The 72,089-nt window shown below is 40.7% G+C and overlaps 1 pseudogene; it reads right to left on the reverse strand.

Moving 5' to 3' along the window:
* Positions 1-10,466: 10,466 nt before the first annotated feature.
* LOC134349891 (organic cation/carnitine transporter 2-like) lies at positions 10,467-40,342 on the reverse strand (annotated as a pseudogene).
* Between the last annotated feature and the right edge of the window lie 31,747 nt (positions 40,343-72,089).

Consider the following 72,089-nt stretch of genomic DNA (forward strand, 5'->3'; position numbering starts at 1 on the left):
TCCTTTCACAAATCCATGCTGACTTTGTCCGATCATTTCACCGCTTTCCAAATGTGCTGTTATCACATCCTTGATAACTGACTCCAGCAGTTTCCCCACCACCGATGTTAGGCTAACCGGTCTATAATTCCCCGGTTTCTCTCTCCCTCCTTTTTTAAAAAGTGGAGTTACATTAGCCACCCTCCAATCCTCAGGAACTAGTCCAGAATCTAACGAGTTTTGAAAAATTATCACTAATGCATCCACTATTTCGTGGGCTACTTCCTTAAGCACTCTAGGATGCAGACCATCTGGCCCTGGGGATTTATCTGCCTTCAATCCCTTCAATTTACCTAACACTACTTCCCTACTAACATGTATTTCGCTCAGTTCCTCCATCTCACTGGACCCTCTGTCCCCTACCATTTCTGGAAGATTATTTATGTCCTCCTTAGTGAAGACAGAACCAAAGTAATTATTCAATTGGTCTGCCATGTCCTTGCTCCCCATAATCAATTCACCTGTTTCTGTCTGCAGGGGACCTACATTTGTCTTTACCAGTCTTTTCCTTTTTACATATCTATAAAAGCTTTTACAGTCCGTTTTTATGTTCCCTGCCAGTTTTCTCTCATAATCTTTTTTCTCCTTCCTAATTAAGCCCTTTGTCCTCCTCTGCTGAACTCTGAATTTCTCCCAGTCCTCAGGTGAGCCACTTTCTCTGGCTAATTTGTATGCTTCTTCTTTGGAATTGACACTATCCCTAATTTCTCTTGTCAGCCACGGGTGCACTACCTTCCTTGATTTATTCTTTTGCCAAACTGGGATGAACAATTGTTGTAGTTCATCCATGCAACCTATAAATGCTTGCCATTGCATGTCCACCATCAATCCTTTAAGTGTCATTTGCCAGTCTATCTTAGCTAATTCACGTCTCATACCTTCAAAGTTACCCCTCTTTAAGTTCAGAACCTTTGTTTCTGAATTAACTATGTCACTCTCCATCTTAATGAAGAATTCCACCATATTATGGTCACTCTTACCCAAGAGGCCTCTCATGACAAGATTGCTAATTAACCCTTCCTCATTGCTCAAAACCCAGTCCAGAATAGCCTGCTCTCTAGTTGGTTCCTCGACATGTTGTTCAAAAAACCATCCCGCATACATTCCAAGAAATCCTCTTCCTCAGCACCTTTACCAATTTGGTTCACCCAATCTACATGTAGATTGAAGTCACCCATTATAACTGCTGTTCCTTTATTGCACACATTTCTAATTTCCTGTTTAATACCATCTCCGACCTCACTACTACTGTTAGGTGACCTGTACACAACTCCCACCAGCGTCTTCTGCCCCTTAGTGTTATGCAGCTCTACCCATATCGATTCCACATCTTCCCGGCTTATGTCCTTCCTTTCTATTGCGTTAATCTCTTCTTTAACCAGCAATGCCACCCCACCTCCCCTTCCTTCATGTCTATCCCTCCTGAATATTGAATATCCCTGAACGTTGAGCTCCCATCCCTGGTCACCCTGGAGCCATGTCTCTGTGATCCCAACTATATCATAATCATTAATAACAATCTGCACTTTCAATTCATCCACCTTATTACGAATGCTCCTTGCTTTGACACATAAAGCCTTCAGGCGCTCTTTTACAACTCTCTTAGCCCTTATACAATTATGTTGAAAAGTGACCCTTTTTAATGCTTGCCCTAGATTTGTCGGCCTGCCACTTTTACTTTTCTCCTTAGTACTTTTTGGTTAACCCTCACTTTACACCCCTCTGTCTCTCTGCACTGGTTCCCATCCCCCTGTTGTGAACTAACCTCCTCACGCCTAGCCTCTTTAATTTGATTCCCACCCCCCAACCATTCTAGTTTAAAGTCACCTCAGTAGCCCCTGCTAAACTCCCTGCCAGGATATTGGTCCCCCTAGGATTCAAGTGTAACCCGTCCTTTTTGTACAGGTCACGCCTACGCCAAAAGAGGTCCCAATGATCCAAAAACTTGAATCCCTGCCCCCTGCTCCAATCCCTAAGCCACGCATTTATCCTCCACCTCATCGCATTCCTACTCTCACTGTCGCGTGGCACAGGCAGTAATCCCGAGATTACTACCTTTGCGGTCCTTTTTCTCAACTCCCTTCCTAGCTCCCTATATTCTCCTTTCAGGACCTCTTCCCTTTTCCTACCTATGTCATTGGTACCTATATGTACCACGACCTCTGGCTCCTCACCCTCCCACTTCAGGATATCTTGGACACGATCAGAAATATCCTGGACCCTGGCACCAGGGAGGCAAACTACCATCCGGGTCTCTGGACTGCGTCCACAGAATCGCCTATCTGACCCCCTTACTATTGAGTCCCCTATCACAACTGCCCTCCTCTTCCTTGCCCTACCCTTCTGAGCTACAGGGCCAGACTCTGTGCCGGAGGCACAGCCACTGTCGCTTCCCCCGGGTAAGCTGTCCCCCCCAACAGTACTCAAACAGGAGTACCTGTTATTAAGGGGCACAGCCACCGGGGTGCTCCCTATTACCTGACTTTTCCCCTTCCCCCTCCTAACCGTGAACCACTTGTCTGCCTCCCGTGGCCCCGGTGTGACCACCTGCCTGTAACTCCTCTCTATCACCTCCTCACTCTCCCTGACCAGATGAAGGTCATCGAGCTGCAGCTCCAGTTCCGTAACGCGGTCCCTTAGGAGCTGCATCTCGATGCACTTGGCGCAGATGTAGACATCCGGGAGGCTTGGAGACTCCAGGGCCTCCCACATCCGACACCAAGAACAGAAAACTGCGCTCACACTCATACTGCCCCTCTCCTCAAATAACAACAGAAAATGAATGCCAAATCTTCCTCGCCTCGCCCGTTTCCGCCTAAGCTCGTTGAGCCGAAGCCCTTAAGTCTTCACTCTGCTCCCGGATCACTCCGCCGCCCGCAAACTACGCTGCCCGCTCTATGAGGCTTTGTTCCTTTTAAATCTGCCGCACTGCACAGCCCGACGTCACACGCCTGCGCAGTCCCGCCTCTCAGAACACCGCTGGAGAAAAAAAATAACGAAAATTTCAAAAATGTCTTTCTCGGCACTCCTACTCAGACTCTCAGACTCCTTCTTCGAATCAAACCCGAAGCAGGATGTCTGCCCTTTTAAATCTGCCGCGCAGAGTTGTACCAAGGGATAGAAACAATGTGCTTTGAAAAATCAAAATTGGGAACGTGAATTTAGATCCGGCTGTTGGGGACGAACATTATCTCAACTGGCAGTAAGTGTGGTAATAAAGGAGAACTTCACAATCCAACAGATCAATATTGTTGAATCTTTGCTATTGTTGAGTTGCCACTGATTCCTCACTTGACTGCATGCTAGATGTGTTGTGAGGAAGGCAAAGGAATAATCCACCAATGGACTAAACACACTGAAGTAATTAAAACACACAGTGCTGTTCAGAAACAGTTGGTGCTGGAATACTACTAATGAGTGGCCTCTAATGGTTGAAGGCTCTATTGAAGGTTGCATGAATGAAAAATGAAGAAATGAGCTGCGGTTGTGCAAAGAAAATAAGACTGATATCTGTTGATATTTGTGGTTGAATAACAGTAATATAGGAACTGACGGATCAACAGAGGCATGCCTCAGGGGTGTGTGCTTAGCTCACTGCTCTACCTTCCATATACACATGACTGCGTGGCTAGGCATAGCTCAAATACCACCTGTAAATTTGCTGACGATTCAATCATTGCTGCTAGAATCTCAGATGGTGATGAGAAGAAGTACAGGAGTGAGATATGCCAACTAGTGGAGCGGTTCGCAGCAACAACCTGGCACTCAATGTCAGTAAGATGAAAGAGCTGATTCTGGACTTCAGGAAGGGTAAGATGAAGGAACACATATCAATCCACATAGAGGGATCAGAAGTGGAGAGAGTGAGCAGCTTCAAGTTCATGAGTGTTAAGATTCCTGAGGATCTAAATTGGTACCAACATATCGATCCATATATACGGAAGGTAAGACAACAGCTATACCTTATTTGAAGTTTGAAGAGATTTGGCATGTCAACAAATACACTCAAAAACTTCTATACTTGTACCCTGGAGAGCATTCTGACAGGCTGCATCACTGTCTGGTATGGAGGGGCTACTGCACAGGACTGAAAGAAGCTGCAGAGGGCTGCAAATCTAGCCAGCTCATCTTGGGTACTAGCTTACAAAGTACCCAGGACATCTTCAGGGAGTGGTGTCTCAGAAAGACAGCTTCCATTATTAAGGACGCCCTATTCTCACTGTTATCATCAGTTAGAAGATACAGAATCCTGAAGGCACACACTCAGCGATTCAGGAACAGCTTCTTCCCCCCTGCCATCCGATTTCTAAATGGTCATTGAATGGTCTAAGGATGGCTTAACAGATTGTGGGTTTGTTTCTTATGACTATTCTCTAACTATTTCACCTGTAATACAAGGACATTCCTGAAATTTGCTTGTGGAATGATACTTATTACATTGCTACTTCAAGAATACATTACAAGAAGAAGGTTTTCAAGTAGCAATTTGCATATTTTTAATGTTTTAAGGGACTAAGTTTTGACTGGACAAGTATTACCCAAACCTTTGTAAAACCATCTATTCAACTGGAGATGTCTGCATTAATTATACTGCTGAAGGATAACTTGGATATGTACTTACTGCTCTTCTACCTATATTTCATTTTACAGCAGAGTGGGATAGTTACTTACCATAATGAAACTAGTATTAAACAATGGGATGAAATAGCCAAGACTATTAAAGATCAGTTGGATTTAGCTAATGATGTTTTGCAGAATCCATCCCTTTCAGAGTAAAGTTTTGAACTCAGGTTTAAATCTTATGTGCATCCTTGGATGTGTATTATTTCACAGATTATTATTGATCTGTTCCTTGTTCTAATGGTTCTAATGTATTTTCCCCACTGCTTTTATTTATGACAACAACAAGAAAAAACTTTAACTACATACCATTCTGAATCTCTTTGGTAATTTTGTCTGTCTTCATGCTATGATGTTGTGTTTAAGAATTATTAATTGCTGTTAAATGTCTTGATACATGGTATGAAATTGGATACATTTTTATCAGGTTTCTTCCTGCACTTGTGCTGATAAAATTTTTAAATCTTTATCGGTATTATTTGGTGTGGTCATGAATGCCAGTGTTCCTTTTGTGCTGTCTCCGCTCAGACGTATAAACAATCGCATGAAAAGAGGGAGATGCTGGCCATGGGGGAATTAAAATATGGAAGAAGATGTCAAACTCAAATGGGTCAAGGACAGTGGAAGCAGATAGACCAATTGTCTCTGTTCTTGCCATGAGGTTAAAGGAAAGGAGGCTGCTATTTTGTGAAACGGTCCTGTCCTCCATTTTGTGAACTAAAGTAGCCTGGCTTGAGCAGTGTTTAAAAGTAGACACAATGATGCTGCAGGTAACCTGCTGGACTAGAGATCATTTCCAAATAAGAAGTTATTTGTGAGGTACTCTTTGGTTAGATATAACATGTGGGTTTGTGACTCTTGGGGTCTGTGTCTGCCCTGATTAATTCAAACTGGTTGCTGCTTTTGTAACTGATTTCAAACAAAGAGCCGTATATTACTAGTTGTCAGTTGTCACTTGTGGAAGAGTGGCAACAAATGGATGCTGACTTGGACCACAGCCAATAAGGTGTTAAAGGTCAGTCTAATGAACCACAGTTGATAAAACTGAAAGGAAACACTTGAATTGGTAAGGAATGGATATAACAGCAGAGGTTTTCGGATAAAAAGATAGCAATAGCTCTCTCCAGAGTCCCACCATTGTAAGGAAGAACCCCCATGCCAGGGGCTGGGAGAAGAAAGGATTGATCGTCTGGCGGACAGAGATCTCCTGTTTCAGTGTTATAAATTGGAAAAGTGGTCTGAGTGAGTATTGGTACAAAGGAATCAGTAAAATTCATGTTTTAAGTTGTTGGCCTGGGATCAACATAGTTATGTGGTTACTTGTGCAGAGTCAATAAAGTGCAAGCTTTGATTAATTAAGTGTTGTGTGGTAAGCTTCTGAACATACTTCTGTTGATGAACGGTCAACATCCCCACCACTGACATGAGACTCACCAGTCTAAGACTTCCAGTCATGCGCCCATTTTCCTTCTTAAATAACTGAACAAATTTAGCTACTCTTCACCCCTCTTGGACATTACCTATGGCTAGAGAGGCCACAAAGATGTTTGTCAAGGCCCTGACAATCTCTTCACCTGACAATATATCCATAAGGCCCTCAGGACTTATCCAGCTGAATGCTTATTAAAAGACCCAACAATTACACATTCTTTATCTCAAAATGCATGTGCAAATTAGTATGTTCCATGCTGATATCCCAATCCTCCGTGTCCTTCTTCTGGTAAATAATGGTGCAAAGTGCTCACTTAGGATCTTTTCCACATCCTCCACCTCAAAGCATGTGTTCAGTCCTTTATCCTTGAATGAGCTATCCTTCCCTAGTTATCCTCTTGCTCTTGATGTATAGAATACCTTGAGATTCTCTTTAATCCTACTTGCCAAGTGCTTTTCATGACCCATCTTGGCTTTCATTATTCTCTCATTGAGATCTTTTCTGGCTTCTTTGTAATCCTCAAGGGCTCCAGTTGAATTTAGCTTCCTAAACCTTACAAAAGCTTCATTTTCCTTCTTGAATAAGTTCACCACCTCTCGACTTCCTTTAATCTGGAAAACACCTGCCCTATGCCCTGTGCAGTTGGTCTTTAAGCACCGTCTAAATGTCAGGTATGGACATGTCTAAAAACAGCTATTTCCAATGAACTCTTCCTAATTTATGCTTAATATTTTTGTGAATTGCTCTTCGCCAGTTTAATACTTTCCCACTAGGTCCATGCTTATCTTTAACATGTAAGGAGTTGATATCACTATTGCCTAACTGTTCTCCACCTGAAAGTCAATGGTCAGGTTCGTAACCTATTTCTAGGCAAAAAATTCTTCCTTTTCTTCCTTTCTGTTAAATACAAAGCAGTTTTTGTATTTTCTGCAAACTCTTTGTAATATATAAAAGAATTAGACTTAAATTGTAACAAGAATGAGCTTAACATGGGCCCTGTGAAATTCTACTGACAGAGGGTTTGGAGCAAAGCTGGATGAACATAGCAAGAGTTGGTAGCAGATGACATTACTGAAGGAAACCACTGGACTGGGTAGATATTGTGGTTTGTTTCATTGTATTTCATAAATTGCTCTATGAAGAGGAAAAATCAAGTGATTATAAGGTAATTTGATCCAAAGAAGCCCAAAAATTTCATTTTTTCCCATAATATCTTGCAGAACATTTTCCAGAAAATATATTTCGTTAAAACTTGGTAAGAACCATCAAAACCTGTCGCTTGCAGAGCATCTGAGCATTTTAGGGAGGACACCCATTTTTCTCATTTTCACTTTATGTTTTCGCAGAAGAATCTGCCAATCCATGATCCAATTTGTGATGAAATCTTCAGTTGCTTAAATTAGAGTGAACATATCTTCTACCTTTGAACCTATATTTGAATAAAAAATTAATCATAAAGAATGGACTTGAATGTAAACATTTCCATGTTATACTGGCCAGATATAGTCAATTATTTCAAATGAATTTAGTAGTAATTCATTAAATTTCGGTGCCAGTTTTTATCAGCATGGGATATGCAAATTAATCAATGCATTATTAAACCGCACATTACTGGCATGTGGGTTACTACGTATACACGGAGTTCACGCAAGTTACCCATATATTTCTTGAGAGAATGATCCTCAAAATATTTAAGCAAGCAAAGAATGAGACAATCTGGTACTGTTTTATGTATGGTGTAGTTATAACATTAAAACCTGATGTATGCAATGTCCAAGAAGCTTAATTTTTACTGATTACATTCAATCATGTGACATTCAGATTTTCATGTTTTACTTTCCTTTAGACAAGTAGAATCATAAATCATAAAAACTCATTCCACCAAGTGAATCCAAGCTGATTTTTCGAACACAATCCAGTGAGACCCAATCGCCTGCTCTTTCCTGTAGCTTTGCAAACTCAGTTCTTGAGAAAGCTCTGATTGAATTTGTTTCCACCACTCTCACAGGCTCTCTCTCCCCTGACTCAACACTTCAATATGCCTTTTTCTGATCTTACAAGCTATTTACCGGCTGTTGTCATTTCAATAACACACTTTGTTTTAATATTGGCCATTTCTTCTTTTACAGTTTCAGATATTCCATGTATTGCTGTCTCAGTCTTGGAACATCCTTGTACTAATTGCCAGATATTTATTAAAAATGTTTCGTTTAGCAGCATAGCAATTTGGATATTTCAACCCCTCCTTTGTTTGTTTTCTTGATCACAATTTTCTTAATTGATTTAATGAACTGGTTATGTGATGTCCTCACATAACTATCTGCTTCAACTAACAGCATAATCTAAACTTAATCCAAACCTTCACAGTAGCTACTTTTTCACACCATTTTGTATTTTGTATATTCTTTGCAATTGGATATTACTCTTTGTCTTAACTGATCATCACACTTTGGTTCTCACCTTATGAGATAAATAAATGTAGTAAATCACATCACTGCCAAATTCCCTGAGGCTCTATCCCAGTAACCATGATCTTCAACTGCTCCATGAATGACCTATTATTACTTGATTATAACCATATATAACAATTACAGCACAGAAACAGGCCATCTCGGCCCTTCTAGTCCGTGCCGAACTCTTACTCTCACCTAGACCCACCGACCTGCACTCAGCCCATAACCCTCCATTCCTTTCCTGTCCATATACCTATCCAACTCAGGATATTTACTAATGATTGTACGGTTTCCTACACACTTACTAATAAAACAGCAGATGTCTGCTATAGCAAGGGTAAGCCAACATTTAATTTTGGGATGGCACATGGAAAGTAAATTTTATACCATGCAATGGCCATCTCCAACAAGAAAGGGCAAATAAATATTCTTGATATTTACTGGCACTTCTGAAAACTCCCTCAATACTTTCATAAAAACTATACTGTTGGTACAAGAGATCTGATGGTGAAAGTCCATCTTCTGATATCTGCATCAGAAGTACTACATTTCTACCCCATTCTGATGCTTGGCCTGAACAATAACTGTACCTGTTGACATGTCTGCATGCTTTTATGCATTGAGTTACTGCCACATGATTGGCTGATTAGATATTTGCACTTATGAGTAGGTGTACCTAAAAAGGTGGCTACAGAGTGCATATTCCATTCTTGCCCAGATGCTTGCCAACTTCTCCAACATTTGAGATGCTCAGCAGCTTTCAAGAAATAGCTGGACTGCATGATTAGGACCCTATCCACTGCTCCATTCATCCTCCCCCTCCATCATCATCACACTGTGTCTATAGTGTACATGACCTATGTTATGTGCTCTCTTTACTCACATAGGCTTCTGTGTAAATTCTGTGATCACTAAGATAGAAAAGGACGTCTGATTCAAGCTAATTATACTACCTACAAGTTCTTGTCCAGGTCACTAACACCCATTATGTGAAAATTGTCTTCTATTACTTTGATGTCACTTCTGTTTATTCTAGACTTTCTAACTGAACAGACTTGCAGAATCACTTCGGCTCCAACACTCATCTACATACTAGGGACAGTCTATAGTGGCCAATGAACCTACCATGTACATTTGGCTGTTCGAAGGAAACTAATGAAGCCAGTGGGAGAACATGCAAACACCACATAGACAGAGCCAGAGATAATGATCAAATCCAGAACAATAGAGCAGGAAAGCATGAGCTCTGTTAGCTGTGCTGTGGCAGCACCCCAAAACTCTGCAGTTGCTTAAGATCAGAAATGAAAGGTGCCGGAAGCACCATATTTCATAATCAACTCCCCTCCCCCCGGTTTTCCATGACTGTTTAAAAAAAAGAATTATATCTTTTAATCTTCTCCATAAACAAACCGGAGGCACATTCTATATTAGAGCCATAAGACCATAAGACCATAAGACTAAGGAGCAGAAGTTGGCCATTCAGCCCATCGAGTCTGCTCCGCCATTTTATCATCAGCTGATCCATTCTCCCATTTAGTCCCACTCCCCTGCCTTCTCACCATAACCTTTGATGCCCTGGCTACTCAAATACCTATCAATCTCTGCCTTAAATACACCCAATGACTTGGCCTCCACTGCTGCCCGTGGCAACAAATTCCATAGATTCACCACCCTCTGACTAAAAAAATTTCTTTGCATTTCTGTTCTGAATGGGCACCCTTCAACCTTTAACTCATGCCCTCTCGTACTAGACTCCTCCAGCATGGGAAACAACTTTGCCACATCCACTCTGTCCATGCCTTTCAACATTAGCCACTACCATTTAAGGCACAATACTTTGTATTAAATGAGTAAACCGTAAGGACTATAATACTTACCAATAGAGTTTTTGCATTTGGTCCATAGTATCTGGGAGAGGAACATTAAATGTCTTGGGCAGAAACAAAACTGCAATTACTGCGAACATTGTTAACACCCCGATCACAATAAGTGACAGATTCTCTTGATAAGCATCTGGAAAAACAAAGTGCACATTCACTTTAAAGTGAAACTCAGCAACTGAATATAACAAGCATAGGGACTTCATTTAACTGAGGCCAAAATGCACTCAAATTATTTCCTCTGCATGTATATCCAAGTCATATCCAAAATGTTTTGTTTCCACAATGTCCTGATTTGGCTGCTCTTGTCAGTGAGGAGATGAGATGTGTCACTATCCACAGAAGGACTGAATTTGAGCAGTCGCTCTCCTTGATGCTGACAGAGGATGTTTTCGAAGTTCTGAGATTTATGTGATTATTGGTGTGGACTGTAGTTTATATTGGTCCCCTTTAGTTTTCTGTACTTTCTTTCTTGTTGCAAATAGCGGGTTGGGAGTTTGGGGTGTGTGGGTTTGATGTCCTTGTGGGTGATATGTTAGATTTTTTTGAGGGAGGGATTTGGGTGTTTGGGATTTGATGTTCTAGCAGTTGTTTTCTGGAGGGTGATCTGTTAGCTTTGTGCGAGGGAGGAATGGTTTTGGAGATTGCGAGTTTTTGTTTCTTTTTCTTTTTCATGCGGGTGGTAGTTGATGTCTTTTCATTCAACAACCACCATGGCTTTTCTGTACGTCATGGCTATTTGGAGGAGAGTTGTATTCTGCATATACTTGGTAATAAAAAGAACTTTTTCAAGACTGGGCGTGTAGTTTGTCACAGGATCTGGACTAGCTGTAAAAACGGGCTGAAAATAACAGACAGAATTTAATGCTGACAAGTGTGGGGTGGTGCTCTTTGGGAGGACCAACCAGGGTAGGTTTTACACAGTGAGCTGTAGAGCACTAAGGGGTGGAGTAGAACAGACGGATCTAGAAATGTAAATCCCTAATTCCTTGAAAGTTGAGTCATAAGTAGATAGGATCGTAAAGCAAGCTTTTGGCACATTGGCCTTCAGAAATCAATATATTGAGAACAGGAGTTAGGATGTCATGCTGAAATTGTATAAGACATTGGTGAGGCCCAATTTGGAATATTATGAGCAGTTTTGGTCACATACCTACAGGAAAGATGTAAGCAAGTTTGAAAGAGTGCAGAGTAAATTTACAAGGATGTTGCTGGGACTTGAGGACCCAGGTTATAGGAAAAGCTTGAATAGGTTTGGACTTTATTCCCTAGAACACAGAAGTTTGAAGGAATATGTTAGATATATTTTGTATTTCACACTATTACTTTTTAATGCACATTTTGTATTTTTTCATACCTCAATGCTTAAATTTTGTATTTTAAAGTTTATAATTCTGACTGAACAACCTTGCAACAATAATTTCCTTCGGGATAAATAAAGTTTTATCTTATCTCACCTGAACTTTAGTTCTGATCTTTTTATTTTGAAATTAGCACTTTGAATTTTTTGAAATTATTTGTTTCAATCTCTAATTGAGGAAGGGTTACCAAGGGCAAAAGTAATATTATAATCATATTAATATGGAATTTGCTGTGGGAAAGTCACAAATATCACTATAGACCAGATAAACATGAACTAATTAGAGGGATAATGTGTAAACAGCAAGCCATTAGATACTTTTTACCTCAGTTTCAACAACAGATGCTAAAGGTTTGTTTACACCTTGAACTATCAATTAAGATGACATTATCATTAGTCAATCTCAAATTAATAACAGAGCTTACATTTTAACAGGGATACTCCAATTAACTCTAAATAAAAACCATAGGGCCTAGAATTGCATAGCACCTCAGCAACTAAATGGTAGTTTTATGGCAATGATCATGTTCCGACAATAACACTTTTGATTGTGGTCAATTTTTTGTAAATTCAGTGTCACCCAAGGCCCAAAGCAAATGAACTTCCCTTCACACAGCTGCGAGGGTACAAATTAAATGATGCAAACTAGGTATGTCTTGGGCCCAAGGCGGAGATGTGGAGATAGGATATGACATTGGAATTGAGAAGTAGTCAGCTGTCAGTGATCACTGGGGTTTGGTGGATGGGATGTATGTCATTGGTGGCAATGGGTTCCAATCAAGCTGGGTGAAGATCATGTGCTAAGGGAAGACTGGAGTGTGTAAAGCAGGTAGGAGGGCTGAAGGAGAGAGAATAATTAAATATAATAGACTGACTTGTGTATCTGCACCGATCTGTGACATACCCAGTCAATGCCTCAGTCCACTCAGGTGTACCAAAACCCTGTTTCCTTTCAGATCGATGGCATTGGCTATTCGCATTTAAATGAATAACACCCGGGAATGGCACCTCTATGTGCTTCGTTCCTGTGTGCATTACACAACAGATATACAAGAACTCAGAATTAAAAGTATTGTCTTTGAGAATACCTCTGAAAGCCCCCATTTTATTATTGATTATCTAACCTCTCTTGCCGGAGGCCAGTTCCCCCTACAGCAGCTCTTTCGGGATCCTCCCGTCTGACATGCGGTGTACGTGGCCCAGCCAGCGGAGACAGCGTTGTTGGAGCAGGGTGAAGAGGCTGGGTATCTGGGTGCGGGCCAGGTCCTCAGTGTTGGTGACTTGGTCAATCCACGTGATGTCCAGGATGCCTCTCAGGCTGCGAAGGTGGAAGGCGTTGAGATGCCGCTCTTGTCTGTAGTAGAGGTTCCAGGTCTCGCTGCCATAAAGCAGTGTGCTGAGGACGCAAACCCTGTAGACTGAAACTTTGGTGTGTGTCGTCAGCTTTCTGTTCTGTAGGGGGGGTGCTCAATGCCTTGGCCGAACACGTTAGTTTTCTTCAGGCTGATGGTCAAGCTGAAGTCCTGGCAGGCTCTTGAGAAGCTGTACATGAGGCGTTGCAGTTGCTGTTCAGAGTGTGTTGCTAGTGCCACGTCATCTGCATACCACATGTCCCTGATGAGTACCTCACGAACCTTGGTTTTTGCCCTCAGCCGGGACAGACTGAACAGCCTCCCGTTCGATCTGGTGTGGAGGTAGACACCAACAGTTGAAGTTCCAAAGGCGTGCTTCAGCATGACTGCGAAGAAAATGTACTGATGACTGTGAAGAAGATGTGCCGAACATGTACTTACTTAGAAATTACCAAAGGTTACCCATAACCCTTTATTTTTCTAAGCTCCATGTACCTCTGCAGGAGTCTCTCAAAAGACACTATCGTATCCGCCTCCACCACCTTCACCAGCAGCCCATTCCACGCACCACCACTCTCTACGTAAAAAATTTACCCCTGACATCTCCTCTGTACATACTTCCAAGCACCTTAAAACTGTCCCTTCTCATGTTAGCCATTTTAGCCTTGGGAAAAAGCTTCTGACTATCCACATGATCAATGCCTCTCATCATCTTATACACCTCTATCAGGTCACCTTTCATCCTTCACCGCTCCAAGGAGAAAAGACCAAGTTCCCTCAAACTATTCTCATAAGGGATGCTCCCCAATCCAGGTAACATCCTTGTAAATCTCCTCTGCACCCTTTCTATATTTCCACATCCTTCCTGTAGTGAGGTGAACAGAACTGAGCAAGTACTCCAAGAGGGATCCCTGACTAGGGTCCTAAATAGCTGTAACGTTACCTCTTGGCTCTTAAACTCAATCCCAAGGTTGATGAAGGCCAATGTTCCGTATGCCTTCTTAACCAGAGTTAACCTGCGCAGCAGCTTTGAGTGTCCTATAGACTCGAACCCCAAGATCCCTCTGATCCTCCACACTGCCAAGAGTCTTACCGTTAATACTATATTTTGCCATCATATTTGACCTACCAAAATGAACTACCTCACACTTATCTGGGTTGAACTCCCTCTGCCACTTCTCAGCCCAGTTTTGCATCCTATCAATGTCCCACTGTCACCTCTGACAGACCTCCACACTATCCACAACACCCCTAACCTTTATGTCATCAGCAATTTTACTAACCCATCCCTCCACTTCCTCATCCAGGTCATTTATAAAAGTCACGAAGAGAAGAGGTCCCAGAACAGATCCCTGAGGCACGCTACTGGTCACTGACCTCCATGCAGAATTTGACCCTTCTACAACGACTCTTTGTCTTCCATGAGCAAGCCAATTCTGGATCCACAAAGCAAGGTCCCCTTGGATTCCACGACTCCTTACTTTCTTAATAAGCCTTGCATGGGGTACCTTACCAAATGCCTTGCTGAAATCCATATACACTACATCAACTGCTCTACCTTCATCAATGTGTTTGGTCACATCCCCAAAAAATTCAATCAGGCTCTTAAGGCACGACCTGCATTTGATAAAGCCATGCTGAATGTTCCTAATCATATTATGCCTCTCCAAATGTTCATAAATCCTATCTCTTGGGATCTTTTCCATCAACTTACCAACCACTCAAGTAAGACTCATTGGTCTATAATTTCCTGGGCTACCTCTACTCCCTTTCTTGAATAAGGGAACAACATGTGCAACCCTGCAATCCTCCGGAACCTCTTCCATCCGCGTTGATGGTGCAAAGATCATTGCCAGAGACTCAGTAATCTCTATTTTATCTTTACAATAATATAAAGATAAAAATAGAAATTAGCTTTATTTGTCACAGGTGCATCAAAATATGCAGTGAAATGTGCAGTTTATGTCAAATCAAATCAGCGGGAATTGTGCAGGGCAGCCTACACTTCCGGTGCCAATGGAGCGTGCCCACAACTCAAACCCTAACTGTACCTCTTTGTAATGTGGGAGGAAACCAAAGCACCTGGTGGAAATCCTTGCAGTCACGGCACAAAGATAGAAACATAGAAAACCTACAGCACAAAACAGGCCCTTCGCCCCACAGAGTTGTGCCGAACATGTCCCTGCCTTAGATATTAATAGGCCTACCTATAGCCCTCTATTTTACTAAGCTCCATGTATCTATCTAAAAGTCTCTTAAAACACCCTACTGTATCCACCTCCACCACCATTGCCGGCAGCCCATTCCACGTACTCATCACTCTCTGAGTAAAAAACTTATCCCTGACATCTCCTCTGTACCTACTCCCCAGCACCTTAAACCTGTGTCCTCTTGTGGCAACCATTTCAGCCCTGGGAAAAAGCCTCTGACTATCCACATGATCAATGCCTCTCATCATCTTATACACTTCCATCAGGTCACCTCTCATCCTCTGTCGCTCCAAGGACAAAAGGCCGAGTTCACTCAACCTATTCTCATAAGGCATGCTCCCCAATCCAGACAACACCCTTGTAAATCTCCTCTGCACCCTTTCTATGGCTTCCACATCCTTCCTGTAGTGAGGCGACCCGCACGGAGCACAGTACTCCAAGTGGGGTCTGACCAGGGTCCTATATAGCTGCAACATAGAAACATAGAAACATAGAAAATAGGTGCAGGAGTAGGCCGTTCGGCCCTTCGAGCCTGCACCGCCATTTATTATGATCATGGTTGGTCATCCAACTCAGAACCCCGCCCCAGCCTTCCCTCCATACCCCCTGACCCCCATAGCCACAAGGGCCATATCTAACTCCCTCTTAAATATAGCCAATGAACTGGCCTCAACTGTTTCCTGTGGCAGAGAATTCCACAGATTCACCACTCTCTGTGTGAAGAAGTTTTTCCTAATCTCGGTCCTAAAAGGCTTCCCCTCTATCCTCAAACTGTGGCCCCTCGTTCTGGACTTCCCCAACATCGGGAACAATCTTCCTGCATCTAGCCTGTCCAATCCCTATTAGGATCTTATACGTTTCAATCAGATCCCCCCTCAATCTTCTAAATTCCAATGAGTACAAGCCCAGTTCATCCAGTCTTTCTTCATATGAAAGTCCTGCCATCCCAGGAATCAATCTGGTGAACCTTCTTTGTACTCCCTCTAAGGCAAGGATGTCTTTCCTCAGATTAGGGGACCAAAACTGCACACAATACTCCAGGTGTGGTCTCACCAAGGCCTTGTACAACTGCAGTAGTACCTCCCTGCTCCTGTACTCGAATCCTCTCGCTATAAATGCCAGCATACCATTCGCCTTTTTCACCGCCTGCTGTACCTGCATGCCCACTTTCAATGACTGGTGTATAATGACACCCACGTCTCGTACAAACGCCTCACAGATAGCAGCGGCAATTGAATCCTGATCTGATAGCCGGCACTATAAAGTGTGTCATTAATCACTGTGAACTGGATTAGCAAATTTGCAGATGACAGCAAGATTGAGGTTGTAGTGGACAGTGAGGAAGGGTTTTAGTGGGATCTGGACCATCTGGGAAAACAGGCTGAAAAATGGCAGGTGGAATTTAATGCAGATAAGTGCGTAGAGTTCTACTTTGGGACACAAACCTGGGTAGACCTACACCATGAATACTCGGGAACTAGGGAGTGTGGTAAAACAGAGAGTTCTGGGAATACAGAATCATGATGCCCTGAAGGTGGTGTCATAACTAGATAGGGTCGTAAAGACTGCTTATGGCACAATGGCCTTCATAAATTAAAGTACTAAGTGCAGGAGTTGGCATGTTATATTGATGTTGTATAAGACATTGGTGAAGGCTAATTTGAAGTATTATGTGCAATTCTGGTGAATACGTACCTACAGGAAAGATTATCAATAAGATAGAAAGAGTACAGCAAAAAGTTACAAGAATGTTGCTGGACTTGAGGACCAGACGAATAGGGAAAAATTAAATAGGTTAGAACTTTTTCCCTTGAGAATGAGGGGATATTTTAAGAGGTATACAAAATTATTATTTTTTTTTAGATTTTTTTATGCGTTTCTACAATAGAACTACAGAACTATAATTTATACAGTGCAAAACAAACAAATCCAATATATAATTCATAACAATAAAAAAGCACCCAAAATAGAATTATGGAAAATTAGTATCCGACCCAACCTCCCACTGAAAAAAATACCCAGGCCAACCATTTCTGCGTGTAAAAGAAAAAAAAAGTTAATCAGAGCATTCAACCCCAGAGAACTGTAAATATATATAGAAAAAAAGAAAGTATAATGCCGACTACCAAAAGTATAATGTAATCCACAACAAAAACCTATATAACTTACAAAAAAAGCTGAAAGTAAGGGTTTGTAGCCTACAAAAAAAGGATAAACTTAATCTAAAGAAGAGTTATGAAAATATTCAAGAAAAGGTCCCCACACCTTATGAAACTTTATGTCCGAATTAAGAAGTGAATAATGAATCTTTTCAAGGTCTAAACAGGACATAATATCACTAAGCCATTGATCGTGAGTGGATGGGGCTGCATCTTTCCACCTAAAAAGAACTAACCATCTAACCAAGAGAGAGGCAAAAGGTAATATTTGACGTTTAGTCGGACTCAAGTGCATATCTACTTCACCCAATGTGCCAAAAAGAGCAACTAGAGGGTTAGATTCTCTTCGATTTGACTATAGAGCCACTTGCCATTGTGTTTCGTAGCTGTGCTGAATTGACAGGGATTTGGAGGGGAGGTGTTGAGCATAAAGTTTCCCTTTATGCTGGCGATTTTTTAGTTTTTATATCAAACCCGACTACCTCCTTACCCTTAATGTTTTCACTTCTTAATAAATTTAGTCAACTTTCTGGTTATAAACTTAATTTACATAAGAGTGAAATCTTTCCAATTAATAGAGAAGCACAAGCTTTAGTATTCCATGACCTCCCTTTTAAAGTAGTTAACAATCAATTCACTTATCTTGGTATTACAGTAACAAGGAACTTTAAGAATCTTTTTCGAGAAAATTTTACCAATCCTCTAAACTCTACAAAACAGAGTTTGACACAGTGGTCACCCTTGTCCATGTCTCTTGTAGGTCAGATTAATGTTATTAAAATGTATACCCTTCCTAAATTTTTGTATCTATTTCAGTCTTTACTAGTTTTTATTTCTAAAGCTTTTTTTGATTGGTTAGATTCTATTATTTCATCCTGTCTACGGAAGGGTAAACACCCTCGTCTTAATAAAGCTCACCTTCAAAAATCTAAAAAGGAAGGTGGTATGGCCTTGCCTAATTTTTGTTTATGTTATTGGGCAGCCAATATTCATTGTCCTATTTTTTGGTCTTTCTTCCAAAATAAATCTGACTGCCCAAAATGGGTAGCAATAGAGTTGAACTCTACTAAGGATTTTTCTATTTCTGCACTTCTCAGTTCCGCACTTCCTTGTCATTTGCCTAGACTTGTTGTTCATCGTCTTGTCAGACATACTTTAAGAATATGGGCTCAGTTTAGAAAATTTAATGGTCTTCATGGTTTTTCTCTCTCTAGCCCTATTTTACACAATCATCTTTTCCTACCTTCTATGCGGGATTCAACATTTTATGATTGGTATAGAAAGGGTATTAGGCACTTTGAAGACCTTTTCATAGATAATCGTTTTGCAACTTTTCAACAACTGTCTGTAAAGTTTACTGTATCTAATACTCATTTCTTTAGATATCTTCAAATTCGACATTTCATTAACCCTTTAATATCGAACTTTCCTGAGATGCCTGAGAAAAATGTTCTGGACTTGTTTCTTTGTATCAATCCATTCAGTAAAGGTTTAATATCTGCTGTTCGGGATAAGTTAGTGATCTTGAGGTGTGCCCCCTTCGATAAAATTAGAACTGCCTGGGAACATGATCTAAATATCTCCTTATCTGATGTATTTTGGGATTCAATTCTTCAGTCAGTCAACTCATCTCTCTATGTGCTCACCACTGCCTTTTGCAGTTTAAGGTTGTACACAGGGTTCATATGTCTAAAACTAAATTATCGCGGTTTTACCCTGACATTAGTCCTGTTTGTGATAACTGTAAAGGGGCTGAGGTTTCCCATATTCATATGTACTGGGCCTGTCCCAGTCTAGAGAAATTCTAGAGAGAAGTTTCTTCAACCCTATCCCATATTCTTAATTGCCATTTAGGTATACAAAATTATGAAGGGTCTAGAGGGGTAAAACAGGCATTTTCACTGCAGTTGGGTGAAACTAGAGCTAGAGGTCATATTTTAAGGGTAAAAGGTGAAATATTTAAGGGGAACCTGAGGAGGCACTTCTTCACTCAGACACTGATGAGGGAGTGGAACGAGCTGCCAGTGGAAGTAGCTGTCACATTATCAATATGTGGATGATCAAAAATCGATACGAGTCATAGCTGAGCTATTCGGATATAATTTCACGGATCTTCCTGCATGTATTTGCCAGAAGTGCAGGGCATGGATATCCAGCTCAGAATAATAATAGAATATTAATAAGAATCAGAATCATATGACTTAAGTTTCCAGTTTAAGCAGATCTCATGTCAGAGTGTTCTAATTTTCAATTACTCATCCATGATGTTCATTGAAATATAGACAGGACAACAAACTTCATTTGGACTCTCAGGCATTTCTGCATGAGTCACAATTTGGTCCAACATCTCAAAGTCATACCACTGTTAAAATCAGTGAAGTTAATTTCAGAGTTGTTGGCATACTGTGCCTGCATACCAAAACCACTCAGAATTACAGCTCCTGTATATTTCAATTGATCATGGAATACTGCTTTATAATTCTTGTTAGCAAATATCACAATAGGATCAATATAGAAGCAGTGTAAAACTTACGTGATGGGATGAGATGAATGAAGAGCAGGATACTTCCACTAAGAAAAAGAATGACTGGAAGGCTGAACTTGCGTGGATATTTCCTGAAGAGAAGCCATGTTGCTATGTTAGCTGGAATCTCTGAGGCAGCAAAGAGGAAACAATTCAGATAGTCATCACCATGGAGATTGGGTATGTTCAATGACAGACCATAGTATCCCATTGATATAATCATCCTGCAAAAACAATTTTAAATACTCTTATAAAGCAAATTCTTATGTTCTCCCTAGTTTATTTCTTAGAATTTCTTTCATTTGATTTCATGTTGTCCAGAGACGTTGCTGATGTGTGGCTTTTGCAGCATTATTTTAGTTACAAAGTTCAATGTTTAAAATACAGTAATATGTATTATCAGAGTCTTTACATGCCATCACATGCAGCCCTGGGATTCTTTTCCCTCTGGGTATACTTCGCAAACCAGTTGAACAAGAACTGTAAACAGGATCCAAGGAACAAGGTACTGCGCAGATGCAAATATAAATTATAGCTAAAAAATGAGAACATGAAATAACAAGATAAAGAGTCCTGAAACTGAGATCATTGGTTGTGGGAATACCAGAAAAAGAATGAGTGTAGTTATCCCCTTTTGTTCAAGAGCCTGATGGTTGAGAGGTAGTACCTATTCTTGAACCTGGTGGTGAGAGTCTCAGGCACCAGTACCTTCTACCTGATGGCAGCAGTGAGAAAAGAGTATGATTTGGGTGCTGAGGATCTTTGACGATGGATGCTACTTTTCTACAGTAACGTTTCAATGGTTGGGAGGGTTTTAACTGTAATGTACTGGGCCAAATCCACTACCTTTTGTTAGATTTTCCACTTAAAGGCATTGGTGTTCCCATACCAAGTCAATACACTTTCCACGCCCACCTATAGAAGTTTGTGAAGGATTCTGCTGACATGCAAATCTCCAAAGGAAGCAGTCAGCCAAATTTTTTACCTCCCTCCTGTATGCTGATTCATCACCATCTTTGATACAGCCCACAAAAGCAGTGTCATCAGCAAACTTGTATATAGTGTTGCAGCTGTGAGACATACTTGATCCTGGCACCAGGGAGTCAACACGCCATCCTGGAGTCCTGCCCATCTGCATCCCCTCCCCCACTGCCAACCGTATCCAAGCAATGTGTTACTGAAGGAAATGACCACAGGGAATGTTACACTGCTTGTTTACTTCTCTTACTTCTCCTGGTGGTCAGCATTTTAAAATGTTAGCAATTTGGCACATTAATATTCTTCTGAGACAACCAATAGAGGTTATTTAATGTCTCATTTGAGATGATGCACCTCTGTCATTACCACATGCCATTAGGTGTCTTGCACAGGAAATTAACAAATACTTGGTTGGATCAAAGTGTGAATATTTGGAAAATACTTGATTCAGCAAAACTGACCACCAATTCAATCAGATCTGTGAGAAAAAATCTAGAGACTAAGCAGTTCCAGGGCATACTCACAAAGTCCTTAAAACCAGATTTTTTTTGTGTGTGTTTCTGTGTATTTTGCTCGACTCCAATACTTACCACAGCAGAATGTTAATGATTGTGATGGTTCGGATATTACAGGTTTTTAACAACTGAGTAAATGGAACAGATTTTACTTTATTATTCTTTATGTGCTTGAGCTGGAAGAAAAGCAGAGAATTCAAAATTGCATTAGCTTAACAAAAAAAATCTGTATTATTTTCCACATCTCTTGGTTCATATGAACAATACAAAAGACCAATTATTCAATTTCCTTTATGACTTTTTATGTGGATATCCAAAAAGGTGTATATAGATTGCAAATATGTTCATCACTTTCCAAAAGTAGGAATCGTTCCTCTTCCCAAACTGGTAGCAATCCCTGCCCAGTAGAAATTAATTTGAACACAATTAATTATATAGATTGATAAAATTAGCTGAATATTCTCCAAATTTAAATTCAAGTTAGATTCTGGATAGAACCAACATGAGGATCGAAGTAAGCTGCATCCACTACCTTTTGTTGGATTTTCCACTTAAAGGCATTGGTGTTCCCATACCAAGTCAATACACTTTCCATGCACACCTATAGAAGTTTGTGAAGGATTCTGATGACATGCAAATCTTCACAGACTCCTAAGGAAGTAAAGGTGCTGTCGTGCTTTCTCTGCAATAATATTTATGTGATGGGCCCAGGACAGCTCCACTGAGATAGTGACGGGCAGGAATTTAAATCTACTGACACTCTCCACCTCTGATCCTGCAATGAGTACATGGACCTCTGGTTTTCCTCTCCTGAAGCCTACATCAGTTCCTTGATCTTATTGACATTCAGTGAGAGGTTGTTGTTACAGCAGTCAGCCAAATTTTTTACCTCCCTCCTGTATGCTGATTCATCACCATCTTTGATACAGCCCACAAAAGCAGTGTCATCAGCAAACTTGTATATAGTGTTGCAGCTGTGCTTGACTACACAGTCAGAGCAGTAAAGCAGATAGCAGTAAAATATATTGTACTGAAATTTACCATATTGTAAACTCCTCAGTTTTCCCAATGAAAAATTATCGACTATTATCTACCCCACAAGAAAGTAGTCTTTCTGTGGGTGATATTAATAACCTTAGATGGCCGACAAAGAAGAGTTATTCAATTCAACAAGACCAGAGGAAATAAAACTGGAGAGCGGAAGTTAAAAAATAATTTCTTCCTCTTCTTTTTCCATTCATCTCCTTCTATTTACATCAGTTTTGGGGAGAAAATACAACTACAGATGCTAGATAGCAGAAATATAAACAGAAAATGCTGCCCTCAGCAGGTCAGACAGCTTTTGCTGAGGGAAAACAGGGACATTTCATCTTGATAACCTTTCAGCAGAACACCGAAAATGTAAGAATCAAACATTTTTAAGATCAGAATCAGGTTTATTATCAACTGCATGTGTCATAACATTTGTTACTTCAGCAGCAATACAGTGCAATACATAATAATATAGAAAAAATAAATAAGTAAATCAATTACACTAAGTATGTATATATATGTATATTAAATAGTTAGATTAAAAATAGTGCAAAACAGAAATAATATTAAAAAAATGTGAGGTAGTGTTTAAGGGTTCAATGTCTATTTAGGAATTGGATGGCAGAAGAGGAAATGCTGTTCCTTCATTGCAGACTGTGTACCTTCAGGCTTCTGTACTTCCTTCCTGATGGTAAAAATGAGAAAAGGGCACGTCCTGGGTGATGGGAATCTTTAGTAATGGATCCCTCCTTTCTTAGACACGGCTCCTTGAAGATGTCTTGGATCCTACAGAGGGCAGTTTCCAAGATAGAGCTGACTAATTTTACAACTTTCTGTGGCTTCTTTCGGTCCTGTGCCGTAGTTCCCCCCACCTCGCCCCCGTACCAGACAGTGATGCAGGTCTGTCACAATGCTCTCCACGTTACATTGACAGAAGTGTTCAAGTGCTTCAGGTGACAAACCAAATCTCTTTACACTCCTAATGAAATATAGCTAATGTTTTGCCTTATTTATAGCTGCATTGATGTGTTGGGACCAGGTTAGATCCTCAAAGATCTTGACACCTAGATGCTCACTCTCTCCACTTCTGACCCTTCCATGAGGATTAGTTCATGTTCCCTCATCTTACCCTTCCTGAAGTCCACAGACAGCTCTTTCATCTTACTGACATGAGTGCAAGGTTGTGGCTGCGACACTGCTCAACTAGCTGGTATATCTCGCTCCTGTATGCCCTCCCATCTCCATCTGAGATTCTGCCAACAATGGTTGTATCATTAGCATGGCATTTGAGCTAAGCCTACCCACATAATCATGGGTATAGAGGAAACAGAACTGTGGGTTAAGTACACATCCCTGAGGTGTGCCAGTGTTGATCGTCAGCAAGGAGGAGATATTATTACCGATCTGCACAGATCGTGGTCTTCTGGCTAGGATGTCAAGAATTCAATTACAGAGGGAAGATCAAAGATCTAGTTTATTGATCAGGACTGTGGAAATGATTATGTTAAAAGCTGAACTATAGTCAATGAACTGCATCCTGGCATAGGTGTTTGTATTGTCCAGGTGATCTAAGGCTGCATGGAGAGTCATTGAGATTGCTTCTACCATAGACCTATTGTGCTGATAGGCAAATAGCGGTGGGTCCAGGTCCTTCCTGAGACAGGTGTTGATTCTAGCTATGACCAACCTCTCAAAACATTTCAACACCATAGATGTGATTGCTACTGGATGATAGTCGTTAAGGCAGCTCACACTACTCTTCTTCGGCACTGGTACAATTGTTGCCATTTTGAAGCAGGTTGGAACTTTCAACTACAGTGGTGGGAGATTGAAAATGTCCTTGAATACTCCCGTCAGCTGGTTGGCACCAGTTTTTAGAGTCTTTCCAGGTACCCACATCAGGTCCTACCGCTTTGCGAGGGTTCATCCTCCTGAAAGACAGCCTGACATCAGCCTCCAAGACAGAGAGCACAGGGTCACCAGGTGCAGCATGGATCTTCACAGGTGTAGTTATACTTTCCCTTTCAACGTGGACATAGATGGTGTTGAGCTCATCTGGTTCTGAAGCATTGCTGCCATTCATGCTATTGGGTTTTGCTTTGTAAGAAGTAATTGTAACCCAGATTAATTAAACCCAAAAGATGTAATGTTAGAAAGCTCCATCTGTGGAGGGATGGAAACAAGGTTTACCGAATTTTAAAAAAGAGAACTTAGAAAAAAATGCTATGTGAGAACGAGGTGTAGCTGATGCAGTGCGGGAAAGAGAGAGAAACGCAGCAGACTATTAGAAACTAAAGATATAAACTGTTAAAAGTAGAATTAGTAGTGAGTATCTCTCCCCTACTTACTTGAAAACCTCAGAGTGAAACCCCTGGATTAGAGAGGATAGTGATAAAAGATCTATTGATGCTACAGCTATAACAAGCAGCAGCTGTAATGAGACAATATTGGCAGAGACGAGTATCCAAGCTCTCCACTGGTTAACTGGGAATTGGTTCTGTTAAATCACACCAAAGGATTTGACCAGTTTTTTTGTATAAGTTTGTGAATCAACTTTCCATGGATGATCAACTATTTCATCTAACAAGAAACAAGATGAAGGGAATGTCCCTTCTTTTGTGCAACTTTCAATGAAATTTAACCTTTCCAACACTCACTTTTTTCGATACTTACAGATTAGAGATTTTTTGAGATCTCAATTACTTACATTTCCTACAAGTCCAGATAAGAATATAATAGATACAATTTAATTTGAAACCCTTTGATAACGGTTCAATATCTTACATTTATGATCTACTGCTGGGACTGAAAATGGCCTCTTTAGATAAAATTAAAGGAGGCTGGGAAAAGGATTTATGATTTCCATATCTGATGAGAGCTGGAAGATTATTTTAAAATTGATTAATTCTTCATCATTATGTGCTTGTCATTCTTTATTACAATTCAAAGTGGTACATAGAGTTCATATGTCTAAAGATAAGCTTTCCCATTTTTACGCAGATATTTCCCCTTACTGTGATAGATGTACCAATGGATTGGCTACATTAATTCATATGTTTTGGCCATGTCCGAGCCTTCTGGAAAAATTCTGGAAAGATGTATTTCAAACTTTTTCTGCACTTTTCATTGTCAGCTTTAAGCCCAATCCTTTGACTGCTTTGTTTGGTATTGTTGAGGATAGTACTACAAAATTGAAGCCATTTAACTTGCGAGTGTTGGCCTTTATGTCTCTTATGGCCAGGACGGCGATCTTGCTAAAGTGGAAGGAGGCCGCCCCGCCCACTCATGTTCAATGGCTATCTGACTTATGTTGTGCCTCAATCTAGATGAAGATTCGTTGTTTGATTTCTGATTCTAAACATGATTTTTTTAATGTTATGGGGACCCTTTCTGAATTATTTTCACAATCTTTGAACTGTTATTAAAGTATGGATCCATGCCATTATTATTATAATATCATATGGTAAGGTATTTTCCTTTTTTCTTTTTTTTCCAACCAGCTCATTTTGGCAGTGGGGGCAGATTTTTTTAAAATAAAATACAATTATTTTATTCTATTTCATTTCATAATTCAATTTTTTTATACATGATTGTTTTGGAATATGGGATACTGTGATCGTATTACTGTGATTTAAATGCAATGTAACTTGTATTATTTACTTGTATCCTTATGAATTTTGTATTTGTATTCATGTAATTTATATAATATCAATAAAAATATTGAAAGAGATCTTTTCTCTCTTCAGGGGAAAAAAGAAAAAAAAAACAAGATGGCAAGCCACCCAAGATGAAGAACAAGCACAAGAATGAATTGTTTCATGATGTAGAGGAATTAATGTGGTTGGATGTATAAGTTTATTTTCATTCAAAGGATCTGAACTTGATTTTCTGAAGGAACTGATTATTTTTGCAAAGATTTTGATAAGTTACTGCACGAGATTTAGTTTGTTTAAAAGTTGTGATGTTGGAGAGTTGCTGTGAAAGGAGTTAAGCTGTATAGATATATCATATTCAAATTTGAATTTCAATTCATAGATATACTGACTTGAACTGAAACTGATGTTAACTACAATACTTAAGAATAGGAATTCAATTAGTTTTCCAACTGGGGATAAATAAAAAAGAAAAGTTTGTCTGTAAACCCTGAAATAGGGAATAACACTAAATCTAATTAGTTAGAGAAATTGGAGTGACAAAGGTTATTCAATGAATATCACTGATTCTAACTAAACAGAAATTTGTTTTTGTTAATATCTGAGATTTGGAACCAAACAGACTGCTGGAATTTTGAATTGTTCATACTCATGTAAATATTTTGTATATCTTGTTTTTTTTTGTAAATAAAACAAACCTCCAGAAGTGTGTGTTCTCTATTCACTGCCTCGTTCAGATATCTAAAGCTTCTGATGGCCCACTGGCACCCGGTGTAGTACTATGTAAATAGATTTTTCTCATAAAGAGTGTGGTGACCAGTCACACGAGACAAGACAAGTGCTACACTGGTGTTATATAAAACTTAGCAAGCCAGCCAAGAGGCAGTGTATTAGATAAGCAGTAATACGTGATTAATACACAAGCACTAGAAGAATCTTATTGCTCAAATTGTTCAATTAAGACCCACAGTGGAAAAAAAATGGAAGCCATAGAGGAAAAGGGTGTTACAATCCCAAATGCTGTTTTAGTCAGTGGCATAATAGGAACAGAAAAAGAGGAGGAAATACTAGACTTTCTAAAAGAATATGGGTCAGTTGTCAGAGTTATTCCTGTACCTGACCCCCTTGCAGAATTTCCCATGTTGCTCATTGTAGAGTACGATTTTGGTTCTGCCGCGCTAGCTTTCTAGCCCTTGCTACCATACACTCAACTGGCAAGTGGTGACCAGTAAGTTTCCTACCATGTAGTTACTTTAGCCAGAGTTTACACTCTGAAAATTGGAAAAGACACCACTCAAGCTTACCCTGCTGAGTTGAAAACCTTAGCGATGTGCAGTGGGAAAGATTATGATGAAATCCTGAAAGAGATGTTAACCCAGATCAGAGAAACCCTTACGATTGAGAGAAGGGCAACAGTCACTGTTCAAACTGCTGAAGATGTATGTAACAAGACCAGAACTCCTCAATTCAGAGTAGACTCCTCTGATACTAACCGGACAGAAACAGCTCTAGCTGCTATGCAGAATAACTCAGTCCCTGTAAGATAAACTAATGGAGTTGCCATGAACCCATTCCTCACTTCCAGTGATCTAAACCCCACCCTTCAGATATTCAAAGAGTCGTAGTGGAGCATATTGTGCACAGTAATGACTTGATGGCTCACGGCGATCCACCAGCAAGGCTCCAAACATTTTCTGGTAGAACCCTTCATCCACCTAATGAGGTGGATTATGAGATTTCTTTCTTTTTTAATCTTTTTATTAATTTTCAAGTTCATAAACATAATAACAATAATGATACAAAGAGATTGGAATTACCTTATTATTTATAAACGTACAAAAAAGACTTCAAATAGTACAAGTGCAATAGATTTCTAAACTCTTGATATAGTTAATCATGAAGAAAAAAGAAATAAAAAGAAAAGGATATTGCAAAGAAAACCCTCAAAAAAAACAGAAAAAAATAAAACTAATTGCTAAACCCAAGAAAAAGCAAACAGAACAAAACAAGGCTGAACCAATACGTTCAATAATGTTGTCAACTCCGCTCCTCTGTTCATATATTCTAAGTTAATAAAAAGGATTCGGAAAAGATCAAGCTGCATCATATGAAAATGTTGAATAAATGGCTTCCAAGTCTCTTCAAATTTAATCGAAGGATCAAAAATGACACTTCTGATTTTTTTCTAAATTTAAACATGATATAGTTTGAGTAAACCATTGAAATGTAGTAGGAGGGTTGGTCTCTTTCCAATTCAGGAAAATGGATCTTCTGGCCACTAATATAACAAATATGATCATCCGACAGGCTGAAGAGGATAAAGATCTATGTTCTGTCATTGGCAAACCAAAATTTGCCGTAATAGGATGGGGTTGTAAATCAAAACGCAAAACTGTTGAAATAATATCAAAAATATCTTTCCAGAATTTTTCCAAAAAAGGGCAGGACCAGAACATATGAGTCAAAGAAGCCACCTCAGAGTGACATCTGTCACAAATAGGATTTATATGGGAATAAAAATGAGCTAGTTTATCTTTAGACATTTGGGCCCTAGGATTATGAGATTTGGCGTGCTAATGTTGAACTGCTTTGGTAAGACCCAAGTGTGTCTGACCTTCATAGAACATGGAAAATATGAGAAAGTATTCTTCCACTATCTTCTGACATCATCAAGTCAATAAGTCCTGGAGTTTCACCTGCTATTTAGGTATAACTCCAAGATTCACTTTTGCTACCATGGAAGATGGTGATGAATTATTCACCAAATTCACGAACACAGAACAGAACACTGGTGAAAATCCATCTGCCTACCTACAGCGGCTCGAGGTAGTGTTGACACTGACTGTAAAGCGAGGTGGTGTTGCCGAATCTGAGTCTAACAAGCACTGCTATCACATTCTCCCTCATGAGTAGTGCAACTCCTCCACCTCTTTTACACCTAAAGAAACAAAATCCAAGGATATTGAGCTGCCAGTCCTCTCCCTCATGTAACCAAGTCTCTGTATGGCAACAAGTTTGTGGTTTTATGTACTGATCCAGGCTCTAATTCTTCTTCATCACCCATAATACTCCTAGCACTGAATTAAACACATTTCAGCTCATCAGTCCCACCACGTTTATCAGCTTCTTCCTTCCTCTCTTTCCTTTCAATCTTATTTGTCGCAGCACCTTTCCCATCCAAAACCTTACCAGCTGTTGCCCTGTTGCTGTGATTCTCAAACCCTTGCCACTTTGGTTTAATACCTAGCAAACTTTCTGGTGAGAATTCTGGTTCCCCTCCAGCTAAGGTGCAAACCATCTTGCTTGCTTCCACCTGCCCTGGATGACTGCTCAATGATCCATAAATCTGAAGCCTGCCTCTAGCACCATCTCTGTACTGAACTGTAATATATTTCTATTTCTCACCTCACTGGCACATGGCATGGGTAGTAATCCTGAGAATACCACCCGGGAAGTATTGCTTTTTCACTTTCTATCTGGCTCTCTAAAGTCACTTAACAGGACTTCATCCCTTCTCCTATCTGCCACTGGTACAATATAGACGGTGAATTCTGGCTGCACACACTTTGATCTCTGAATGTTCAGTATCTACAGCAAAGCATACTTGATCTTGGCACCAGGGAGTCAACACGCCATCCTGGAATCTTGCCCATCCTGCCTCCCCTCCCCCACTGCCAACCGTATCCAAGCAATGTGTTACTGAAGGGAATGACCACAGGGAACGTTACACTGTTTGTTTACTCCTCTTACTTCTCCTGGTGGTCAGCATTTTAAAATGTTAGCAATTTGGCACATTAATATTCTTCTGAGACAACCAATAGAGGTTTCTTTAATGTCTCATTTGAGATGATGCACCTCTGTCATTACCACATGCCATTAGGTGTCTTGCACAGGAAATTAACAAATACTTGGCTGGTTCAAAGTGTGATTATTTGGAAAATACTTGATTCAGCAAAACTGACCACCAATTCAATCAGATCTGTGGGAAAATATCTAGAGTCTAAGCAGTTCCTGGACATACTCACAAAGTCCTTAAAACCAGATTTTTTTGTGTGTTTCTGTGCATTTTGCTCAACTCCAATACTTACCACAGCAGAATGTTAATGATTGTGATGGTTTGGATATTACAGGTTTTTAACAACTGACTAAATGGAACAGATTTTACTTTATTGTCCTTTATGTGCTTGAGCTGGAAGAAAAGCAGAGAATTCAAAAATTGCATTAGCTTAACAAAAGAATGTCTGTATTATTTTCCACATCTCTTGGTTCATATGAATGATACAAAAGACCAATTATTCAATTTCCTTTTTGACTTTTTATGTGGATATCCAAAAAGGTGTATATAGATTGCAAATATGTTCATCACTTTCCAAAAGTAGGAATCGTTCCTTTTCCCAAACTGGTAGCAATCCCTGCCCAGTAGAAATTAATTTGAACACAATTAATTATATAGATTGATAAAATTAGCTGAATATTCTCCAAAATTAAATTCAAGTTAGATTCTGGCTAGAACCAACATGAGGATTGAAGTAAGCTGCAGAGTTGTAAGATTAGTCAGCTCCGTCATGGGTGTTATACTCTGTAGTATCCAAGACATGTGCAAGCAACAGTGACTTAAATAGTTGATGTCGATCATTCAGGAACCCACCACCAGGACATGCCCTCTTCTCATTGCTACCATCAGGAAGGAGGCACAAAAGCCTGAAGGCACACTCTCAGCAATTCAGGAACAGCTTCTTCCCCTCTATCCTCCAATTTCTAAATGGACATTGAATCCATGAACAGTACCTCACTACTTTTTTTATTTATGTTTTTGCACTACATACTTAACATATATACATATATATACACATACACACATATATACACACATACACACACACACACAAACACACACACACACACACACACACACACACACACACACACAAAATGCTGGAGGAATACTTTTTTCTTTCTTCCGTGGCCTTCTGCCTCTTTCACCAATCAAATTCCTAGCTTTTTGCTTCGTTTCCCCCCCCCTTCCATGTTTCACCTATTCCTTGGTGTTTCTTTCTCCCCTCCCCGCCCCCCCCCGCCAACTTTCAAATCTACTCCTCAGCTTTCTTTCTCCAGTCCTGCCAAAGGGTTTCGGCCCAAAACGCCGATTGTATGTTTTTTCCATAGATGCCGCCTGGCCTGCTGAGTTCCTCCAGCATTTTGTGTGTGTTGCTTGGATTTACATCATCCGCAGATTTTCTCTTGTTTGTTAAATATATACACACACACTTACACACACATACATATATTTGCTGTAATTTCTAATTTTTTCTATATTATCATGTATTACATTAAGTTAAAAGTTTGAAAGTTAAATTTCATGACACATGCCAGTGATAGTAAATCTGATTCTGAACTTCTATTAATGGCGTAAAATCTGTAAATGGTGCATTCAAATATCATTATATTTTTTGTAAAAATGGAGAGATTTTAATAAAATAACTTTCAGTAGAGGATTCCACTTTCCACTATGGATTATTCTTTCTTTAGATTTCATGAGCGCTGCATTCTATTACTTTGAGACAGTTGCATTTGTACGCCAACTCAAAAGCTCAATATTTTAATTTCCTTGCTATTACAAACGAGACAGTTCTTTTATGCATCTTCACTGATAAGGCTCAGGACAAGGCAGCATAATTTGTAAATGTAATGGTGAATCAACCTTTCCAATGATCTGTGAGTTATTCTAATACAGTATATCTCTTACACTGAACAAAGCAAAGGTCATCTCTAAATTCCTACTAATTATAAAAAATATCCAAACATAATTTTATCCAATGATAGTTCTGACATACAATTCATGTTGAAATTGCTTTATACAGTTGATAATAGCACAGCTCCATATTTGTCAGAATTTTTATGCCTTATTTTTATGCAATGAAGACCCAGTTGAAAATGTATTTCCATTTGATTATGGGTGAAGTTGTCTATGAAATTGTTAATGGACAAGTAGTCAGATGAACACTCATCATCCGAGCACATGTGAAAAATATAACTGGGGGATGTAGGACGCACTTGTAGAACCAAATTAGATCACAGAGTAAACACTTCTTGAATAGAAGAGAAATGAAAACTGAGGTAAAAAAATGTTGCTCTGTATTGCATGCAAGAAAGTGAATCTCAGGGCTATATTTGGTGACATACTTCTTAAGTACTTCAATAATAAATTTACTTTGAACTTTGAATCACAAAGAAACAAAAAGATGGCATTGTTGTAATACCTCATCTTCACTGAAAAGCTTCGCTGGAGGAGTGACACCATTTTTCTTTGCCACGAGTCAAATTATTGATTCAGCTTCCTCTACTCTTCCTTTAGATAATAGCAAGCGTGGAGATTCAGGAATAAACCTAGAATTAAATAAGTTATTTTATAACATGACTATTGAAGCCCTAATGGACTTGTAATGTTACTACTCAGATGGGCAGCATGGTAAAAACAAAAGATATAGAGTTAGATCTTGTTCCTATTTTGTAGTTACTGGAACTTCATACTAAGAGTAACATAATCATTAAATTTAGAAAAAGAAAGAGACTGAATAGCATCGCAACTCACCAAGAACAAAGGCAGACATATAATTTGAAATTTCACCAAAACCTTTCAAGAAATTAATCAGGCAGAAGATTTCCAAGTTTGGTGAGAATGTGATAAGCACATTTAAGACAACCTGCAGCACTATTGTCCCAAACATAACAATTTTCCTCCCAAACCTAGCAAACAGATTAAACAGTTATATACAGCACTGCATAGTTATTGACAAATATATATATGTAATTAAACATATTCTCGATCACACTTTTGTAAATCTACATGAACATTCAAGTACCTTTAAGATATACATTCCCTCAATTACACATGTAGCCGCACATTCAAATAAATAATTTATTCTTCTGCTTCTGGTTAATTCTGATTAAAGGGGTGGCACGGTAGCATGGTGGTTAGCATGCTTTACAGTACAGGCAACCCTGGTTCAATTCCTGCCACTGCCTGTAAGGAGTCTGTACGTTCTCCCTGTGACTACGTGGGATTCCTTTGGATGCTCCGGTTTCCTCCCGAAGATATAGTAGTTGGCAGGTTAATTGGTTGTAGTAAATTGTCCTGTGATTAGGCAAGGATTAAGCTGGGGGATGCTGGACAGCACAGCTCGAAGGGCTGGAAGGGCCTATTCTGCATTCTATCTCAATAAATAATTAACTTCCAAAAGGATTGAAAAGCCTTCTTCATAGGTAGCCCCTTGAGATGGACAATGGCCTACTTCCACTTTGGTTTTGTGGATTGTGAGACTGGTGTGTAGTTTATGAGGTTCTCATCTCTGTACTACTTCATAACGCACATCCTGGGTGTGCTCCTGATGTATGGCAGTGAGGTTCTTAATACCATCCGAAATGTTACTTCATCATTTGGAACAACCTAGGGGCAGGAATTCCTAGGAGCTTTCCTCAATCAAAGGCTGTGTTGGCACTTGAAAGCAGTTGCCTGCCTTTGTCGAGATGGGTCTCCCAAGATATAGGATAGGACCATGTTTTACAGGTTCTCACCATGAATCTTTAGTATTGGAGGGCCACAAAGTATAGCAGGGACAAGATGGTAAATAACCTTATGAATATTAACTGATGTGCCTTTATTCACACAAACACTGATAATGACTTGGAACTGTGCCTCATCAAGCATCATCTGCAGCTCAGTCACCAAAGTCTGAGTAACATTGGTTCTGGAGCATAATCGATAAATTGTCTAATTGATTCTCTTTAACTCAATTCCCTTATAAAGTTTGTCTGAGTTGAGATGCAGAATGGCAGCAAGGTTGAGAAAAATCTTGGAGTCATGGCGTTGCCTTGATTGACAGCAGACATCAATGAGAATAGTTTGGTAGATCGAAGATAAAATGAAAATGTAGTTTGGTCGGCAGCATAATTTTTGGATGGTTTTCCTTTGTCCCTCCTTGACTAATGGAGTCAAGACTCTGATGAGGTCAATTAAAAGCAGTTGAAAAGTCATAATTAACCTGGCTGGTTGTTATGAGCACATAATGAAAGGACTAAAAATTAACTCAGGGTGAAATACTCACTGGCGCTAAGATGCCAATAGATGTAAACCCTCCCGGCTGCAATAAGAAATGGAAGTACAAGAAGAAACAAAGCTAGACATATGGATATTCATCACCCAGTATGCCCTCTTCTCACTCTTACCAACAGGCAAGAGATACCAGAAGATTTAGCTCCCGCACCATCTGATTCAGCACAGTTATTACCCTACATCTGTTGTCCTCCTGAACTGGTGTGGATAATTCAATTCGCTACTACACTGATCTGACTCTACGATTTGCAAATTTATTTTCAAGAACTCTTTCCGCCTCATGTTTTAAGTGTTATTTTTATTTGCGTAGTTTGAAATCTTTTGCACATTGGTTGATTATCAGTTTTTGTCTGATTATGTATGCATTTTTTGTAAAATTCTATTGTTTTTATTATTTCTTATGAATACATGCAAGAAAATTAATCTCAAGGTTGTATGTGGTAGTATATATAGTCATAGTCATAGTCATACTTTATTGATCCCGGGGGAAATTGTTTTTTGTTACAGTTGCACCATAAATAATAAATAGTAATAGAACCATAAATAGTTAAATAGTAATATGTAAATTATGCCAGTAAAATATGAAGTAAGTCCAGGACCCGCCTATTGGCTCAGGGTGTCTGACCCTCCAAGGGAGGAGTTGTAAAGTTTGATGGCCACAGGCAGGAATGACTTCCTATGACGCTCTGTGCTGCATCTTGGTGGAATGAGTCTCTGGCTGAATGTACTCCTGTGCCCACCCAGTCCACTCAGTACATTATGTAGTGGATGGGAGACATTGACCAAGATGGCATGCAACTTGGACAGCATCCTCTTTTCAGACACGACCATGAGAGAGTCCAGTTCCATCCCCACAACATCACTGGCCTTACGAATGAGCTTGTTGATTCTGTTGGTGTCTGCTACCCTCTGCCTGCTGCCCCAGCACACAACAGCAAACAAGATCGTACTGGCCACCACAGACTCGTAGAACATCCGCAGCATCATCCGGCAGATGTTAAAGGACCTCAGTCTCCTCAGGAAATAGAGATGGCTCTGACCTTTCTTGTAGACAGCCTCAGTGTTCTTTGGCCAGTCCGGTTTATTGTCAATTTGTATCCCCAGGTATTTGTAATCCTCCACCATATGTACTTTGATGTAACCAGGTGACCGTTGAATATAACTTTTTATTGCTAAAGTGCACTTATTTATTCTCCTTGGTAATGCTAAAATAGCTGCCTGTCCCTTTAAGAGAAAATGGTGATGTCATTTTGCATGGTGGAGTAGAACAAAGAGTTACCATGTTCTGGAAAGGATAACGTTCGAATGTTTTTCCCAGGTTTGGTGAGGAAAGGTGAATAATATTTGATAATATCTATGTAAATTCATTTATACTCATTTGTAAATCTATAATATCAGTAAGTTGACGTGTTTTACATGTGGATGCTTTAGAATTTTGAGAGTAAGTTGATCAGTGTTGGATAGCCTGATTGTGAAGTTCCTTAATTGGCCTATTAGGTTAGTCCTTTTAGTAATTCAACTACAAGACAATATATTGTAAAAGTTTATCTGTCTGTCTTTATTGTTTCATGATTGTGTGTGACTGTAAAGAGTAATGTGAATGTGTTAATCTCTGTCCACGTAGCCTGAGCGAGGCAAAGTCATTTCAAGGTCTATCCTATATGTGTTTGGAAGTTAAGCACCTGTATGCCAAATGTGAGTATTTCTCTTAGTTGAGATGAAATGTATTTATTCATATTTTCGATATTGTGTATAAGGTACAGGATTAGTGGGATTCTAATGTTGTTTGTATTTTTTTTTAGATTTGCCACTCTGGAATGGTTTTGTATATTTTGTTTTAGTTATTTTCATACTGCATATGTAACAGGGGTGTGCTCTGAAGTTAAACTGAGATTGTAATAGTGGGAACTGTTTTTTAAAATTTGTTTTGTCATTTTATTTTGATACCCTTTTTCTGTAATAAAACATTTAAAACAGATGAAGGAATTTAAGACCCAAACAAGTATTTGTTGTCCTTAGTGTGTATTTTTCCCCAGGCTACAAAATTGATAATAAATTTCCCTGAACTTTGAAAGTGATATCAACAGTTCCTGCAGTTAGGCTCTTAAGGGGATCCAATGCAGAATTGACGGAAATGTAGTCTGGTTGGTTCATTCTCACCATAGTAGCCTCACGGTTAGTGCAATGCTGTTATAGCTCAGCACGTTGGAGTTCCGTGCTCAATCCTGGCATCCTCTGTGAGGAGTTTGCATGTGTAACATGCTGGTTCAGATTCTTACTGTATTTCATTTTAGCAATTCTGTAAAAGCAGTCTGTTCTGGTTTCAGCTTGTTTGGATTTGAGCTGAGATAAGAGGCTTTGTTGTTCAACTTAGGAATGTGTATCAGCCAATCAGGATGGCAGAACTGGGAGAATGTTCTAGAGAACACTGGCGGAGAGGTCTTTGTTGGTGGGGGGTGGGAGAAGACAGGAGCGAAGATGGTGGAGGATGCTGTCCCTGTTGTGCAAGGTACTTTGTGCAGATTAATGATTTTGAGGAGGAAGGACCTATACTCCTGTGGGAGAACCCATTTGTTCAAGATAGATTTCGAGCGACCTTTGGAAGGTGGTGTTTGCTTTCACATAGATCAGGGGTCCAGTGTGTGAGATACAGACATGTTCAAGATTTGAGCTCCACCACGCACATATGACTGTTTAAGTATAATGGGCCCTTTTTCTTTTTCTCTTTCTTACCTTTAATAACTGCTTGCCTAAGTTAACATTTTTAATTACACTTCTGACTAAATGTATGCAGTGTACGATCTGTTATTTCTTGACAACAGTGATTGCCGGGGGTAGTAAATCACATAGCATTCACACAAACCAGGATTTGGGTGGGTGAGACATCCTAACCTCATGGCTTTGGGAGGATCAAAGTCACATACACCCTAGACATAGGAAGCCTGAGAAAGGTGAGTTTCTTGCCGCGGAATCTAGTGGCTGTTAGCGAGGGGCTAATGAGCTGCATTTCCGGGGACGCCCGGTAAAGGGGGTTTCATATGTCCTCCCTGTGGAACGTGAGTTTTCTCTGGTTGCTTTGTTTTTTTCCCCACAGTCCAAAGATATACTGGTTAGTAGGTTAATTGGTCATTAGAAAATGTCCTGTCATTAGGCCAGGGCTAAACTGGGTGTTGCTGGCAACACCAGTTGAAGGGCTGGAAGGGATTACTCTGCATTACATGTATCTCTAAATAAATATAAAAATTAGTTCAATTAATAATGAAGACAACTTTCAAGTAAATTTTATACTGGAAATTCCATTGAATGAAGTTGTTCTCCTGTATTATCCCATAAATTAGTATGTTATCATGCTGCAAATTATTTCTAATTTTATTTTATTAAATCAGCTTATCTGCCATGATCTTTATGTGATGGAGTTAGTTAGCAGTATACATGATAAATAGACTATATGAGGCAAAGGAAAGAAACGACTCACCTGTCTGATAATATTCCAGAACTAAAGGAACCTACTCACACTCCCATGAAGTACAATGATGCAGCGAGAGGTTCTTTCCAGCCATTGTTACACACCAAGTCCCACTGAAATACAAAAAACTTCAACAAGTCCAAAGATACGGCCTTGGGCAGTTGTGGGAACAATTTGATTCAGCCCACCGCCGGCATAATAATATGAATATGGATATATGAAGAACTGAAGACAATATACAGTACGTAATGAGTAGAAAGATTTGTTTTCACACAGTTAATGTCTTAACAGAAAATTTTGCTTGGGAAAGACCATTCCATTGTTCAGTGGTGGTCCTGAGTTTCTGCCTTCCAAAATACAGCGTGTAGATTTTAAAAAGCAAATTGTAAAAAACTACAAAATATAGTTATTTCAGACAGCTTTTCTAACATAATGAACACTGTAACTCTTCAATCTTAAATTCATTCAATCATCAGATTAAGAGTACGTATATCAAACTGAAAGACTGAAAATGATTATTACAGTTTGTCAAGACCGCACATTGGCTTCTTTCCACTCTGCTTTCATTCAGTACCAAGTGCATATCCTTCCATTCCATCCTCTTCCATCTTCTTACCTTGCTTCTGAATTTATGCAGTTTTCTTTGACTAACAGAAGTGTCCAATGCTTCAAGTTTGTGGGGTTTTTTTCTTGTGGACCAGACGACTGTGGACTGAAATTTTTACTGGTTCATTAATTAACATGATGCACTGATGCACAGAGGCTTCAAAGAGTCAAACAGCTTACAGTGCTCACTTAGCATCACTTGTGCAAAAGACCATAAGACCATTACATATACGAGCAGAATTAGGCCATTTGACCCATCAAGTCTGTTCTACTATCCCAGCATGGTTGATTTATTATCCATCTGTAACGTTCCGTTATATTGGCTCGTGTATGTCTAGGGGAAATCCTGCCCAGCACCCGCCTCAACACTCCTCATAGGGTCTGTCGCCGCCCGAATCAATCACAACATCAATCATCAGCCAGCATACCTAGTAAATTTTAATAAATACACTTTATAGATATTACTTATTCTATGACATTAATATGCATTTGATACAGAGAGGAAAGTAATGGAAAAAAAAGGCGCCAACACTTATCAAAGTCCAAGTTCTTCGCGCACTACCGTTGAAGCTCAATTCGACTTCAGACGACCACCCGAATCCTGTCGACTCAGGGCTCAGGACCACCCTGAGTGATCAACCGGAGCCTCTCCACACGTCTACGGTCCTCCTCGTCTCCCCTCCGACTCCCCGCCAAAACCCCGTCCACAGTCATATCATACAGCATGGTATCCGAAAACAAAATGATACATAACCACCCATTGGCTAATAGAAGGCTGTTATCTACTTTAAAGTAAAACAAACTGCTAGCGCAAACTCTCTTCAGCGTTTAACACAACAAAGCCACATTCCCCAGATTAACATAACAAAGTCGCCATTTTAACTCTAACACAAAAAGAAAGACCCCGTACACATCTCAACCCAGTTGTCCCGAGTTCTCTCCATAACTTTTGACACTGTTACTAATGAAGAGTCTATCAACACCCACTTTAAATATACTCAATGATTGTCCTCCACAGATGTCTGTAGCAATGAATTCCACAGATTCACCACCCTCTGGTGAGAGAAATTTCACTTCTTCTCTGCTATAAAAGGATATTCTTCCATTCTGAGTTTGTGCCCTCTGGTCTTCGATAGCCCCACCACAGGAAACATCCTCTCCGCATCCAGTATTCAATATGTTTTGATAAGATCTCCTTCATTCTTCGAAACTCCAGCAAGTACAGGCCCAGAGCCATCAAAAACTCCTCATGTGTTAACTTTTTCATTCCTCATATCACTCTTGTGCACCTCTTCTGCACCCTCTCCAATCCCAGCACATTCTTTCTTAGTTAAGAGATTCAAAACTGCTCACAGTACTCCATGCATCTGAGCATTGCCTTAAAATGTCTCAGCATTACATCCTTGCTTTAATATTCTAGTCCTCTCAAAATAAATGCTGAAGTTACATTTGCCTTCCTTACCACCAACTCAACCCGTGAGTTAACTTTTAGATAATCCTGTACACGGGTTTCCAAGACTGTTTACGTGACTGATTTCTGAATGTTTTCCCTTTTTGGAAGATAGTCTATCCCTTTATTCCTTTGACCAAGTGCATGACCATTCAGTTCCATGCACTATATTCCATGTCCCACTCCTCTGCCCATTCTCCTAATCTGCAGAATGTCAGCCTCCTCAGCACTACCTGCTTCCTGCTTCTCGAATTATTTTTGTATCATCTGCAAATTTGGCCACAAGAACCATCAATTCCAACATTCAAATCATTAAGATATAATGCGAAAATGTGTGTTTCCAACACCAAACCCTGTGGAACACCACTTATTACTGACCACCAACCAAAGAAGGCCCCCTTTATTCACACTCTTTGCTTCCTGCCAATCAGCCAATCTTCTGTCTAGGTTAATATCTTTCCTCTAATGGCGTGGGCTCTTACCTTGTTCAGCAGACTCATGGGCTGTACCTTGTCAAAGGCCTTCTGACAATCTAAGAATCAACATCCACTGACTCTTCTTTCTCTATCCAACCTGTTATTCCCTCAAAAAAAAATTCAACAGATTTGTCAGGCATGATGACTTCTGATACTTTATAATGTGCCTCCAAGTACCCCGATATCTCAGACTTAATAACGGACTCCAACTATTGAAGTCAGGTTAACTAGCCCTATAAGTACCTGACTTTTGCCTCCCTCCTTTCTTAAGGAGTAGAGTGATATTTGTGATTTTCCAGTTCTCTGGATCCATTCCAAGATAGAGTGATTCTTCAAAGATCAGTAACAATGCTTCCCGAATCCCTTTAGCTACCTCTTTCAGAAGCCTGGGGTGTATTCCATCCAGTCCAGGTGGTTTATCCACCTTCAGACTTTCATACCATCATACCTCCGGGGAGCCTCGAGGCAACTCATGTGGCAGCAGAACTCTCAATGGATACGACTAAATATTCTCATTTCAGCCCGATACAGCTAAAAAGCACAACTGCTTCCAAGGTCAGTACAGTCAACAAAGATGTCTTCATGCGTTTAAACAAACTGACAGAAACAATGCCGACTGCGGACGGACTCCTCAGTTTCCACGCAGGAAACGTTGCTGCACGTCAGGGATACAAGTGCATTTAAGGAAATGGGGTTTAAACTCCCAATACCGACTATCTTGCTGGTGCACGTGCTGTCTCTGATAAATAAAATCGAGGATCTCAGAGCTAAGGTGCTGAATCAGAGGGACATTAGAACCACGTGTGTCTTTTGTTTCACGGAATCCTGGTTAACCCCTTCTATACCGGATGCAGCGATTCAGATCGACTGGTTTACTATACGCTGTCGGGATAAATCTATAGACTCCTCAAAAGCAGAGGTGGAGGAGTATGCCTCATGATCAACTCCTCTTGGTTCAGAAGTATATCAGTGCTGTCCCAATTCTGCTCACCAGACCTGGAATATCTAGCAGTTAAGTGCCATCCATTTTACCTAACACAGAAGGTTTCCAGGATCATTTTGGTAGCGGTATACATTCCACCTCAGGCCAATGTCAATTAGGCTTAGATGATCTGAGCAATGGGATCAACATTCACTAATCAGCGCACCCTAACGCCTTCACCATCGTTTTGGGGAATTTTAACCAAACTAGTCTGAAAAAATCACTAAGCAATTGCCATCAGATCATTTGCAATACCAGAAAAAAAAACAACACACTGGACCACTGTTACACCACAATCAAGAATGCCTACTCTGCTATTCCACACCCTCACTTCAGGAAGTCTGATCACTTAGCTGTACTTCTACTCCCTGAGTATAGGCAGAGACTGAAGACTGCAGCACCAGTAGTGAGGACCAAGGAGGTATGGACAAGGGAAGCACAGGAGCACTTATAGGACTGCTTTGGATTGGTGAACTGGACTGTATTCAGGGATTCATCTTCGAACCTGGATGAGTATGCTGCAGTTGTTACCGACTTCATTAAAACCTGTGTGGAAGAGTGTGTTCCTACAATGACTTACTGTACATTCCCAAACCAAAAGCCGTGGATGAACCTGGAGGTACGTCATCTGCTGAAAACTAGGTTTATGGCATTCAGGTCTGGTGACCCAGGCCTGTACCAGAAAAACTGGTATGATTTGCAGAGGGCTATTTCAAGGGTGAGGAGACAATTTCAAATGAGGTTGGAGGTAATATCGGAAGTACGACAACTCTAGCAGGGTTTGCAAGACATTACAAAGCGAAACCTAATAGCATGAATGGCAGCGATGCTTCACTACCAGATGAACTCAATGCCTTCTATGCCCACTTTGAAAGGGAGAATATAACTATAGCTGTGAAGATCCCTGCTGCACCCAGTGACCCTGTCTCAGAGGCTGATGTTAGACTTTCTTTAAAGAGGGTGATCCCTTGTAAGGCGGAAAGTTCCGTTGGAGTACCTGGTAAGGCTCTGAAAACTTGTTCCAACCAACTGGCAGAAGTACTCAAGGACATTTTCAACCTCTCCCTGCTATGGGCGGAAGTTCCCATTTGCTTCAAAAAGGCAACAATTGTAACAGTGCCTAAGAAGAATGAAGTGTGGAGCGAGGCCAAGTGGTTAGGGCATTGGGCTCACAATCTGAAGGTCATGGGTTCGAGTCTTGGCCAAAGCAGCGTGTTGTGTCTTTGAGCAAGGCACTTAACCACATACTGCTCCAGTCCACGCAGCTGAAAATGGGTACCGGCAAATGCTGGGGGTTAACCTCGCGATAGACTGATGTCCTATCTTCGGGTGGGGCGGGGGGAGTCTCGTACTCTCAATCGCTTCACACCACAGAAACTGGCATAAGCACAGGCCTAATGGGGCAAAAGCTCGGGACAGACTTTAACTTTAACTAAGAAGAATAATGTGAGCTGCCTTAATGACTATCGCCCGGTAAATGCTTGAGAGGTTGGTCATGACTAGACTGAACTCCTGCCTCAGCAAGGACCTGGACCCATTGCAATTTGCCTATCGCCACAATAGGTCAACGGCAGATGTAATCTCAGTGGCTCTTCACATGGCCTTAGACCACCTGGACAATACAAACACCTATGTCACGATGCTGTTCATCGACTATAGCTCAGCATTCAACACCATCATTCCCACAATCCTGATTGAGAAATCACAAAACCTGGGCTTCTGTACCTCCCTCTGCATTTGGATCCTTGACTTCCTAACCAGAAGATCACAATCTGTGTGGATTGGTGATAATATCTCCTTCTCGCTGACGATCAACGCTGGTGCACCACAGGGGTATCTGCTTAGCCCACTGCTCTACTCTCCCTGTACCCATGACTGAGTAGTTAGGCATAGCTCAAATACCATCTATAAATTTGCTGATGATAATACCATTGCTGGTTGAATCTCAGATGGAGATGAGAATGCATACAGGAGCGAGATATGCCAACTAGTAGAGTGGTGTCACAGCAACAACCTTGCACTCAAAGTCAGGAAGATGAAAGAGTTGATTGTGGACTTGGAGAAGGGTAAGATGAAGGAACACATACCAGTCCTCATAGAGGGATCAGAATTAGAGATAGCGAGTAGCTTCAAGATTTCTGAGGACCTAACCTGGTCCCAACATATTGATGCAGTTATAAAGAAGGCAAGCTAGCGGCTATATCTCATTAGGAGCTTGAAGAGATTTGGCATGTCAACAAATACACTCAAAAACTTCTATAGATTTACCATGGAGAGCATTCTGACAGACTGCATCACTGTCTGGTATGGTGGGGGGAAGGTGAGGGATACTGCACAGGACAGAAAGAAGCTGCAGATGGTTGTAAATCTAGTCAGCTTCATCTTGGGTACTAGCTTACAAAGTACCCAGGATACCTTCAAGGAGTGGTGTCTTAGAAAGGCAACGTCCATTATTAAGGACTTCCAGCACCCAGGGCATGCCATTTTCTCAGTTACCATCAAGTAGGAGGTACAGAAGCCTAAAGGTACACACTCAGCGATTCAGGAACAGCTTCTTCCCCTCTGCCATTTGATTCCTAAATGGCCATTGAACCCGTGACCACTACCTCACTTTTTCAATATATTTCTGTAATTGATTTGCTTATTTATTATTTTTTAAATATTTTTCCCTCTTCTTCTATATTATGTATTGCATTGAACTGCTGTTGCTAAGTTAACAAATTTCACGGCACATACTGGTGATAATAAACCTGATTCTGATTCTGACCTTTCAGCTTCACAAACACCTTTCCCTTAATAATAGAAACTACACTTACTTCCTCTCCCTGATACTCTCCAATTTCTGGCATACTGCTGGTTCTTTAACAGTGACGACTGACGCAAAGTACTAACTGAGTTCATCCACCATGTCTTTGTCCTCTATTTCTACCATGAGTGTCATATTCTAGTGCTATGATTTCCACTCTGGCCTCACTTTTACTCTTTATATATGTGAAAAACACTTTTGGTATATGCTTTTACATTATTGGTTAGCTTCACTTAATATTTCATCTTTTCTCTCATTACAGCATTTCTAGTTGTCTCTTGTTGGTTTTTGAAATCTTCCTAATTTCTAGATTTCGACTAATTTTTGCTATGTTGTGTGCCTTCTCTTTTACTTTATACTGTCTTTGACTGACATCCTTTGTCAGCAGCAGTTGCCTCATCCTCCCTTTAGAATAATTCCTTTGTTGGATGTATCTATGCTGTGCCTTTCAAAACCTTCAGCCATTGTTATTTTTGTGTTACGTATTCCTGCTCATGTCCCCTTCCAATGAACTTTGGCCAGCTCCTCTCTCTCTCCCTTTAATCCACTGTAATACTTAATACACCTGATATTAGCTTCTCCTTCTCAAACTGCAGTGCGAATTCGATCATATTATGATCACTGCCTGATCAGGTTTCCTTTACTTTAGGCTCCCTAATCAAATCAGATTCACTATCTTATTAACAGTGTTGATGAGCAGTGGGATCTTGGAGTCCAGTTCATAGTTCCCTGAAAGTTGCAACACAGATTGATAGGGTTGTTAAGAAGGCATGTGGCATGCTTACTTTTATTAATTGAGGCACTGAATTCAAAATTCAGGATATTACAGCTTTATAACATTCTAGTTGTGCTGCATCTGGTGTATTGCATATAGTTTTGGTTACCCCATTATAGGAATGATGTCAAATTTTTGCATAGGGTGGAGAAGAAGTTTCCCAGATGCTGACTGGATTAGAAGGCATGTGTTTTAATAAGAGAGTGGAAAAACTTGGGTTATTTTCTTTGGAGTGGTTGAGACTGAGGGAAGATCTGATATATAGTTATTGGTATGTTTTGTAACTCCAAAACACAAAAACTAATTGAAAGGAAAACAAGGAACTGGAAATACAAATGTAATTTAATTTTTTCTTTAAGCAAGGTGTGCACGTATCATGTGGTGGCTGTTTGATGTATGCCACTTACATAACTTTATTTATAACCCAGAATACTTAAACACAAAAGGAAGCTTAATCAAATTATACATTTAGAATATTAGTCAAAGACTACTGAAATATTAAGTAGAAAACACTCCTCCCTGCTTAGCTATAAATTCCATCTCAATATAAAGTGCATCTCAACTATATCGGATCATGTCCACAGCATTTTAGAGGGGGAGGGAGAGCAGCCAGATATCTTGACATATATTGATACCAATGACATAGGAGGCAAAAGCAAAGTGGTCTGAAGAGAGAATTTAGAGAGCTAGAAGGAAAGCTGAGAAGCAGGACCGCCAGGGTATTATATTTTGGATTGCTACCTGTGCCACGTGCCAGTGACAGTTTAAACAGTACGATTTGGCAGTTAAATGCATAGCTGAGAAGCTGGTGCAAGGGGCAGGGCTTCAGGTTCTTGGATCATTGGGTTCTCTTCTGGGACAGGTATGGCCTGTTCAAAAGGGATAAGTTGCACCTGTACACAAAAGGGACCAAACTTCTCACGGGCAGGTTTGTTAGAGCTGTTGGGCAGGGTTTAAACTAATTTGGCAGGGGGATAAAAACCAAGTGAAAGGACTCAGGATAGGATGGATGGTGAAAGAACAAAGGTAGCGTGCAGTCAGACTGTCAGGAAGGGCAGGCAGACGGTAGGACAAAATTGCAGCCAGGAAGGTGAGTATCAGTATATTAAGGATGTAGAATCAAAAAGGGCAACAAATACAGTATTCAAATTATATCTCAACTTCCGGTGAGGCACGAGGCAAGATAGCAGCACAGCACTGAGCGCTGACATATAACCCTCCTTTTTCACGCTCTTTAGGGTTCATAGATGGACTTAATACAAGGTTGAGTTGGAGAAAGACCTAACTAAAGACATGACCTCAAAAAAAGATCCAAATTCAACCAGGAAACAAGATACCAGCAGACGACACCAAGCTAATGATTCATCCGAGGAAATAGCTATGCTAATTAAGCAAACAATGGCAACGGAGACGGAATTGCTGCAAAAAACGGTTGCCCACATGCTAAAGGAGTTGCTGGAAAAGGCTCTCGACCCCATACAGAAGCATATGGCAGAGAATGGCAATATTCTCCGGTCATTAAAGGAGCAAGCGGACATTCACGCTAAAAAAATTAGCACGGTCTTCAAAAAAATAGACAACATTCAGGTTTGCTTACGCAAGAATGAGAAAGTTACTAAATCCTGTCTCGCGGAGGTGACTAAGATACGGAAGAAGTTAAACGACTTGGAGGACAGATCCAGGAGAAACAATGTGCGGATGGTCAACTTACTGACAGGCGCTGAGGGTGACGATCTAAGATGTTACCTCCAGGAGATGCTGCCTAATTAGATTCCAGTGCTCAAGAATTCCCACAGCACTCCATCGGTGATCGATAGAGCACGTAGGATCTTTTCCAACAACACCTCAAGACCGCGGACCATGGTTTTTAGGCTTCTACAGTACACCGACCAGCAGGCTATCCTAGAGGGCACGAGGAATGCCGAACCTACTCTCCCTGATGGCACCCGGCTGCAGTTCTTCGCTGACTACAGCCCCGGCACGGTGCAGGAATGGCAGGGATATAAGGAGATCAGCACTAAGCTTCGACAGAAGGAGATCGACTCATTCCTCATATACCCGGTGATTTTGAGAGTGAATATCAAGGGCATGAAGATGTCGTTTAACTCGGCAGAGGAAGCGAAAGAAGTTCTGAAATCATCGGTGCTGGGAGATATGGAAGAAGACCCTGGGCAAAGTCCACACGCCCCTCGGGAGGAGATGGAACTGCGTTAAGAGCTCAGACCAGCTTGTATGCGCAATTTAACAGGCACGGGCAAGTTAACGTCCTGGGTGTGAAGTTTTCTGGTCATTCTTTTAATGGAAAGTCATTCAATGCACTTCTGTATTTAGTTAATTAAGGGGCCAATTTGTTTCTGAGTAGTGCAGGTCAGAGTTTTAAGGTAATGGCTCAGTTAACTTGTTAGTACAAGGATAACGTGGTAAGGTGATATGTCCACCTAGAATATACTTTTTATCTTTTACTTTCTAAGGTGATATTCAACCTACCCAAATGTCATACTTCATTAAGAATGAAGCTAAAAAGCAGCAGTTTGTTCTGAATAACTTTAGTTATACATGTTCATTTTGGGTTATGTCTCTAGTAGACTTGTTTACGTCCCTGGGCACCAGATAAGATGTCAGTGGCGCCATTGCTAAGCGACGGTCTATTAAAGCAACAGTTTCTCGCAAGAGTGCTGTTGGGGTCTTGATTATGTGTTATATTATATTTGAGACAGGAATGGTTTTATTTATATAGGTTAATGGGTTTGTTCAAGTTTTTTTTCTTGTCTCTTTGATATGATTGTCTATAAGAACTGCTTTGCCTTTCTGAATTGTTGGTGCTAGAGGGGGGCGGTTAATGTTCAGTGTCTGACATTGCTAAGTGACACTCACAGATGTTACAAAGTAAAGGGTTGAATGGGAGGGGTGGTGGGAGAGGGGGGTGGGAAGTGGGTAACTCAGGGCTCCACCAACAACTTACAACAACAGATCCAGGGGAAGATGAGCAACATAGATAAATTAGAAAATCTTACTATTGTATCATTTAATGTTAGAGGATTAAACTCTCCCTACAAGCATTCAAAGGTTTTAAATTTCTTACGCAGAAAGAAAATAGATATGGCGCTGTTACAGGAAACACATCTTAAACCTAATGACATTCCCGGGGTTCAAAACCAATTTTATAAACTCGTTGTGGCATCAGCTGATGGCATTCGTACGAAAGGAGTTATGACATTAATGAGACGTAGTATTAATGTATCAATTGAAAGGACTGGCGCCGACAATAAAGGACGTCTAGCTTTTTGCTATACATCCATTCAGGGTAAAAAAGTTGCATTCATTAGTCTATATGCCCCAACCATATTCGATGTTGAAATTTTTCCCTCAATTACCTCACAATTACTGAAGTTAAGTGAGTACCAACTATATGTTGGTTCGGACATGAATGCTTTGGTAAACATTAACCTCGATAAATCTTCCTCAACTATATCAAGCTCTCGAGAATCTGCTTCCAAAGCACTTAACCTTTTTCTTTTTTTTTCAATCTCTTTATTAATTTTAGAATACATAACCAAAACATAGCAATGATACAAATAATAGGAGATAAATTGTTACACTTACAAACAGTAATCATAAAGTCCAATATTGAAATTTGACAAAACTCCCAATCATATAAAACTAACAACGGATAATACAGATCAAAATAAAACTAAAAAAAACATGAAAAAGAAAAAAAAAACAAAACCAAAAAAAAACCCCAACCCAAAAGAAAGACAAAATTGATCAACTAAACTAAAAGACTTGGGCAAATCTAAAAACTTAAAAATGAAAAAGAAGAAAACCTCAGTGCCAACGACTCCATTCCCCTCCAACAACAATACAGAGAAATAGAATAGGTTTGGAAATAAAGATATTACATTAAGTGAAAATGTTGAATGAATGGCCTCCAAGTTTTTTCAAACTTGATGGAAGGATCATAAACTGCACTTCTAATTTTCTCCAAATTCAAACACAGCGTAGTTTGTGAAAACCAATGAAATACCTTAGGAGGGTTAATCGCTTTCCAATTCAATAAAATAGACCTTCTGGCCATTAAAGTAAGAAATGCAATCATTCTTCGCGATGAAGAGGTTAAATTATTTAAATCTATCATTGGTAGTCCAAAAATAGCAGTAATTGGATGCGGTTGTAAGTCTATATTTAAAACCGTTGAAATAATATCAAAAGTATCTTTCCAATATTTCCGCAACAAGGGACATGACCAAAACATGTGGGTTAAAGAAGCTATCTCGGAATGACATCTGTCACATATTGGATTAATATAGGAGTAATAACGAGATAGTTTATCTTTGGACATATGAGCCCGGTGCACTACTTTAAACTGTATCAACACATGTTTAGCACATACAGAGGATGAATTCACCAACTGAAGAATTTTTTCCCATTTTTCAGTCGGTATATTAATCTCAAGTTCTCTTTCCCAGTCAGCTTTAATTTTATTAGAAGCATCAGGACATAAATTCAAAATTATATCATATATGATTGCTACAACACTTTTCTGAGAGAGATTTAAATCTAAAATTTTTTCCAAAATATCCGTTGGATATGGATGTCGGAAATTAGGGGAAACAGTAATTAAAAAGTTCCTAATCTGTAAATATCTGAAAAAGTGAGATCTGGGTAAGTTATACTTATTAGAAAGTTGATCAAAAGACATAAAACAATTATCCATAAATAAATCGCGAAAAGATATTATACCTTTAATTTTCCAATCAGAGTAGGCTTGATCCATCGTGGAAGGTTGAAAAAGAAAGTTTGACAAGATAGGGCTTGCTAGGATAAATTGATTGAACCCAAAAAATCTTCAAAATTGAAACCATATACGTAAAGTATGCTTAACTATTGGGTTATTCATTTGTTTATATAATTTAAAAGAAGTAAAAGGAAGTGAAGTTCCTAAAACCGAACCCAAGGAAAGCCCTTGTAATGAATTAGATTCAAGATTTACCCAATGAGGGTTTAAAGATACGTCCAGATCTCGTAACCAAAATTTTAAATATCGAATATTAATTGCCCAATAATAGAATCTAAAATTCGGGAGGGCAAGCCCCCCCTCCTTTTTAGACTTCTGTAAATACCTTTTACCTAACCTAGGATTTTTATTCTGCCAAATATATGAGGAAATTTTTGAATCTACATTATCAAAAAAAGATTTTGGGATGAAAATTGGGACTGATTGGAATATATACAAAAATATAGGCAAAATGATCAATTTAATAGCATTAATCCGACCAATCAAAGACAAAGAGATTGGCAAACATTTGGTAAATAACAGTTTAATCTGATCAATTAAAGGTAAAAAATTACCTTTAAATAAATCTTTATATTTTTTCGTAATTGTTATCCCTAAATATATAAATGAATCATTAACCAGTTTAAATGGTAAAAATCGATAAATAGGTACATGCTTATTTAAAGGGAATAATTCACTCTTATTAAGACTCAATTTATAACCAGAGAAGTTACTAAATTGAGCTAACAAATCTAAAATAGCAGGAATTGACTTCTCCGGGTTAGAGATGTATAGCAGCAAATCATCTGCATATAATGATAACTTATGTATTTCGTTCCCACGGGTAATACCAACAATATTTGGCGAGTTACGAATAGCAATTGCTAAAGGTTCAAGAGCAATATTGAATAGCAAAGGACTAAGAGGGCAACCTTGCCTAGTGCCACGAAAAAGACGAAGAAAGGGAGATCTATAATTATTTGTACAAACCGAGGCTACCGGGGAGTAATATAACAATTTAATCCAAGATATAAATGTCAAATTAAAATTAAATTTCTCAAGAACATTAAATAAATAAGGCCATTCGACTCTGTCAAAAGCTTTCTCAGCATCTAAAGAGATAATGCATTCCGGGGTGGTAAATGAAGGGGTATAAACAATATTCATTAACCTCCTAATATTAAAGGATGAATAGCGATTCTTAATGAATCCAGTTTGATCCATAGAAATAATTTGAGGTAACACCTTCTCCAATCTAGTTGCTAGAATTTTTGAAAAAATTTTAGAGTCTACTTTCAAAAGAGATATCGGTCTGTATGATGTACAATCAGTAAGATCTTTATTCTTTTTAAGAATTAAGGAAATAGAGGCTTCATAAAACGATTGTGGTAATTTACCTAAACTGATTGCTTCCTTGAATATTCTAGACAACTTAGAGGAAAGAATGGAGGAAAAAAATTTTAAAAATTCCACTGTAAACCCATCCGGACCGGGTGCTTTATCAGAATTCAAAGATGAGATTGCAGTTATTATTTCTTCCTCTGAAATGGAAGTTTCTAATGATAGGGACTCTTCGGGTGATAATTTCGGAAAACTCAATTTACTTAAAAAGCCATGCATAAAATTAGAATCATGAGGAAAATCAGAGTGATATAAAGAGGTATAGAATTCTTGAAAGGTTTGATTTATCCCAGCATGATCCACTATCATCCTGTTAACCTTTTTCTAACGGATTTAAATTTAACTGATGTGTGGAGGGTGCATAATTCGTCTGCTAAAGACTATACCTTCTTCTCCACAAGACATAAAACTTTCTCTCAGATAGATTACATTCTTATATCCTCCAGTCTGCTGCCTTTGGTACACTCAATAGAATTTTTGCCCAGACATCTATCTGATCACAACCCAGTCAAATCTAATTTTAATTATGGCAAAATTAAAAATAAGGCTATTAGGTAGAGGTTTAACTCCACCCTTCTAAAAAACGACGAATTCCATCACAACTGAGAACAAAACTGACAGAATTTATAAATTTAAATCAAAACAGTGTCTCAGATGTGACAGTGATTTGGGCGTCCATCAAGGGTTTCTTACGAAATAACACCACAGGCAGGAACAACCTCCCATGCCACCCAGTGTTGTATCTCGGTGGAATATGGCCAAAGTCCAACAGCAAAAAGTTCAATATCTCGTCTACAAACACGTTCCTCGATCATAATATGACCCGGATTGCACCATCTGTTGTTAACCAGAACAGTAAGCACCCAACTCTTTTACGCTTACCGCTCTCAGTGCACTTCCGGTCAGCCCGAGCGGTCTGGAAGCCGTCCATGGAAAAGTTTTGATTGGGTATGTCCCCGTTCCAGTGAAACACATAACACTGCACTCCTGAAATGTTCTCTGACGCCTGGCTAGCGCTGTGAACTTGTCCATTTTATTACCCACCGAACTCCTCTTCTCCATAAGTCTCTGTTGTCTCGACCTGGTCCTCCTTCCTCACCTTTGTGATCCCCCTCTGCATCCTCTGTGTGCTTTCCTCCAGATTTCAGCAGGGGTGTCCGCCACTCTGCTCGCTAAACTGGCCGGCATAAGCTCAATCAGCTGGTCCCTGGAATACACAATGTGACCATGTTTCTGCCCCACTAATGAGATGTGTCGGAATGTAACTATTTCCAGCGCTAAAAACCCAAATAAAACTCTCTCTACCAGCATGTTAGAGAGGGTGCAGCTTCGACGTGTTACTGTAGAAAAAAAAATACAAAAAATAACATAAGTTAAAAAGTAAAAAGAAAAAAGTAAGAATACTGGTCGGAACGGCTGTTACAGGCTGCATGCACGACCGGTGCATGCGCACTTTAACAGTCAAAGCTACAAATAAGGGCCGTATGCCAGGTATAGATGGCATACCTGTGGAACTTTACCTAGCACTTTGGGATATTCTTGTATCAGTACAGTTAGTAACATTAAATTATGCTTTTGGAAATGGCACTTTCCATAGAGATCTAAACACAGCCCTGATTACAGTTATACCTAAGCCCAGTAAGGACCCCTTGGAGTGTGTCAATTACCGTCCACTCTCCTTGATAAATGCTGACCTCAAGATATTTTCCAAAGTCTTAGCCAGTAGACGAGACAGTAGTTGGGAAAATAATTAGCCCAGATCAAACGGGCTTTATCAAGTGACGTCTCGCATCTGATAATATTCGCTGACTCTTACACATACTGAGTGCAACACATAAAATCCCGCCTGCCTGCGGCCTGCTATTTCTCGATGCTGAGAAAGCGTTCGATCATCTTGAATGGCCATATCTTTGGAGACTTCGAAAAGAATTTAAGTTTGGCGATAAATTTATCAATATGATTCAAACACTGTATGCTAATCCTTCAACCCGGGTATGTGTGGGAGGAGGTTTCTCAGAGTCATTTGACATAGGATGGAGCACACGACAAGGGGACCCTTTGTCTCCTTGAATTTTTACTATATCTATTGAACCGCTTGCACATTTAATTAGAGACTCTCCTCAGATCTCCCCTATTACAATGGGTACAACATCACATTTGATATCACTTTACGTGGACGACACACTAGTTTACATGCAAATGTTCAACAAACTCTCCCCTATGTTTTAAAAACACTGGAGCAATTTGGATTTCTTTCAGGATACAAAGTTAATTTGTCAAAATCAACACTGATGCTGATTAATACAGATAAAAGTAAGGTGTCTCTCCCTCCCCAAATTAAGGTTACAAATGAGGTCCTTTACTTGGGTATTAAAGTTAATACTTCCCTATCATCTGTGACTAAAAGAAATTACTCTTTAATTTTGAAAAAAATAGAAGAAGATATCAATAGATGGAGGCACCTGCCAGCATCAGTCCCAGTCCATATATCGGTCATTAAAATGAACATCTTACCCCGCATTAATTTTTATCAGCTCAATGATCCCACTTGCGCCTCCAGCAGGATATTGGCAAAAACTGGACTCCTTACTACGATACTATGTTTGGAACGGTAAACGACCCAATATAAAGTGGACAGCTCTACAATTCAAAAAGTCGGATGGGGGATTGGCATGTCCAAATTTTAAATTGTATCACTGGGCAATTGTGTTAAAAAGTCTTAGCTATTGGATGGAGGAGGTTAAAGTTTCATCATGGAAAAATATAGAACAAAAGCTAATAGCGCCGATAAGGTTGAAAAAGTTTCTCCTTATAGGTATGTCTACCAAAAAATGTAATTTGTATTACGGTCCAATTTTAACCCAGATGCTACAAGTGTTTACAGCAGCAGAAAAATTCCTAAAATATAAAAGCTTATGGTGCAAATCATCTCCATTATGGAACAATAATCATCTTCCATCTGCGGGGAACCATTCACTAACAGAACTTGGGAGGACAAAGGTATTACTACTCTTCAAGATATTAATGGGGCAAGTACTATCCTTAGCTTTCAAGAACTAGTATCTTCATATAGTATTGATAAACACTCTCTTTTCTTCTACTTTAGAGTAAGATGAGATTGTAAAGCCTACGGCGTTCCCTGGGGGTCAGATTTAAAGGACCATCCCATGAAGAAGAGGTGGAGGGGGATAGTGAAGAAGGTTGGGGGCGGCTGGGTTAAACAGGCAAAATGTAATTGGCAACTGATTGTATTGAATGTAATTTGTTGGTGTTGCAATAAAAAGTTAGTGAAAAAAAATTATATCTCAATGCACAAACTATAAGAAATAAGGTGGATGATCTTGTTGCACTTTTACAGATTGTTGGGTATGATGTTGTGGCCATCACTGAATCGTGGCTGAAGGATGGTTGTAGTTAGGAGCTGAACGTCCAAGGTTATTGGAGGGATAGGAAGTAGGTAGCGGGAGTGCGTGGCTCTGCTGGTAAAGAATGGCATCAAATCAGTAGAAAAATGTGACATAGGATCAGAAGACATTGAATCCTTATGGGTTGAGTTAAGAAACTGCAAGGGTAAAAGGACTCTGATATGGGCCTGCAAGCAGTAACTGGGATGTGAACTGCAGATTACAATGGGAAATAGAAAAGGCTTGTCAAAAGAGCAATGTTATGGTCACTCTGGGAGATTCTTACATGCTGGTAGATTGGGAATTGGATCGTGTTTCATTTTGACTGTGTACTGTACCAGCAATTATGGTTGAAATGACAATAAAAGCGACTTGACTTGACTTGACTTGAAAGTCAGGTTAGTAATGGATCTCAAAAAGTGAATTTGTTGAATGACTATGTGATGGGATTTTAGAGCAATTTGTCATTGAGTTTTCTCGGGGATCAGGTATACTGGATTGGGTTCTATGTAATGAACAGGAGGCGATTAGGGAGCTTTAGGTAAAGAAGCCCTTAAGAGGCAGTGATCACAATATGATTGAGTTGAACTTGACATTTGATAGGGCGAAAGTAGAGTCCGATGTAGCAGTATTTCAGTGGAGTAAAATAAATTACAGTGGCATGAGAGAGGAGTTGGCCAAAATAAATTGGAAGGAGATGCTGGCAGGGATGTCAGAGGAGCAGCAAGGGCTTGAGTTTCTGGGAAAAATGAGGAAGGTGCAGGATAGCTGTAATCCAAAAACAAAGACACACCTGTATACTTAAAGAGCAAAATAGTACAGCTGCGGCTGACAAAGGAAGTCAAAGTTAATGTGAGAAAAGAGGATATACAACAAAGCAAAATTTAACGGGAAGATAGAGGATTGGGAAGCTTTTAAAAAGCTACAGAAAACAACGATAAGAATCGTTTGATGAAATATGAAAACAAACTAGCAAACAAAATCAAGGTGGATAGAAAAAGCTCTTTCAAGTATATAAAGAATAAAAAAAGAGTTGTAAGTGGATATAAGAATGCTAGAAAATGAGGCCGGAGAAATAGTAATAGGGGATGAGGTGATGGCAGATTAACTAAATGAGTATTTTGCATCAGTCTTCACTGTGGAAGACACCAGCTATGAGCCAGATGTTGAAGGATGTAAAGGAAGAGAAGTGAGTGCAGTTACTATTACAAGGGAGAAGGTGCTCAAAAAACAGAAAGACAAAAAGGTACAGAAGTCACCCAAACCAGATGAACTGCACCCAAGGGTTCTGAAAAAGATAGTAGTAGAGATTGTGGAGGCATCAGTAATGATCCCTTAAGAATCATTGGACTCTGGCATGGTGCCAGAGGACTGGAAAATTGCAAATGTCACCCCACTCTTTAAGAAAGGATGAAGGCACGGAAAGGAAATTATAAAGCAGACTTCCTGACATCAGTGGTTGGGAAGATGTTGGAGTCGATTGTTAGGGATGAGATCAGGGAGTACTTGGTAACACAGGACAAGGTTGGAGAAAGTCAGCATGGTTTCCGTAAGGGCAAAGCTTGCCTGGTGAACCTCTTTGAGGAGATTACAAGTAGGATGGATAAAGGGGATGCAGTGGATATTGTATATTTGGACTTGCGGAAGGCCTTTGTCAAGGTGTCACACATGAGGCTGCTTACTAAGTTAAGAGCCCATGGTATTACAGCAAAGTTACAAACGTGGTTAGAGCACTGGCTGATTGGTAGGAGGCAGTGAGTGGGAATAAAATGATGCTTTTCTGGTTGGCTGCCAGTGACTAGTGGTGTTCCGCAGAGGCCGATGTTGACACCGCTTCTTTTTATGTTGTATATCAATGATTTAGATGATGGAATAGATTGTTTTGTTGCCAAGCTTGCAAATGATACGCAGATTGGTGAAGGGGCATGTAGTGTTGGAGAAACAGGAAGGCTGCAGATGGACTCAAACAGATTAGGAGCGATGGGCAAGAAAGTGGCCCAATGTTAGAAAATGTACGGCCACGCACTTTGGTAGAAGAAGTAAATGTGCAGACTATTTTCTAAACAGGGAGAAAATCCAAAAATCTGAGATACAAACAGACTTGGGAGTCCTTGCGCAGAACATCCTATGGTTAACTTGCAGTTGAGTCTGGTGAGGAAGGCAAATGCAATGTTAGCATTTATTTCAAGAGATTTAGAATATAGGAGTAGAGATGTGATGCTGAGGAGTTTATAATGCACTGCTGAGGCCTCACCTTGAGTATTGTGAACAGTTTTGGGCTCCTTATTTAAGAAAAGATGTGCTGGCATTGGAGAAGGCTCAGAGGAAGTTCACAATGATGAAAGGTCTCTCATATGAGGAACATTTGATGGCACTGTGCCTGCACCCGCCAGAATTTAGGAGGATGAGGGGGATCTTATTGAAACATTTTGAATGTTGAAAGGCCTAAACAGAGTAGATATAGAACGGATGTTTCCCATAGTGGGGTATTCTAGGACAAGAGGACACAGCCTCAAGATAGAGATGTGTCCATTTAAAACAGAGATGTGGAGAAATTTCTTTAGCCAGAGTATGGTGAATTTGTGGAATTTGTTACCATAGGCAGCTGTGGAAGCCAGGTCATTGGGTGTATTTAAGGCAGAGATTGATAGGTTCTTTAGTAATCATGGCAACAAAGGTTACGGGAGAGGGCTGGGGAGTGGGGCTGAGAAGGGGAACAAAAAGGATCAGCCATGATTGAATGGTGGACGAGACTCAATGGGCCAGATGGCCTAATTCTGCTATGTCTTATAGCCTTATACACACAGTATGCTATCTTATAGAACTACTATACACGTTCATCTTCTATCAGATTCCTTCCTCTCCAGCTCCTTACATTTCCTACTCATCTGGCATCACCTATCACCTTTTAGGAATCCACCTTCTCTTCCCCCACCTTTTTATTTTGCGATCTTTAACCTTCCTTTCCAGTCCTGAAGAAGGGTCTCCTCCTGAAACATTGACTGGTTATTCAATCGCATTGATGCTGCTTGATCTGCGGGTTCCTCCAGCATTTTGTGTGTGTCTAACTTTACAAGCAGCTTTTTGCCTCCCACTTGAAGTTCATCCAATAACCTTAATATACACAGAGTAGTTTCTGGTTCTTTATATTCATAAAAGATGAATGTTTGCAACTTTCCTTCAGCTCCTTGAATTCTCTTCCAGCTTAAATCAAAACCGCATTTTGCAAGTAACCGCCTGATTAACATACTGTATCAGAAAAATGAGAGAAGATCTTACAGAAACATATAAAATTATGAAATGGATGACAAGATAGAGGCAGGGAAGTTGTTTCCACTGGTAGGTGAGACTAGAACTAGGGGACATAGACTCAAGATTTGGTGGAGTAGTTTTGGGGCAGAGATGAGGAAGAACTGATTTTCTCAGAGAATGGTGAATCTGTGGAATTCTCTGCCCAGTGAAGTAGTGGAGGCTACCTCAGTAAATATATTTATGACAAGTTTGGATAGATTTTTGCATAGTAGGGGAATTAAGGGTTTTGGGGAAAAGGCAGGGAGATGGAGATGAGGCCATGGCCAGGTCAGCCATAACCTTACTGAATGGCAGAGCAGGCTTGATGGGCCTACTCCTGCTCCTATTTCTTATGTTCTTATGTTCTCAGATAATTTGCCTTCAAAAACAGTTGTAGTGAGACGACAGCTTTCGTCACTTTTAGTTGTGGCTCCATCTAATACTTTTATTAATTGCCTTCAGTTGACTCTATTGCATAGGATGTGGCATACAAGTGATGGATAGACCACCAATCAAGTTGTAGTTCTTTCAGCCACTCAGAACCCCACAGGGCTGATCCTTCTGTTTTTAGCACATATAAGCCAATTGATTGTGCCTTATTGATTGCTGTATTTCACTGTCACAAAGGTCATTCCCACAGGAGTTCTTTTCTCCAGTATAAGTTCTTAGTCGGATATCTACAGGCTTCAGTTCGGTGTCTTCCAAATGCCATTCAAACTCATTTTGTGGTGTGACTGACAGCCAAACACTATCACTCCAATTCTCATCTCCTTGCTAAATTTGTCACTGTCCCAACCGTTAATTCCCCATTTTCTCCTAATTCCCATTGATGGCAGCACACCTTGTTCTCATCAAGACTTCCAGCATAAAAACCCTGGCTTTGCATCCACTCATTACCAGATTAATGTTTAGCCAGTGTTGTAATTAACGTTCTCAGCCGTTTAGGATTATGTAATCTAAGTTTTACTTCAGTACTGAGATTTACCTGTGTAATTCCGTCTCTCCGTGTCAAGAAAAATATTGTCTCCCGCTTGCCTTTCTACGCTCCATATCAAGATAAGTTCTGCCTGCCTCCTGCTCTCCTGTTCATCCTCCTGTTTGCCATTCAGCTCCAGCCACTCCCACACCCTCGTCTGCATCCTAACTCAATCTCTGTGCCAGTGTCCAGCGTTTGGGTTCACCCCGTTCTTTGTAACAGAATGATCTGGCCATCATGGACCCAGTAGTCACAAAGACCCTTCAACAAGCCTCTCTCCTCATTCTGCTCCCAGCCCGGCCGTTTCCACCGACCCGGGAGAGGAACCCACGCAGCTGGGACAGAACCGCCTTTCTCCCACTGAACGACTGGAGAATGAGAGCAGGTGAGTGTCTATGTTGTGGCCAGTCCAGTCACTTCTTTGCCACCTGCCCCCTTTGGCCAAAAAGGGGAGGCTCACCAGTAGCCGGGGAGACCCTGGTGAGCCAGACAACATTCCCTTCCGTCCCCCAACCCCGAATGCAGCTTCAAGCCACTTTGTGTTACAACCAACAGTCCTTGTCTCTGTTAGCACGAGTGGACTCCGGCACAGAGGGAAACTTTTTGGATGAAAACTTAGCCTTCCAAGCCAGAATTCCTGGGGAGCCATTGCGTACCCCCCGGACACCTGGGCACTGGACAGTAGACTCCTGGCCCGAGTCACGCACTGCACGGAAACCCTGCTTCTCCTTCCCTCCGGAAAGCATCGGGAACAGGTACGATTCAATTTAATTTCCTCTCCTCAAGCCCCTGTAGCTCTTGGCCACCCTGGTTAAGCCGTCATAACCCCCACATTAACTGGCCCACCGGGAAGATAATCAGCTGGAGTTCATTCTGCCATTCCACTTGTCTGCAATCAGCCCTTCCCCCAGTGGAGGTCACCGCGACCTCGTCCGCCTCTGAGACCCCTGACTTGTCCAAGGTTCCAGTAGAGTGTCACGATCTGGGAGAAGTGTTTAGCAAGCAACAGGCCCATTCTCTGCCCCCACATCGCCCTTACGATTGCGCAATTGACCTTCTCCCTGGAGCCTCACTAATGACCAGTCGGCTGTGCAACCTGTCCCGACCAGAAAGGAAAGCTATGGAGGTGTATGTAAATGACTCCCTCGCGACTGGCATTATCTGACCCTCATCTTTCCCTGTAGGCGAAGGTTTCTTCTTCGTGGAGAAGAAAGATGGCTCACTACATCCCTGCATCAACTACCGTGGCCTGAACAACATTACCATATAGAATAAGTATCCCCTGCCCCTTATCAACTCTGCATTCGAGCCCCTTCACAGAGCCACAATTTTCTCTAAGTTGGACTTGCGATATGCCTGTCACCTGGTCAGGATAAGGGAGGGAGACGAATGGAAAACAGCTTTTAACACCCCCCCTCGGTCATTTCAAATATCTAGTCATGCCATTCGGTCTCACCAATGCCCCTGCTGTCTTCCAAGCTCTGGTAAATAACGTCCTTAGGGACATTATTAACTGTTTTGTTTCATTTATTTGGACGACATCTTGATCTCCCGTAATCTTCAGGAGCACACCCATCATGTCCATCAGGTCCTTCAGCGGCTTTTGGAGAACAAAAGAACAATTTGTTAACAGAGACGTGTGAATTCCCTGTCCGTTCTGTCAGTTTCCTGGGGTACATCATTGAGAGCGGGCAGGTAAGGGGAGATCCCGAAAAGAATCGGCCGGTGGCGGAGTGGCCAAAACCGACGACACTCAAACAACTCCAGCAATTTCTGGGATTTGCAAACTTCTACCGTCACTTCATCAGGGATTACAGCCGGGTGACAGTGCCCCTTACTCAGCTCACCTCTCCTGCGATCCCCTTCCACTGCACCCCCGAAGCGATCTCAGCTTCTCAGAGCTGAAGAGGCAATTCACCTCCGCTCCCGTCCTGGTCCATCCTGACCCCTCCTGCCAATTCATTGAGGAAGTCAACACCTCCATCTCTGGGGTGGGGTCGGTTGTCGCCCAACGCTCTGTCCCAGACCAAAAGCTCCATCCCTGCGCCTTCTTCTCCCGCGTCTATTCCCCACCGAACTGAACTACGACGTTGGGAACTGGGAGTTGCTGGCCATCAAACTCGCCTTGGAGGAGTGGAGGCACTGGCTGGAGGGAGCAGAACATCCATTCATCGTCTGGATGAACCATAAGAACCTGGTGAAACAGCCGACCTCCTTGTCCAACATGTCTTCCGCCTTCATGGAATTCCTTCTGACATTGTTTCTGAACGGGGCCCCCAATTCACCACTCAAGTCTGGAAATCCTTCTGTCAAGCCTCAGGGCTTCAGTAAGTCTGTCTTCTGATTTCTGTCCACAGACTAACGGTCAAACGGAGCGAGCAAATCAAGATTTGGAAGCAGCACTGCGCTGCATATCCGCCAACAACCCATCATCCTGGAGCACCCATCTCACTTGGGTGGAGTATGCCCACAACTCCCTGGTCAGCACCGCCACCAGAATTTCTCCCTCGATTGTTCCCTTGGCTATCAACCCCCTCTGTTTCCTGCCCACAAAGATGACATGGCTGTGCCTTCAGTTCAGGCCCATCGCCACCGTTGCCGCAAGGTCTGGAAGGATGCACACTCGGCCCTGCTCCCCTCCGCTGACCGCAACCGGAGTATCGCCGATCACCACCGATTACAGTGCCCAATTATCGGCCTGGTCAGAAGGTTTCACTTTCTTCAAGAGACATCCCCCTCAAGAATGAATCCAAGAATCTGGCCCCTCGTTACATCGGACCATTCGAAATCGAGAGCCTCATCAACCCCTCAGTGTTCAAACTCAAACTGCCCAGATCTATGCACATTCATCCCACGTTCCATGTCTCCCAACTGAAACCCGTGTCTGTCAGCCCTTTGTGCCCTCCTGCTGAACCTCCTCCACCCACCCTGGTCATTAACGACTACCCAGCTTACACCATCCAGTAAATACTGGATGTGCAACGCTGAGGCAGGGGTCTCCAGTACCTGGTCAATTGAGAGGGATACGGTCCTGAGGAGCGCACCTGGATTCCCCACTCCTTCATCTTGGACCCTTCCCTCATCCGAGATTTCCATCACGACAAGCTGGACAAGCCTGCTGGTTCACCTGGAGGACCCCACTGAGGGGGGGCACTGTCACAGTCCCAACCGTTAATTCCCAATTTTCTCCTAATTCCCTTTGATTGTGTCACAGTCCCAACTGTTAATTCCCCATTTTCTCCTAATTCCCTTTGATGGCGGCACACCTGGTTCTCATCAAGACCTGCAGCATAAAAACACCGGCTTTGCATTCACTTGTTGCCAGATCATTGTTTAGCCAGTGTGGTAATTAATGTTCCCGGCCGCTTAGGATTGTGTATTGTAGGTTTTACTTCAGTACCGAGGATTACCTGTGTAACTCTGTCTCTCCGTGTGAAGAGAAGTATTGTCTACCGCTTGCCTTTCTACACTCCGTGTCAAGATGAGTTCTGCCTGCCTCCTGCTTTCCTGTTCACCCTCCTGTTTGCCGTTCAGCTCCAGCCACTCCCACACCCTCGTCTGCATCCTAACTCAATCTCCGTGCCAGTGTCCTGCATTTGGGTTCGCCCCATTCTTTGCAACAAAGTTAGTTGAAACTAATGTTTCCCAAACTTTTTTAGCCCAATGCCCCCCTAAAGCACTTTCAGACATGCTAACACCACCCCCCCCCCAGCATAATAAATTTCTGGCACCCCCATAGTGTAAAAACGCGTCTACCATATGCTGATATGATAAAAATGAACCTGCTTTAAATTTTTATTTGTCTTTTAACCTAGCTTACAGCAGCTTAGGTATTAACATTATCCTTGAACTTGATGGTGTACAGCAAGAGCTGAAATATATGATTCAAGTTGTGACTGCAAAAGCCTTAAGTCTCCTCGCGTAACAATATCGAAGCAGTTTTTATTTTTTGTGCTTATTGGTTCACTGCATTGGACCCTCTTTCAACAAGGTAGGAGGATGGAAATACAATGAAGAGCAGTCCTCCACAAATCAGGGAACTTTGTACGACAGTGAAGCCACATACCACAAAAAATGACATTTTTGAAAAGCCCTTTTGCTTCTTCTTCATTCTGAATTTCAATTATTTCTTCTTGCAAGCTCTCTTCCTGTTCTTCCACTTTGAAAGGAAATGGATTAATTACCCAGTCCGGAATTTCAAGATCATTCAAATCCTTGAATTGATTCTGGAAATCCTTCTTCAGTGACTGCAAGTGTAGGCAGTACTCTTGCAAATCACCATCTGTGAAAGAGAGTGCCATGCTCTCCATGCAGGGAAACTGTGAGAACATTCTTCTGATGTTTTGCTTTTATATTTCTAAACTTCCAATAAAAGTGGACACTTCACATTTTGCCTGGATTAAATTGGAACTCACGTAGAAGTTCAATCTTGTATCCCAAGCTCTTGTTCACTTTGAGCAAAAATTCAACTTCAGTGTCAAAAAGATCAAAAAAATGTTTTAAGCAGTAGCCTTTTGACAGCCAATGCACTTCAGTGTGAAGAAGCAAGCTTTCAAACTCATTGTTAACTTGGCTTAACTGATAAAATTTGTTATTTAATGGATGAGATTTAATTTTGTTGATAGCAGGTATTACAAGAGACAGGCTTGAAAAAAGTCACTGGGTGAGGTTTTTCACTGAGAGATGTTGATGATGAAATACATAATGGATTGTAAACAGACTTGGAATTTCTTTTTTCATAAATGCTACTAAACCAGCATTGGTGACCTGTCATATATGGTGTTCCATCTGTTGCACAAGAAATCATGTTCCTAATTGGAATACTTTTAACCTCAATATACATTTTGAGTTCATCGTAGATTGATTCTCTATTGATATTTGTAAAAGTTAAAACAGAACAGAATCTCTTCATAAACTTTTCATTTTTTGATAAACTGTACTTAGGCCATTAGAAATGCCTTATTTTCTTGCACAGTTGACTCATCCAGTTGCATCCCAAATTCTGTGTTTTGCAGCTCTGTGCATAGTTCATAATCAATATCTTCACTCTTTCCGTTAATACAACGAGCTACGGTGTTATTACTCAGAGGAATTGATTTTAAAATACTGGTATCCATTTTGAGAACAGTGGTGAACACATCTGATGCAGCAGGCATTATTAACCTTTCACCCAATTGTAAGAGATTTCCCACACTTTGTTATCATTTTGGAAATGTTATAAGAAGCATTGAGACCACTATCAAGGTCATTTTTAGCTTTTTTGGCAAATGACTTGAGTGTACAATGCTTTTCGAATGCTTCTTTCATCTTCTGGAACTGAGTAATATCATAAGTAGCTTTTTCAGGATGCCTTTTACATAAGTGCTCCTGTCTTGATGATCTCATGGCTTCATTGGACAGTACAGTATTACAAATAAGATACATGAGCATGTTTCAGAAAGGTCAGGGAGAGGTACAGAAGAGGTGAGAGCATGGCACTGCTGATCAGAGATAGTGTTACGGCTGCCGAAAAGGAGGAAGGTATTAGGGATGGCTACTGAGTTTCTGTTACTGTGAATAGTTAAGCGAGTAAAAGATGAACTGATTCCCAAAGGCATAAAGTTAAAGATGACACATTTCTTTAACATTTTAAGCAAGATTACCTTTTTATTTCCATCTTTTACAGTTTCAAAGTAACAAAAAAGGAAAATGGGCCCAAAGCAAAAGTTTGGGCACCCTGCATGGCAGTACTTAGTAACACCCCTTTTGGCAAGTATCACAGCTTGTAAATGCTTTTTGTAGCCAGCTAAGAGTCTTTCAATTCTTGTTTGGGGGATTTTCACCCATTCTTCCTTGCTAAAGGCTTCTAGTTCTGTGAGATTTTTGGGCAGTATTGCATGCACTGCTCTTTTGAGGTCTATCCACAGACTTTTGATGATGTGAGGGCCATGGCAAAACCCTCAGCTTGCACCTCTTGAGGTAGTCCATTGTGGATTTTGAGGTGTGTTTAGGATCATTATCCTGTTGTAGAAGCCATCCTCTTTTCATCTTAAGCTATTTTTTTTTACAAACAGTGTGATGTTTGCTTCCATAATTTGCTGGTATTTAATTGAATTCATTCTTCCCTCTCCCAGTGAAATGTTCCCCGTGTCACTGGCTGCAACACAAGCCCAAAGCATGATCAATCTACCCCCGTAATTATCAGTAGGAGAGGTGTTCTTTTCATGAAATTCTGCACCCTTTTTTCTCCAAATATACCTTTGCTCATTGCTGCCAAAAAGTTCTATTTTAACTTCATCAGTCCACAGGACTTGTTTCCAAAATGCATCAGGCTTGTTTAGATGTTCCTTTGCAAACTTCTGACATTGAATTTTGTGCTGAGCACGCAGGAAAGGTTTTCTTCTGATGACTCTTCCACGAAGATCAATTTGTGCAGTCGTCGCTGCACAGTAGAACAGTGCACCGCCACTCCAGAGTCTGCTAAATCTTCCTGAAGGTCTTTTGCGGTCAAACAGGGGTTTTGATTTGCCACTCTAGCAATCTTATGGGCAGTTCTCTGGGAAAGTTTTCTTGGTCTTCCAAACCTCAACTTGACCTCCACCGTTCCTGTTAACTGCCATTTCTTAATTACATTATGAACTGAGGAAACGGCTACCTGAAAACACTTTGCTATCTTCTTATGTCTTTCGTCTCCTCGACGAAAGTGAGTTGAGCGAGCCTGAGGCTTACAAGGGGGACTACACAAGGGAGTGACTGGGGATGAACCCAACTGCAGGACACAAGCACGGAGACAGGGTCGAGAGGCGCTAGCACAGTCGCGGATGTGGAACAGATAACCAGGGAAGTCTTGACTCGGAGACTATGTTTACGTAGAATATCCAGGGAATGGAGCGGAGCTTAGAACTAACAGTCCTAAGAGATCAGGAAAACAAGGTTTACACACACTAGAATTAACCAATGAACTGGCGACCCATGGCTGTGACACCAGAGTTCTTATCTTGCATTCTCTGATGGGAACCAGGTGTGCTGTAATTAATTGAACTAGCAGCAATTAGGAATCAGACGATAGGAATTATGGCACAATCAAGGAGATAATAGCAAGATGGGGGATTGCCAGATGGGACTATGACAATTAGAGATGGCATTTCTGACCATCTCATGGTTGAGCGCACTAGGAAATCAGCTATTCTGAATTGGGTACTGTGTAATGAACTGGAGTGAATTAGAGAATTTGGCCTCTCCAGTGAATGATATTTGTAATCTGTCAAGTAGGGGACCGTGCACAATTCTGATTTGATGGAGACAGATGTGAGAGCATGGAGGAACATCTGGAAAACTTCTGAAATGCCCGCTTCACTGCTGCTGCTACTGTGTGATAACCAGAATCTCCAGAGCAGAAGGCCCCGAATCCTCGGCTTTGCTTGTTTCAGCAGCCAGGGTTAGGTCGAAGGCGCTCGGCAGAGGATGGTGCTCGGGAGGCTGTATCGGAGGGGCTGGTCGGAGGCTCGAAGTTTTCGGATGGATGGACTCGGTACCGGCTGTGGTCGGCTGCTTCCAAGACAAGTTGACAGTGCCTGGAGGTTTATGGCAGGGAGCTTCTCCCTTTTGTCGCCGCTATCGGGGACTGGAGAGTCAATCGATTCAGGAACTTTGAGACTTTTTTTTACCATGCCCATGGTTTGTTCTTCATCAAATTATGGTATTACTTTGCACTGCTGTAACTGTATGTTATAGTTATGTGGTTCTATCAGTGTTACTCTTTGGTTTGTCCTGTTTTCTGTGATATCACTCCGGAGAAACATTGCATCATTTCTTAATGCATGTATGCATTTCTAGATGACAATAAAAGAGAATCTAAGTGAACTGGGGAAAGTGATCAAAATATCATAGAATTCATCCTGCAATTTGAGAAGGAGGAGCTAAAGTCACAAGTATCAGTATTACAGTTGAGTAAAGGGAATTACAGGGGTGTGAGGGACGATCTGGTTATAATTGAATGGAAAAGGACATTGGCAGGGATGAAGGCAGAGAAGCAGTGACTGAAATTTCTGAATATATGCATCCCACAGATGAAGAAGTTTTCTAAAGGCAAGATGAAGGCTAACAAGAGAACTCAAAGACAACATAAAAGCCAAAGAGAGGAGGTATAATAGACCAAAATTAATAGACAAATGAGGAGAATGGGCAAAGAAGTGGCAGATGAAATACGTTGTGGGTTAGTGAATGGCGATGCACTAAAAAGCGTAGACTATTTTCTAAATGGAGAGAAACCTCAAAGATCTGAGGTGCAAAGGGACATAGTGAAGGATTCCCTAAAGGTTAACTTGCAGGTTGAGTCAGTGGTGAGGAAGGCAATTGCAATGTTAGCACTTCATTTCAAGAGGACTATAATATGAAAAGCGAGGATGTAATGTTGAAAGTTTATAAAGTACTAGTAAGGCCTCACGTGGGGTATTGTGAGCAGTTTTGGGCCACTTATCCAAGAAAGGATGCAATGTCATTTGAGAAGGTGCAAAGCAGGATTGAGAGGCTTGTCATATTAAAAACCTGTACTCCCTAGATTTCAGAAGAATGAAGAGGGATCTCATTGAAACCTATCAAATGTTGAAAGGCCTCAGTAGAGTGGTTGTGGAGAGGACGCTTCTTATGATAGGGAGTCTATGATCAGAGGACACAGCCTCAGAACAGAGAGGCATCCTTTTAGAACAGAGATGAGGAGGAATTTCTTCAGTCAGAGAGCAGTGAATCTGTGAAATTCATTGCCACAGGCAGCTGTGGAGGCCAAGTCATTATATATAGTGTCTATAAAAAGTATTCACCTGTCTTGGAAGTTTTTATGTTTTATTGTTTTACAACGTTGAATCACAGTGGATTTAATTTGGCTATTTTTGACGTTGATCAACAGAAAAAGGCTCTTTTGTGTCAAAGTGAAAACCGGTCTCTACAAAGTATTCTAAAGTAATTACAAATATAAAACACAAAATAATTGATTGCATAATCACTCACCCCCTTCAAGTCAGTATTTAGTAGATGTACCTTTTATGCAATTACAGCCTTGAATCTGCATGGGTAGGTTTCTATCAGCTTTTGCATATCTGGACACTGCATTTTTTCTCCATTCTTCTTTACAAAACTGTTCAAACTCTGTCAGATTGCATGGGGATCGTGAGTGAACAGCCCTTTTCAAGTCCAGCCACAAATTCTCAATAGGATTGAGTTCTGTACTCTGTCTTGGCCATTGGGGTCATTGTCTTGCTGGAAAACAAATCTCCCAAGTTTCAGTTTTCGTGCAGACTGCATGAGGTTTTCCACCAGGATTTCCCTGTATTTTGCTGCATTTATTTTACCCTCTATCTTCACAAGCCTTCCAGGGCCTTCTGCACTGAAGCAACACCACACCATGGTGCAGCCACCACAATGCTTCACAGTAGGAATGGTGTGTTTTGATGATATACAGTGTTCGGCTTATGCCAAACATGGCGTTTAGTTTGATGGTCGAAAAGCTCAATTGCAGTTTCATCAGACGATAGAACCTTCTTCTATCTGACTTCAGAGTGTCCCACATGCTTTCTGGCAAATTCTAGCTGAGATTTCATGTAAGACTTTTTCAATAATGTCTTCCTATTTTCCACTCTCCCGTAAAGCTGTGGCTGGTGAAGCACTTGGGCAACAGTTGTTGTATGTGCCAGCTGTCCCATCTCAGCCACTGAAGCTTGTAACTCCTCCAGAGCTGCCATGGGTCTCTTGGTGATCTCCTTCACTAGTCCTCTTCTTGCACAGTTAGTCAGTTTATGAGGATGGCCTGCTCCAGGCAGATTTACAGCTGTGCCATATTTTTTCAATTTCTTGATGATTGACCTAACGGTACTCCAAGGTTATTCAGTGACTTGGAATTTTTCTCATATCCATCTTCTGACTTATGCTTTTCAGTAACTTTTTCACGGAGTTGCTTGGAGTGTTCTTTTGTCTTCATGGTGTAGTTTTTGCCAGGATACTGACTCACCAGCAGCTGAACCTTCCAAATTCAGGTGTATTTTGACTACAATCAATTGAAACATCTTGAATGCACTCAAGTCTCCAAAAACAGATCTCCATTTAACTAATTATGTGACTTCTAAAACCAGTTGGCTGCACCACTGATGATTTGGTGTGTCATATTAAAAAGGTGGGTGAATATCTATTTTGTGTTTTATGTTAGAGTGAGTTTTTTTGAGTAGATGATTCGTTTACACTTAAATGACTTTGGCCACCAGACTTCTATTTGACGAATACTGTGGATTGAGTCCACAACAATGCGCTTCCTAAAAAGGTGCGAATACCAGATGCTTCTGGCACCATAGTTTGACCTGATGCTGTAGTTTTGAAGACAGTATTATCTATACTTTATAAATATTAGTTGTCTCCTATGTTAGCACGTAAAATGCCAAATAAATGTATTGTGGATTTAACTTGGATTCCTAAAGGCTGTGGATACCAACCCAGAAATGTTGATGTCGAGAGGACAGGATGAAGTCAGAAGGTGTGATGTTTTGTATGTAGCTTCAAAAGGAAGCATTGTCTATGCATTGTCTATAACTTTTTTAGTAGCGATTGCATTTGTGTTTGGCATAAAAATATCGAGCCCTCATTGGGCTAGCAGACCTTTCCACCGAAAGCGTCTCCGTCCGTAAGATGCCTGCTGTACCTTGTTGTGTTGAATAAAGAAGCTGCTTTGTATCTACCAGTGACACTGTCTCTCCGGTGATTTCGTCCACGTCACAACATTTTATATTTATAATTAGTTTAGATCACTGTGTAGAGATTGGTTTTCACTTTGACACAAAAGAGTCTTTTCCTGTAGATCAGTGTCAAAAAAGCCATATTAATTCTACTATGATTCAATGTTGTAAAATACTAAAACAGGAAAACTTCCAAGGGTAGTGAATGCTTTTTATAGGCACTTGACTGTTTTCTTATGAGGCTGAGTTGCTAGCTTGATGCTCAACCCAGCATGGATGGAAAGTGTGTAAGGAGCCGGCTGGATTTGAACTGAAGACAATTCACCTCAAAGACGAGTGCTGATGCCACTACACCATCTGCTGGCTAATTTGCATAGATGTTCATATATAAATTCTACTGATCTCTCTTTTTGACTGCTGAGATCTGTTCACCTTCAAGTGCCAATGGTTGTGATGCATCATTTATTTTATTGTCAGCATGTGCTCTCTCCTTTGTTATGGTTTTTGTATGCATTTTGAGTAGTGAGTCCTCCTGTAATTGTGTGTCATTGTAACTCTTGTGCACCTCAACTGGATATTAATTCTGTATTTGACATCCGCTCTCTGTGTGTGTCATGCACATACACCAAATGTTGCAATGATATTTTTTATCATCTATTATTCACCTTCTGTCATGGTCCAGTCTAAAGACCACATTCCGGTTCACGGTCTGGTCCGTGGACTCTAGACTCGGGTCTTCTGGCTGTCCCTTGTTTCGGTTGGACTTAACCATAAGCACCTGATGCTCATCTTGGGGCTAGGATTATAGGTGGCCCTGGGATTGAGTGTGGTTGCTGGTCATCTCATCAGTCTCCCCTTTGAGCAACCCACCGGTGGAAGGCTAGTACAGTCATCGAGATATGGATTTTGCTGTTCTGTAGCCCGCTGAGTTTACCGGCCGCCTTGAGCCTTGGAGCCACCCTGGACCTAGCTCCCTTCCTGTCCTTTGTCTCCGTGGGGTAAGCCAGGTCGTTTGCCATTACCCTGCAGTTGGTTCTGTCCCTTCCTGTTCCTTGCCTCCGTCGGGTAAGCCAGGCCGTTTGCTGTTACCCTGCGGTTGGGTCTATCCCTCCCTGTCCTTTCCTTTCCTCAGTGGGGTGGAGTCCTGTGTCCTGTCCAGGAGTTGCCTTGAAGTGCCCTTGCCCCATCATGTCCTCATCTAGCCTCCAAGAACCTGAGCCTTGTCACGTCTTCGCCTGGTCTCCAAGAACCCAAGCCTCATCTCTTCTTCGCCTGGTTTTGGGGTCCAAGCCCGAGTCAAGACCCAGGTTCTGGGTCCTTGTGCAGCCTCTGGTTCAGAGTCCACGCCCACGCTCCTTGTTCCAAGTCCCTCGTTCTGGTCCTGCTTCCCTAGCCTAGTCTGTGTTCCTGTCCCTACTCATAGTCTGCGTCCTGTCCCATCATTTAGTTTTGTCCATTCCTGTTCCTAGTACTTCAGTGACTGTGTCTTGCATTTAGGTCCGTTCCCAACATCCCCCATTATGACACCTTCGTTGTTTGTGATCTGGTTCCTAGTACCTCAAATGTAATTCCTTGGTTTTATCATGACAATTGTCTTTGACCCAGCACCTCAAGCAGTCTGGATCTTGTGTCTATATTAACCCCCTCTAGTTCCTCTTCTTCACTTCCATTTGTCTTTTTAAGGGTCTGCTTTTAACCCAACTGTGTATGCAACTGATGACTTATCAATATCTGAGGGGATATTCAATGGTAGAATCTATAATTGGCCAGCACATCATGAGAAACAAAACAAATCAGTGACTTACATCCACTAACTGTCCCTTCATCATGTTCTTCATTACTCAGTCAGCCTTTCCATTAGATGCTGACAGGTGAGGGATATTTAACTCTATCTTAACAAAGGAGTACAAGGATGAGTCGATGTAATGATATGCAAGGCTGACCTATATTCTGGACCAATATCAAAAATGAATTTTGGAGGGATACTCGCAAGGATACCATGGGCTACAAAAGCTGAGGTCAGAACTTTGACTGCTTATTCAATAGGGTCCATGAACCAGAGATTCCACTGACATAGAGCCACACCTCCAATCCCTTTTAGAATATTAACCAAAATGAGAAAGTTCTCATTGTAAGATTTGAATATGCACCCTCATGAAAGACAAGCTAGCTACTTCTACATTTGCATGGAGCAGTGGCCTCTAATGCTGATGCACTGAACAAGACTTCACCAGGCCTTCAAAGACCCGTTTATTATCAAAGCTCAAAATTCAAAGCTGAAGCTTCTGGTGACGTGCCAAATCTACACAACTTCTATGTCCAATGTACATATTATCCGGCCATTGCCTTCATTTAGGTTATTCTCATGTGTTGGACATGAATATCCTTCAGTAGGCATACCCACAGTATCTTCACAATCATTACTGCAATATGATTGTTTTACTAGAATCATTTCCAGAGGCCTGGGTTCATGTTAAATGGAGCATGACATCTGGAGAATTTAAACTATTAATTGAATGAAAATCTCATACTTGTAATGGTGACAATGAAACTACCAGATTGCAATAAAAGTCATTTTGCTCACTGGTCTCTTTTTAGAACATGGTTACAAATACACAATCATATGACCTTGTTGGTAGACTCTCAGATGGAAACAAGAGGGCGT

Source organism: Mobula hypostoma, chromosome 7, assembly GCF_963921235.1.
Source record: "Mobula hypostoma chromosome 7, sMobHyp1.1, whole genome shotgun sequence".
In the NCBI taxonomy this organism is placed as follows: Eukaryota; Metazoa; Chordata; class Chondrichthyes; order Myliobatiformes; family Myliobatidae; genus Mobula; species Mobula hypostoma.